The sequence below is a fragment of the Oryx dammah genome, unplaced genomic scaffold (assembly GCF_014754425.2).
Source record: "Oryx dammah isolate SB20612 unplaced genomic scaffold, SCBI_Odam_1.1 HiC_scaffold_18, whole genome shotgun sequence".
Classification (NCBI taxonomy): domain Eukaryota; kingdom Metazoa; phylum Chordata; class Mammalia; order Artiodactyla; family Bovidae; genus Oryx; species Oryx dammah.
The window spans coordinates 111,883,958-111,955,204 of record NW_024070202.1 but is presented as its reverse complement, the minus strand read 5'-3'; the positions used below and the strand labels follow the sequence as shown (position 1 = coordinate 111,955,204).

Below are 71,247 nucleotides of genomic sequence, written 5' to 3'. Positions count from 1 at the left end.
ACCTGAGAAATACCCATTATGCTTGGATATTTTGAGAGGAGAGTTTTAGGAAGGGTAGGGGGAGACTTTGGAGCCAACTGAGTAGTAATTAACAGGTTAATCAAAAGAAGGGGCTTCATCAGTGGCTCAGTGGTAAGGAATCTGCCTGCAATGTAGGAGACTTGCAGGAGACCTGGGTTTGATCCCTGGGTCAGGAAGATCCCCTGGAGAAGGAAATGACAACTCATTCCAGTGTTCTTGCTTGGGAAATCCCGCAGACAGAGGAGCTTGGCGGGCTACAGTCCATGGGGTTGCCAAAGAGTCGGACACAACTGAGCAACTAAACACCAATAAGCAAAAGAAAAGAAAACAACCTCCAGGGAAATCGAAAAGTGTTTACAGGCATAGAAAAGTACTTATAAGTGTGCTACATGATTCAGTTTTAAATAGCATTTACATAATCTCATAACGAAAACACCCATTATTAACCCAACCAGAATTACAAACTGGGAAGAATCAGGGATTTGGACAAGATATGGATGGATGAGGAAGAAATGGTCCTCACCTCCAGCTCTAGAAGTCAGTAGATAATGTTTAAACTGAAAACTCAAGGAGTAGCAGTGTCATTATGTTACAGAGAGGTATGAAGGTGAATGACAAAAGAATCAGCTAGAAGGATCGGAAGTGACTGCCTCTGGGAGCAAGTTGAAGGATGGTGGGGAGCTTTTTAAAAGTGAGTTTTTAAGAACTCTTCAACCCTCCGACCTATGTGCATATATAAACTTTTTAAAGACGATTTTAAAAATTAATATACCAAAGTTTAAAAAATCTAACAGAAACTGTACTCATGAGAAGGTTGGAAAGCCCGTGTCAGCCATCATTTCTGTGCTTTGAGCTAGTGGAGAAAGTTAACGTGGCAATGCGGGTCTTCAGTTTCCAATGAGCTTCTGAAGTTGCATCAACATAATTCAAGAAGAAAAAAAGCTGAAAGAGTGAAAGTTTCCATAGTTCTCTCTCAAGAGTCAACAGCTCGGGACTTCCCTGGAGGTCCAGTGGTTAGGACTCCACGCTTTCCCTGCAGAGGGCCCAGGTTCGATCCCTGGTTGGGGAACTAAGATCCCACAAGCCGCACAGCACAGCCAAAAAACAGAGCAGCTTGTTCCTTTCAGTTTATGTGCATGTAGTCAAACACATATACACAGAGCCTTAATTATGTAATAAATGCTTTCTCATTGTTAAAAAATTTTTTTCAGACAGTATAGAAGTACATTGTTTAGCAACTTGCTTTTTCCAAAAATATATCTTTGATGTCTTTATTTGAAAATTACAAAATGTAAATAATTAAATGTTTAACTGTCTCCCAGAATAACATTATAGCCGCTTCATTAATAATTAAATGTGTTCACAACATTTAATACCTTTGAAAACAATTTGTAGCAGAAATTTTTACCATCTCAGAAGAGTTCTTATGAAGAAATGTAGTTGCAAGATTAAAAACCAATCACAAATTAAATATTTCTTATCACCAAACAATGTCAAGGCAAATCTACAATTTTTTTTCCAGAAAATTTACACCAAAAGGTTATGGTTGATTGCACATTATACTAAAGATTATAGTATTGTGCATATTCAGTATGTTTGGTGTAACTGACCAGGTAGCTTCTGGAAGGAATCTTTGCAGTTCCAGAGGGTCTCAGAGTTGCCAGTTCCTCAGCTCAACATTGTTTATAGAAAGGAAGGAAGAGGGGACGGGGGAGAGGGAAAAAACTGTGCTTTTTTTCCCTGATCCTAGTGTGATTTCATTATTTATGTCTAAAGTTTTATTCATGCATAATTTATTTTGAGGTGAGATATGTGAAGATTTTTTGTTTTTTCTTCTAGTCAGGAAGCCAGTTGTCTCCACTCCACTTACCTAATCCCTTTCCAATGGTTTGAAATGCTACCTTTGGTCATAAACTATGTTCCCACAATGTATTTGTCTTTGATTAATTTTTTCTAAATGAGAAAACAGATTACTGCTTATGAATGCAGTCTGGCTGTTGGTTGTCAGTACTGTTTCTCAAAAGTTGTTCGGTGTGGAGAGAACTTTTCAGTGGGAAACACTGGCTTCTCTGTGGCCCAGAAAGTAGGGGAGAGGCACAAAAATGTCTACCTGCTGCCCATTTCAAGGGGAAAAGAATTAGATGCCATAGAGGAGCAGACAACGGCTTGGGTTCACAGAGAATCACACGCGTGATGGGCTGAGAGCAGCCTAGGATGTCTGGTGCAGTGAGGGTCTTAAAGGAGGACGTGAAAGAGAAGAGTGGAAAAGCTGGCTTAACACTCAGCATTCAAAAAACGAAGATCATGGCATCTGGTCCCATCACTTCATGGCCAATAGAAGGGGAAAAAGTGGAAGCAGTGACAGACTTCATTTTCTTGGGCTCCAAAATCACTGCGGGTGGTGACTGCAGCCATGAAATTGAGAGACGCTTGCTCCTTGGAAGAAAAGCTATGGCCAACCTAGACAGCATGTTAAAAAGCAGAGACGTCACTTTGCTGACAAAGGTCCACATACTCAAAGCTATGGTTTTTCCAACAGTCACTTACAGTTGTGAGAATTGGACCATAAAGAAAGCTGAGCTCCAAACAATTGATTGTGGTGCTGTAGAAGACTCAGGAGAGTCCCTTGGACAGCAAGGAGATCAAACCAGTCAATCTTAAAGGAAATCAACCCTGAATATTCATTGAAAGGACTGATGCTGAAGCTCCAGAACTTTGGCCACCTGATGTGAAGAACTGACTCACTGGAAAAGACCCTGATGCTGGGAAAGATTGAGGGCAGGAAGAGAAGGGGACAACAGAGGATGAGATGGTTGGATCACTCAATGGCATCACTCAATGGACATGAGTTTGAGCAAACTCCAGGAGATAGTGGTGGACAGAGGAGCCTGGCATGCTGCAGTTCATGGTGTCTCAGAGAGTCAGATATGACTTAGCGACTGAACAACAAAGGGATAGGAAGGCTTTGTGGTCTTCAGGCTGGAACACCCATGCCCAGAGGGTACAAGTGGCTTTCCCAGAAGTCACAACACAGATGGATTTGTGGGTCCTGTTTCCAAGTCTGCGTCCATCTGTTCTCCTTCATAAAACGCATCATCGAGGGCGTTGGACGCTTGCGGTCCGAGTAGTGCTGTTCCTTAGCTCCTGGGTCTCCCACTATTGAAAATAAAGAACAGGCACCTCCTGCCCATCTTGCCTTACTATGGAGTGTTTCTCTGAGGTATAAAACGCCCTTGGGGTCGTGAAACAAAGACACAAGCCAGACTGTTGCAGGGATGGGGACCATAAGTGCATGGCTCAGGGGCCTGGATGGTGAATTCGTTCGGAAGTCAGATATTTGGAATACTTGACTTTCAACAAAATTGAAAGAGAACCTAATTAAGTTGTCAGCTAATAGGTCATTAAAAACAGCTTTTGATGATAACCATGTGCTTTTGCAGCATTGTAATTCAGAAGTTCACAGAATAGAGGGATGATTCCATAACAAAGCTCCCGCCAGCCCATCTCCAGATCTATGCAAATGAGCTCTCCCAATGGTTATATTTATAAAAATGAAAAGTAGGAATAGAATTTATTCTGAAACCTGTCTCACTCAAAGAGATAAGAATATTCACTCAGATAAGTGAACTAATTGGGGGGAAAGTCCCTATCCATCCTAGTAAGAGATTCACTTCCTCCAGGTTTTTGGTTTCCCATCTTGAATAATTATTTTTTATTCCACAATAGTAATAACTAAGGATGACTTAAACCAGGCAGAAAAGTAACTCTTAGAGCCCTGTGGTTATTAGAAATGAAAGCAAAATTAATCTTTCCATTTACATGCACATTTCTGTGGCAGAGTGGTAGATGAGGTGATCAGTAAAAGGCATCTGAGCACAAAAATATGTTCTATTAGGATAAAATTCTGTGGGTAAAGTGGGAATGGAAATAGAAGTCCAAGGTGAAAAGGAATGATAGTAAAATTTTGAGTATCAAAGAAGAACTTGTTCATGTATTTTTTAAGTGAATAATGGTGGGTTTTAAATTGCCAGAGTTCTAAGATTCCATTGGCAACATTAAATGGCAATGGAAGAGTTTATTTTAAAATATCAATATTTACAATACTCCAGAAATTACATCTTTTGCAGCGATTGAAGCATTTTATGTATTTATTCAGGAAGGTGCAAATGAGTACCTGGTTTTAAAAAATTATCTTAGGGAGAAGGCAAGCAAAATATTTCCAGGAGTTTCTGAAGTCAGGGAAGATATTTTTCTGATGCTGGAGCCACGGTTGTGATGTAGTAGAGAGCCCAGAAGAGGGGAGGCTGGAGGAGGGACACAGGAGGCCAGGCGATGATGTCAAGCTGGAGCAGGAGGAAGCCAAGGTGTAAGTGTGGATGACTTATTTTTTTTGTAAGGCAGAGAGTGGGATGAAGACATCTCCAGCGGCTCAGTTCGGAGGGAAAGTAGGCTCGGCTGCGTGGAAGGCTGTCGGACTGTTTCCTGTGCAGTGCGCTCCCCATCGTTTGGGACTTAGTTAGGCAGCTGATCAGAGAGGAATTAAAGGATTGCCAGGCATCAGAAAGAACCCAGCTTTAGGCCATGTGCCATCAGTTGCTAGTATGATTAGTGGTCCACTTCATTCAGGCGGGACAAGGGAACACGGCAAAGGGCAGTGAGGAGCTTCATCCACTGGGATCCTGGTCCCGTTTCTTTTAACATAGCACTTACACCTTGTATGTAACATACCATCTAGTTTATTAACTATGTTCATTGCCTTATGTGAGATGTAGGCAGGCAGGGAGCTCTGTTTTGTTCCCTCGTGTGTTCCACCGCTGGAACACGCATGGCACGTGGTTGGTGCTCAGTAAATAGCTATGGGATAAATGTTCAAAGAATGAGTATGTTCATGCATTGTACATTTACAATTTCCCTAATTAACACAGTGATTTGAGGGGATTTATGCTGGCATAGCTCTATCCATACGCAAGAAAATAAACTGGAGCCCCTACCTCACACTATACACAAGATGAAAGCAAATTTCGGGTGGAATAAAGAGCTAAAGGTAAAAAATAAAATGATAAGGACCTGGGAATAAAATCTGGGAGACCAGATGAACCACCTAGGGCCAGAGGAGACCCCCTGCTTAACTCCTGTAAAATAGAAAACCCACAGGCCATAAAAAGGGAAAGGGACATAACTGATGAAATGAAAACTGTAGGAAAGTTTCATGATAAAAGGTAACACAAAGGCAAAGACAAATGATGAATTTGGGGGAACTATTTGAAATGCCAGTAAGAGAAATAGGTTATCTTTAATACAGGAATCAAAGGTCTCTGACCGAGTGACAGAACACAGTTCACACAGCATCCACTCTCAAAGACCAAGGACTGGCACTCACATCACCCTCATCAGGGAAGCAAAACTATTAAAGTATCAGTAAGTTATCACTTTGTACCCATCCGACCGAGGAAAATGAAAAAGAGCAGTGATGTCTTCTGCCGGCGGGGACGCGGGGAAAGTGCTGGTAGAGATGTGAACTGTCACCGCCCTGTGGATAAGCAGGCTGATGACATCTGTCAGAATCGAAAATATTTTTAATTTTTGCCCCTGCAGTCCCACTCCCGCCACTCTCCTAAAAATAAAAGCACTCCTTTTGGTTAGAGATATAAATAAACACGTTTATGGCAGTGCTGTTCACCGGGGCAAAAGCCTAGGAGCAAAAAGTGAATGTTGTCAATAAGGAAATGATTGAACACATTGCTGTATGATCCTCACTGTGGAATATTCTCAGCTTTTAAAAGGCTGCATTAGCCTACAGAAATTGCCGTGAAGGGATTTCTACAGTGTATTTGAGTGAGAAAAGGCACATAGAGGATTATGTATAAGGCAGTTTTGTTTTTTGCAACCAGCGGCTAGAAAAGAAACATAAATGTAAACGTGCTGTGATAAATCATTCCATAAGCACAGAGAAGAGTGTGAGGTCCCTTACGGGAGTGACCTGAGACACTTGTACTTGTCAAGTGAGGAGCGAGGGGAAGGGGAGGCAAATTAAAAGGGGAAAAATACTGCACTGAAAACCAGAAACGTGTGCTATAATCCCACTTATGTAAAGTGACGCCTGTGTGTAACAACATTTGAAATTAGCCTACAACAGACATACAAGTAGATTTTTTTTTAAATGTCAGGGCCATGTGTGTAATCAGATGCTATTTAACTAAAAACAACCCGGCGGCCCGCGGCCCCCTCTTGTGCCTATAAATGGAGGCTGGAAGAGGGGACTGGGGCAGGGGGCGGGGGCGGGGGGGGCCTCTGGCCTGTCGGTATAGGACACCTGGCCAGGACTTGAAAGGGTGTGCAAATGACCAGATGACTGTTGTCATTGTTTAGTCATTAAGTCACATCCGCCTCTCTGAGCCTCCGTGGACTGCAGCCAGGTTCCTCTGTCCGTGGGATTCCCCAGGCAAGAATCCTGGAGTAGGTAGCAGGGGATCTTCCCCACCTAGGGATCGAACCCTGATCTCCAGCATCACAGCCAAATTCTTTATCAGTAAGCCACCTGGGAAGCCCAACCCCATGATTAGCCTTGTCTTGATTAACTTGGTTGAGGTGGAGAGAGAGAGAGTTGCTGTTGGCTTTGTTCTGGCCTAACCTGAGTAACTTCACTTTCACTTTTCACTTTCACACATTGGAGAAGGAAATGGCAACCCACTCCAGTGTTCTTGCCTGGAGAGTCCCAGGGACGGGGAAGCCTGGTGGGCTGCCATCTATGGGGTCGCACAGAGTCGGACACAACTGAAGGAACTTAGCAGCAGCAGCAGCAACCCAGGAAAAGGAATTGGGGTCTCTCTAAAAGAAACCATGACTATCTTATAAAATTATAAGGGGTCATGGAAACAAACTGCCTCTATTTTAACTTGACTCCAGTTTATATTCAAGGCTACACGGTGTCCAGAAAATTTTATGCCTACTCACCGCCAACTTGGGATGTTTCTTCAGGGTCTCTAAAATAAGACTTTTTGAAAATATAAATTCTAGGGCTGCAAAAACCTGAGCAGGTGGAATGAACATGTTCTGGATTCTTTTGTCCTCTACCCCCCCCACTCGCCCGCCTTCTCAGCTCATGATGGCATCGTGATTAAGATCGAGGTGCAGACCAACGACGAGGGCTCGGAGAGCCTGGAGACGCCGGAGCCCCTGATGGGCCAGGTGGAGGAGCATGGCTTCCAGGACTCGGAGCTGGGGGACCCGTGCGGCGAGCAGCCGGACCTGGACATGCAGGAGCCGGAAAACCCGCTGGAGGCATCCACGGAGGGCTCAGGCGAGTTCAGCGAGCTCAAGCAGATGCTGGTGCAGCAGAGGAACTGTGCGGGTGAGTGGGGGGAGCTGGTGTCGTCAGGCCTGCAGAGGGGGCAGGGTGGGGGGTCCTGGAGGAAAGCCGAGGTCTCCTTCAGAGAGGTCAGTGATGCAGAGGGCTCAACAGTTGTGACCAAATCAAACAGGGCCTTAGGTTCAGGTCCCCTGCCCCGGGATTTAAAAGCATCCGTCCCTGGGCAAGGAAAGAGGGCGTTGCAGCCAAAGACCAGGTCAGACGAGGACCTCTGGGGATGGCAGAGATCATCTCTCCGCCCCTCCCTCGCAGGCCGAGAAGGTCACACACTGGTGGCAGGGCGAGAACTTCTGTCTCCTGGCACGTCTGTCCTTGGTCGTCCCTGTGCCACACTGGAAGCCTCAACTGGCTTGAAGACTTCCACCTGGGATCACACATCTTTGCAAACGGCTGAGACCATGCTGTCTTTTTCTGGCGGAATCTAGGCCTCATTTCTGTTTACTCTCAAAGCCTCGGGGTCACCAGGCTGCACACCCTTGCTCCCTGTGAGGATGTGCACTCTCAGGAGCACTGCCAGGACAGCTTCTGTGACGCTGACCCATCCATGCAGGCCTGGGAAAAGCCCCGTGTGATCCTCATGGTGTATTTTTTAAATACACTACTAGACTTAGCTACTAAGTCTACTTAGCTACTGTTTTACTCGCGAATTGTACAACTATATGGATAAATGAAATGAACCTGAACTTTTCTTGAATCATTAAGATTATACTAGACTTATCAAACTCTAGTATACTAGGAGTCATTAGCCATCGTATCAGTTAATATTTATACAGAGAAATGATTTAAAATTTTTTCACTTTATTTTATTCCCTTGCAGTTTGTCTTTTTGCACACAATAATAAAATATCATGGACATTATTCTTGGTCAAACGATGTGGATCTAACTCTTTATTTTTAAATAATTGCATGATAGTCGAGAAACCTTTTTAACATACCACGTTGTCCTTCATTAGAGAATAGCAAAAGACACAAGGCAAATCGTGAGGCTGCCTTGCATTGATTGCCCTGTGAACATTCCCGTTAGTTTTGTTAGTACCACTTAGTAATATTCTAAGATTCTTTGTGGGATTTCAAGCCCTGAATTTTAGGGCCAACTGTATCTTCTTACTTTGTTAAGAAAATACAACTTTGAAACCCAAGGAGAGTTCCAATATTCTAAGGCCCGTATTTCCCTTTTGCCTTTCCTAACAACCCTATTTTCAGGATCAACACCAGGGCAATGAGTTGCCAACCTCCGAAGCTGCTTCCTCCTTCCTGATCTTTTAAGCATCATGTTCCAGGGATGTTCTGGGTCACTTCCTGCTGAGCGTCCTGACTGGACTGAGGCAGCATTGTCTTATAGCCGGGGAGGCCTGAGCTGGGACTCGGCACACCTGTGTTCTAGTTTTAACACTGCCACTTACAGGGTACAGAGGAGTAGCTGGAGGTGCTGTGGCCTAGCGGTCACTGACAGACTTACAAGACTTTGGCCAGCTCACGGACACTGCCATCTTCAGTTTCCCTGTCAGTTGAGGGGACAGACTAGCTGGTCCTTCAGTTGCAAGTGCTGAAGAGGTCTCAGTTTATTTACTTTATTTGGAAACGTTACGTGACAGCGGCAAGCTTGGGTGCCCCATGTCTGTGAGACAGGGATAATTCTTGCTTGACGTCTCCTGTGATAGGATATTGGGAACATGAGAGAGTGTAGGTAGAAAGTGTTCTGGAAGAGTTTAGTTGTTTGCTCCTGAGAATTCCACAAATGTCAGACTGTCACATCTTCCATATCACAGGCGGACTCAAAAGTGAATGCCTTTCTCATGTCACACAAAGTTGGCCACTAAGAATAGAGCTCCCCAACTCTGTTTAGAGAGGGCCAGGTAAGAACAAGGCGCTTGAGAAAATTCACACAGATGCTGGCGGACTCTCCCACTTACGTTCTCCAGGAACCCTGTAAAACAGCAACCTCTTAGGCAAGAGGGCAGAGCCCCAAGAGGAGGACATCAGCATTTGGGGTGTTCATGGAACACTTACCTCAGACCCCAGCCAGCTCCAGGGTCAGGACTGGTGGAGTCCGCCTGCAGTGAGCCATCCACCCCTGGAGGTGAAGTGCTACCTCAGGAGGCACCCCCACGCCTGCTGTGGGCTCAGGAGGGCTTGAGGGATACAGGTTGGGAAGGCCAAGGAAGGTTTTCTGGGGGAGACAGGATTGGGGCTGGGTGTTAAGCAATGGGCAGGATTTGGAGACACCACCCCCCCCAGCCCCGCCTCAGGAGGGGGGATTTGCTGGCGGAGGGGCAGTGAAGGCACCGGAGGAGAAATCTGCAGGTGAGTTCCGGAAAGGAGGCCAAGGAGGCTGAGCGAGTTCAGGCAGAGGAGACCGCAGAGGGGGAGACATTGCCAACTTGATGAGTCAGGACCCTTGCGTGGTAGAAACCCGACCCTCAAGTGGCCAAAATAAGACAGGAGTGTTGATGGGCTTGGAGCGTCGTAGGTCCTGAGGGTGCCAACCTCTGGCTCCCTGGACCCGAGTGCCTCCAGGAGGGCTCCGCGTGCGGGTTCCTTCTTACCTGCGAGTCTCTGCCCGCTAGAGGTGCCAGGCGATGGGCACATGCAGCGCCCGCGTCCCACCACGAGGATCCCGTCGTCCCCGCTTCCCCGCAGAAAATTCCAAAACGACTCCAACCCGCCTGTTTTGGGCCTGGTCTGACCAGCCCAAATGGGCCCTTTCCTGGGCTAAGCCCGGGTCCCCTGGGCCGTGGGGAGCGAGCAGGCGCGAAGGCTTGGGGCCGGCGGTGCGCACGTGGTGTGTGTGGGCGAAGGGTCTGCCTCACCCGGGTCAGGGGCGCCAGGCGACACCTAACGGCATCTTGTCTCTCTCCCCCACCCCCGTCCCCCGTCCCCCGGAGCAGAGGGGATCGTGATCAAGACCGAGGAGCAGGAGGAGGAGGAGGAAGACGAGGAGGACGACGAGCTGCCGCAGCACCTGCAGTCCCTAGGGCAGCTGTCTGGGAGGTATGAGGCCAGCCTGTACCCGACACCACTGCCGGGGGAGCTGTCCCCCGAGGGCGAGGAGAGCCCCCCGCCGCTGCAGCTGGGGAACCCAGCGGTGAAGCGGCTAGCGCCCCCGCCGCACGGCGAGCGGCACCCAGGCGAGAACCGGGGCTCGGGCAGCCAGCAGCAGCGGAACCGGCGCGGCGAGCGGCCCTTCACGTGCATGGAGTGCGGGAAGAGCTTCCGGTTGAAGATCAACCTCATCATCCACCAGCGCAACCACATCAAGGAGGGCCCGTACGAGTGCGCCGAGTGCGAGGTCAGCTTCCGCCACAAGCAGCAGCTCACGCTGCACCAGCGCATCCACCGCGTCCGCGGCGGCTACGCGTCACCCGAGCGTGGTCCCAGCTTCACCCCCAAGCACTCGCTCAAGCCGCGCCCCAAGTCGCCCAGCTCCAGCGGTGGCGGCGGCGGTGGCCCCAAACCCTACAAGTGCCCCGAGTGTGACAGCAGCTTCAGCCACAAGTCCAGCCTCACCAAGCACCAGATCACGCACACAGGCGAGCGGCCCTACACGTGCCCCGAGTGCAAGAAGAGCTTCCGCCTGCACATCAGCCTGGTCATCCACCAGCGCGTGCATGCGGGCAAGCATGAGGTCTCCTTCATCTGCAGCCTGTGCGGCAAGAGCTTCAGCCGCCCCTCGCACCTGCTGCGCCACCAGCGGACTCACACGGGCGAGCGGCCCTTCAAGTGCCCTGAGTGCGAGAAGAGCTTCAGCGAGAAGTCCAAGCTCACCAACCACTGCCGGGTGCACTCGCGCGAGCGGCCGCACGCCTGCCCCGAGTGCGGCAAGAGCTTCATCCGCAAGCACCACCTGCTGGAGCACCGGCGCATCCACACCGGGGAGCGGCCCTACCACTGCGCCGAGTGCGGCAAGCGCTTCACGCAGAAGCACCACCTGCTGGAGCACCAGCGCGCGCACACGGGCGAGCGGCCCTACCCCTGCACGCACTGCGCCAAGTGCTTCCGCTACAAGCAGTCGCTCAAGTACCACCTGCGGACCCACACGGGCGAGTGAGCACGGTCCGGCCCGCCGGCCCGGCCCAAGCCCAGTGGGCGCGCACAGGGCGCCCCCAGCCCGTTGGCCGTGAGCCCTCCCCCACCCCCCCTCCCTTCGTCCCCCCCCCCCCCCCCCCCCCCCCCCACACGGGGCGGCCGCGTCTCCCCTGGGGGGGCCCCCAGTGGGGGGCGGGGGGGGGCTATCGCGGACCTGGGGAAACCCCTTTGGGCTGTTCATTTCCTTGACAATAAAATGGATGAAACCAATCAGCACGGGGGGCGTGATTTGGCCGCCGGCCACTCGGAGGGGCGGGGCGGGGCCACTTAGTTGGGGATAGAACTTTATAATGACATTTTGGATACTGTGGTTCTATTTGATAATAATAGAGTAATTTTTAAAAGACGAGCGTTTCCTGTTTGCCGTTTTTGTTTGGTCGTAAAAGGGGAGGGGTTAAGGAGGTGGCCGAGGGCCGTGTGCCCAGTGTCAGTGGCCAGGTTCCGTTGAGTCCTTTTCTGTGCCTCTTCCTCCTACTGGGTGGCCCAGGGGGCGCGGAGAGGCAGGCCTGACACGTGAATGAGCCGACTGGAGGGTGGAGCCCCCAGCACACACCATCCCTGCCCAGGCAAGGGAGGACAGTGGGGCTTAGATGGGAAGCAGGGAGAGGGGACAGGTTTGGACAAGGCTGGAAGACCAACAGCAGAAGCTGGATGCTACCCTCAGCACGAGGCAGCTGGTGGAAGTGTGGCTGTGGCCCGGGGCTGAGGAGGGGTGTGGGTAAGGGAAGGGGTGCAGAGGCACCTGGTGCCAATTTGGGAGAACCACAAAAGGCACCAATCAGAGCACTTCTCATGTGTATGTTGCATCAAAGCTGCTCTCATTGGACGTGTTAAAGGCGCCAGTGCACCCTCATTGCGCTAGGTATTGATTCCAATCCTCCAGTGGGGCTCAGAAAGAAACTTCGAGCGGGTTACTGGCCCAAAGAGCAATCTACTCTCGCTCCCCTCCTGAGTTTGGCAGGGTTCAGGCCATTTGAAGGGACAGTTCATGGAGGCGAGCAGAGTGCCCAGCTCAGCGGTGGGACCTGGGGAAGCCAGATTTCTGAAGGCAGAGAGCCTGAAAGCCAAGAGATGCTGAAGGTAGAGGACTGAGTCTTGAGTCTGGAAGTGGAGAGCGGAAGATGAGATACTCTCAGGGCATTCAGAAAGGGGAAGGAAAAGGTTGACTTTGAAGGGGCCATGTGCATTTGCACTCAGCTGTGTCCGACTCCATGGACTGTAGCCTACCAGGCTCCTCTGTCTGTGGAATTCTCTAGGCCAGAATACTGGAGTGGGTTGCCATTTCCTACTCCAGGGGATCTTCCCGACCCAGAGATCAAACCCATATCTCTTTCGTCTCCTGCATTGGCAGGTGGGTTCTTTACCACCGGGGGTCATCAACACCCTCTATAAAGATGCATGAAGTAAGGCATGAGAGAGTGGACGTGCTGGCCCAAGAGCTGGAAAGGATATGACATGTTCGTTTCCACTGAAATTTTCTAAAAGGATGGGAGGACATCAGGGCCAGAAGCCAGAGGCGGGGCAGAGGCCCCAGCTGGCATGAAGGGCTGGAGAGGTGGCCAGTCAGGCCCTGACCTGCAGAACCGGCTGGAGAATAGATTCAGATCCAGGAACAAGTCGTTAGGTTTGTGTGCGGGAAACACTTACGTGCCAAGCTTGTCATAAATGCACGGCTAATCTCAGGAGGGGACAGCCTAGACACAGCACAGCTCTGCCTGCAGAGGTGGGATCTGGGCTGGAGGATTTCACAGATTTGAGGCAGAAGGAAGGCCTTCCAGCTGTGGGTATCCTCGATGGCTGAAGCATGGAAAGTGAGCCCAGCTGAATCAGGGATCAGTGCCTGATGAAATCCGTGAACTGGAGAAAGGGCTTGTGAAGAGAAAACGGAGCCAGACGGGCTGGCTGAGGGTAGACAGTGTTGCGGAGGGAGTCTGGGATCTGAACTGGAGAGTGTGGAGTTTGAACTTGATCTAGTAGGAGATGCCATTGCCGACTGCTGAGCAGGAGAGAGACGGGGGCAAGTGGGTATCAGGGCTGCTGCGATGGGGACTGTCTGGAGTCAGACATGACGGGGAACTGGTGGTGGTCAGAGGATGGGTCTGCTGACCATCTGCTGCTGGGCGTGAGGGGCATGACAGGAAACGGGTTTGACGCCTTAAAGAGATGTGAGCAGAGGTGTTCTGGAGAGGTTTGGCGGAAGGCCACTGCTGCTCAAAATCTTTACGAGTCTTGGAATTTGAGACCTTGGGGGTGCCTGGGCTGTTCAGACCTGATTGGGAGACCCCCTCCTCATGCACATTCCTCCTTGCGGCCCAGCACCCTGGACTCCAGGTCATTCCTCCCTTTTCCCGACTCCTGGACACCTGTGTGATCCTCACTCTCCATCTGCCCGACAGCAGCCACAGACCAGCATCAAACAGAGGGGTCACTATAAGTATAGACAGACCCTGGAGTTGAACAGATGTGGATTTAAACATGATAGCTCTGTCACCTTGAACAAGCTAATTAACTGATCCTATCCTCAGCTGTGAACCTCGGACACTAAACCATTGTTCTGAGGCTTAAAAACAATAGAGTAAGTATGTAGCAAAGATGCTGGCACATCCCAAGGTCTGAATGAAAGTTTGCTAATTTCAGATTAGTTTATGGCTGTGAAAGTCACTCACTCACGTCCAACTCTTTGTGACCCCAAAGACTGTAACCTGCCAGGCTCCTCTGTCCATGGAATTCTCTATGCAAGAATACTGGAGTAGGTAACCATTCCCTTCTCCAGGGGATCTTGCCAACCCAGGGATCGAACCCAGGTGTCCCTCATTGCAGGCTAACTCTTTAGCGTCTGAGCCACCAGGGAAGCCAATGATCGCTTAATTTTAGTAAAAGCAGAAGTTTGGGCAGGTAGTGAACTGGTGTTGTGCCCTAAAAGAATGAATCTCTGAGAAAGGCAATTTCCCCACCAGCCAGAAAATTACTTTGGTGGAAAGACGTTCAAGTTAAACCACCCAGACAACTGCACTTAGTCTTGAAGTGGGAGTGGACAGGGGTTTGCTCACGTCTCAGCCACACGCCAGCACCTGCAGTGGGTAGGACCCACCTTCCTGGGTGGCAGTACCCTCATGGCACTTCCCCAGGACCTTTAACTTATTAGAAAGCCAGACTCAAATTCCTGAATTGTCAGTTGCCATTGGCCCCACGGGGTTGTGTGCCCAAGAGAATAACGGCCATTTATTGAAGTCCTTTCACTTTTGAAGGTTTTACGTACCTTCTAAGGCCTTGTAACTCAGATGTGTACAGCACATGCTCATTTTCTAAGTGAAGTGTTTGAGGCCCAGAGAGGTTTGGCTGGCCCAGAGTCACACAGCCATCAAGTGGCAGAGCCAAGACTTGAACTCAAGCCATCTTGGCACCAAAGCCCAAGTGTTTGGCCATGTAACCAAATAACCTTTATGGTTATTGACAAAAGAGAAGTCGGAGCCTCTCTTTTCAGAATTACTCCATTTTACCCTCAGATTTTAAAATTTAAGGTACAATCAGGGGGATCCATATACCGAGCAGAATTTTGGTCTGTGCCGAACGTTTGCAAGAGAGTAAATGACGAACGTAGCAAGAGAGTAAAAAAAAATAATCTTAGGGGCCAGAAAGGCCTTAGGGTCAGGGAACCCCTGTCTGCAGCTGCAGAAATGGAGACGGGGAGGAGCGGGTGGTCGCTGTCGGCGGCTGGCTCACCCAGGAGGGGGCGGTGACAAGCCGGCCGCGGGGCTGGCACCGGAGCGGGCACTCGGCACCACATGGACGCCGTACTTATTAGACACCCCTTGTGTGCAGAGCATTGTGCTGGGCTCCATGAAGAAACACAAAAGGATTAGGAGACCCTGCGCTGCCTTGACAGCACTCAGAAGCCACCGCAGACTGCGGCCTGATTTTCCTGTGAGGCCTGTGAAGGCTGACGGAGACCTTTAGGCCGCTGTCGGGGCCAGGCAGGGCCACACCGCCATCTCTCCCCTGACCCTCCTGCCAGGCAGGGTAGCTGTAACGAGCCAGGTGTCTGTGGGGACCTCTCCGGGGGCGGTGTTGTGGCGGCTCCTCAGATTAAGGGATCAAGGACGGAGGCCTCCAGGCCCTCCTGTTGCCAGGGCAACAGTGAGTCAGGCCGAGGCCTCTCCTCGGGCTTTCTGGAAAGCGTTTTCAGCTGCTGAAGCCTCTTACTGTTTTCGCCGGGCGTCCTGGGGACTTCTAAATGTAGATTTGCAATCAGTTCTGCGCTGACCACTTCTCACTGGGTTCCTTGAAATGGGTGTTTTTACTTAAAACACCAACTAACCCTTCTATTTTTGCTTTCTACCAAAGGTAACTCCAGGCTAAAATAATTTTTCAAGCAAGAAAAGACAGGAAGGGAGACGAGGAAGGAAGGAAAGAGAGGGAAAGTGGGAGGGCAGAAGAAAAAAAAAGCAAAACACTGAGTTAAATCAAGGGCTAAGATAGTAAGGGACCTACTGTGAAAACTTCCAGTCAGAAATCAGACCTAGCCTTGAGTTTATTAGGCATTAATAGTAATTATCAGTATGATTCACTGGGCCCTACCACGTTCCCAGCACTGTGCTAAGTAAACGCTTTCATTTTCTATTTTGACATCGCGTGAAATCAGGATGCATAGTCCCTCTTACAGATGAAGTTCGCAGAGGTGAAGCGATTAGCCCCAGGTCAGTCATGTGGTCAGAATTTAAACACAGAGTGGGTGCTGCTAACTGCTGCTGTAGCCCGCCTCCCAGTTCCTTCTTCATGGATCCTCAATACAGAAGGCGAAACAGTCCTTTTTCTCGAATTGCAGCTCTGACTCTCCCGCAGACATGGCAGACAGGCCAGACCAGCCCAGCAGCCTGGGGACAGCACCGGGCCCACCAAACATGAAGGCAGAGATGCTGAGCGCCAAGCCAGCCCTCCTCCTTCTGGACCAAGCTCCCCTCTTCTGTGGGGACTTCGGAAAGAGGCTTAACTGCTCAGGTGAGGGGGTCCCTTTCTGTGTGTGTTTCTACGTTGGGACCTACGAAGCCATTCGACAGTCAGAGAAGGAGTTGGGTGACAGAGATGAGCACCAGGACCATGCATCTGCTCTACAATAAAACCGAATTCCTGCCCTAACTCACTCGGTTTGAGCTTGGGCTACCTCTTGGGTCCACACCACCATTCCTTCCGCTACAACCGATAAATGAAACTCACTGCTTCCCTTTGTGAAGTTATCAAACCAGTTCTCAAAATAACTTGAAGATGATAAGATAGGAGCATCACTATTGACCGTTATCTAGGATAAGGAAAAACTTTTTTTTTGGAGGTGCTACATGACTTGCCGGATCTTAGTTCCCCAGTCAGGGACTGAACCTGGGCCCCCTGTAGTGGAAGCACCGAATCCTAACCACTGGACCGCCAGGAAATTCCTGAAAAGTTGAATTTTAGTGACAAAATGTGCCAATAAAAATTTCTATCCTTACTAGCAATTTTATTTAAATAATGAATAGCGGGACAACAAATTGTTTCCTTCTAGAGCCAGTATAGTCTAATAAGCATAAAAGCTTTTTAAGAACTACATTCAATCAATTCTTTGTTTACAGAATACACAAATATGAAAGTTACACTCTCAAAGGATTGAAATTCACTGGATTTGAGCTAAATTCAATTAAGAAAATTAAACAGGTTATGAAGCATGACATTTGCTTTTCTCCCACTGAAGGTATGATCCAAGAACCACAGTTCCATGGCCAAATTTTCTGCACATCAAGTATACAAATTCTAAAACCTAAGATAAAAAATGGGGGTATGTATTATCATACATGGATTGATTATCATCACTGAAAATCGCCTCATTGATTTTGTCCGAAAGCAAAAGCAGCAAGCTGGTTTGCAAAGTGACACCCTAAACAATTTAATAATAACAAATCTCCAATTAAAGTTACTACTCATTTCCCACTTTATCTTGAATTTATCAATGCCTTACCAAGCCAAAGGTTTGTGACACATTTTGAAATAAGTTTGGAAAAAAATTAAACCTCATGTCTCATAGTACTACTAAAAGAGCAAGTCAACATCCAAGTAATATCAACCTCTAGTATATTTAATTCAAAGGGTAGACATATTGAGAAGAAATAGAGACATTTTTCTTGCCCAGATCTGTGCCAGCTCTTCAGAGTCTAGCAATAAGCATAAACTAAACTGCATACAAACATGCTTGGGTGTTCATTTTACCAAAAGGATTAACTTGCCTTAACATGTTATTGTCATATAACTGACTTTCAGAATTTAATTTACAACCCTTTCCCTCCCAAATGAAAATAGCATTGTTGTTTTTTTTACTTACTGTAAAGGAAACATCTGAGTCCCAGAGAATAAAAACTTATCTCAGAATTGAATGAGCCCATTATTTCTCCACGAGAAAGTATTAAGTCTCATCCGTAAATGTACCAGAAGAGGTTCATTTTATTTACCACCCAGTAGGAAGGCTTGAAGCCATCTCCGCACCTGTGAAATTAAACGGCTTGCTTGGAAGTGTTCCCTCTCTCTCTGTAGAAACTAAATCTATATTTTAGAAACTCTTTCAGAGTCAGGACACAAAATCGTCATCAAATTTGTAACGATCAGCCAAGTTTTCTGCACGTCATCTGTCTGTTTTCAAGCTTTTGGTTTTAGCCCCAGAATTCCTTGTTTAAATAAAACCATTTTCAGAAGCTAAATATGTAAAATAGTTGGAGGCAGAGGGGCTGGGGTTGAGGGCGGGGGGTGAGCTGCTAAACCCACCTGTTCAGCCCTCCCGGCCTTGGGGGCTGCACTGAGGGGGTCTCTGAGGAGGTAGCTGCTTTAAACCCCACCCCATGCCCCCACAGCAAGTTCTACCAACCCCCTCCCTTGCTTCAGTATTTCCCAGCCTCAATCCAAACTCTGTGTGTTTAATGTATCCATTGACACATTCCGTGCTTACTCCTTTGATAGGGCACAGGGTTTAAGCTGATTTCTTCCTTTTAGGGTACACCAACACCTCTACTGGAGAAGGAAATGGGAAGCCACTCCAGTATTCTTGCCTGGGAAAGCCCATGGGCAGAGGAGCCTAGCCGGCTACAGTCCGTGGGGTCACAAGAGTTTTGGACGCGTCTGAGCAACTCAACAGCAACAGCACCTCTCTAGTCTCTATAACCTCTACGTTACCAGGCAGATGTCCGTATCAGGTTCTGCAGTGAGTCTCTATAAATCTCACCAGAGAAGTCTGGCGGGCTAACACCCACCACGAATTCCTGGAAGGCTGAAGGAAATAGCAGCACAGATGTCCAGAAAAGCCCTGTCAGAAGCTGTAAGGATCCCAGAAGTTATTTTTACAGCCATCACTTATTTCCACTGCAGAGGCAAGGGAGAATCAGGCCAAGTTGCAGCCCAAGCACCTCAAACACACAACCTGACTGCGGGGCGTGGCGGGGGTGGGGGTGGGGGGCGGCTTTGAGGGTCTCTTCTCCCGGCTGTCCTGGGCTCCCCTCCGGGCTGTCCTGGGCTCCAGGGCGTCCTGTCCCTGGCATGGGCCCTGGGCAGCCTACATGTACTCGACCTTCTCAAGGGCAGGCTTCAGGTCATCCCCACGCTGGCTCCAGCATCTGGTCCAAGCGAGGCACTCTACTGTTAAATTAAGCAGGGAATAAGACACAGGTGAAAATGGGCAGGAAAGAAACAAGTAAAATGCACAAATAAAACCCAGAACTTCTGTCCAGTTGGGATGCAGATGATCTCCTCATTCAAGCTAATCCAAGCCTGTAAAAGATGGCAGAGAAAATTTATCCTTCCCTCTGATATCTCAGCCCAAATATCAGGTAGAGTCCCCAGGTCACTGCCTGATCCTCTTAACCAGTCGCAGGGTGTCTTAGGGTGATGACAGAAATCCCTCTGGGCTGCCCTGCCTTTCCAAGGAAGGTCACCTAGCGACCCAATAAGGAGTCCAAGGGCAGGCAGGCAGCAGAGCTAGACTGCAGGGGCATGGAGGCGTGCCATCTCCCTGGCATTCAGGGAGGCCTCCCCCCTTTCCGGGGCTGGCTGAGCTGTTAAGATTGTCACTCCTGTGTTTGCACAGGACAGCAGCGATTCCAGGGGCAACACGTAACACACACACACACACACACACATACACACACACATCGGGACCCCTGTGTAGAGTCCTCTCCCAACCCCAGGCCCTCAGCCCCTTGAAGACTTCCCTGGGGACCCTCCGAGCCCGCCTGGGCTCCCTAGGACAGCCGCGCCTGTCCTCAGCCTCTCTCTACGGCCTCCCAGTTCCATCAATCTGGGCCCCGAGAGTCAGCCCCTGTGAAATGGGAACAGACGGCGTCTGTATCCCCAGGGGTCTGTGAGCGACGCCGCAGGATTCATGGAGCCAGGCCTTATTTTTTTTTAATCTATATATTTTTAAGTTAAAGATTGGATTTTTTTATAGCTTTATATAGTTATGTTCTAAATAAATGTGTATTATTTTGTAAACTTAATTTCTAGGGACCTGCATTTTTCAGATTCTTCGGTCAACCTGACCCCTCCCCGCTCACCAGCCGGCCCAAACGCCCTGAGCGCGCGCAGGCCACCGCCAGGCGCTGGGCCTCGCTGGGGCGCGGGCGCCACGTGGGACGGCGGCTGGCGCGTGCTGCCCCCTGCCGGCCAGAGCCCGGAGCCCGGAGGCCGCCGCGCCGCACCTGGCCGCCCGCGGCCGCTCTAGGAACGCGGGGGCCTCTCGGTGGTGGCGCGGGGCCGCCGTCGCGCGCCCAGGAAGGGGCCGTGCCCGGAGCCCGGGGTCAGCTGCGCGGGAGCTTCTCGTAGGCGCGCCCGGCCTCCCCTACCGAGCTGGCGGCCCGCCGCCGTCCTGGCGCGCCCGGGGACCAGCCCTCTGGGGCCGAAGCCGCTCTGGTTTTCTTGTGTTTCTGCCCCGCCGCGCTCCGGCGTGCCCCCGAGCGTCGCGGGGCGCGTTCTTTGTGCAGATCCGAGTGTTGGGAGCCCGCGGGTGCGGAGGGGAGGCCTCGGCTCTGAGGAGAGCGGAGCGCCGAGACGTGCCCCACCCCGAGGGCTCCAAGCCGCTCCGAGGAGAAGCGCGGAAAGGAAATCCCCGCACGTCGCGGGGAACGAAGGAGGAAGGGGTGGCCCCCGCAGTGGACCCGGGAATTAGAGACGCGGACCCTGTCCCGCGCTGCGCTCCGTTTCGCCCACTTTTATCCGACTCGAGTCGGTTAAGCTAGTGGCAGATGTATTTACACCAGGCGGAGGCGGACCTTGAGAAGCTGACGATGGGCCCCGACTGGTTACTTGTTTGCTTCTTGATGTATTTTCCAATATGTTTAGTTATTTCCAAAAGTTGGCATTGCCCTGTCAAAGGGTATTGGCCCTTTTTTTTTTTTTTTTTTAAGGCTTTTGATGTATGTTACCAAACCGTTCTCCAGGAGGGACACCGGCTCAGCTTCTTGTGGGGTGGAAGGAAGGTTAGGTAGGGTACCGGCTGGCCAAGCTGGGAAACTGGGAAGGTGGTCCCTTGGGCAGGACGGGGGTTGAGAATCACCTGGCATTTAAGGGTCACATGTGGTTCCCTGTGAGTGATGACCAGGTCAGGCAGTGTCTTGGGGACCGTGCCCTGGGCCATACGGAGGGGCTGACTCTCAGTGGATGTCAGCGCTTCTGGAACACTGGGCAGCCAGAGGGAGCCCTTAAAAGTGGAAGTCCTCTCTTGGCTCTGTGAGTGAAATCCAGAATTCCATCAGGACCCTGCCTGCCTCTGGAGCCCTAGGTTGGGAATCGTCAGTTCCCTAAGGCTGTGTAACAAAGTACCAGAAACAGTGGCTTCACAGGACAGAAAATTATTGGCTAAAAAAGTCCCAAATCAAGGTCAGGTGATATGAGGGTTGGTTCTTCCTGGAGGCTCTGAGGGAGACTGTTCCACGCCTGAGTCCTCCCTTCACTGCGGGCAGCCCACCGTGTCCTGGGCCTGTGGACACATCGCTCCGGCGTCTGTCCTCACCTGGCGTTCCCGTGTCTCTAGTTCTGTGTCTCTTTGTAGAAGGACAGTCGTCATGTTAGATAAAGGACTCACCCGGATCCTGTACGACTTCATCCTACTTAACTATCTGCAAGGACCCTACTTCCAAGGAGTGCCACATCCCAGGTTCCTGAAAGGACAAGGGTTTGAGGGGACGCTGCCCAACCCACAAGAGGCCGTCCCCTCTGCCCGCACTCCAGCGTCCTGCCTTCTCTCCATTCCCCTGGCTCAGCCCCCACCCCCTCGCCCATCCTGGACCACCGATGTCCACCTCACATCCCCTCCTCCTGCAGGGTGTTCTGGAGATGTCACTGCCTCGGGAAAGCTCTGTCGAGCTGCACAGACGAGGGTCGCCCTGTTCTGTTTTTCGGGCTCCCGGCACTCATCACAAGGACATCTGAGGAAGTGCGTGAGTCACAGCGTGTCACTCTCCCGTGGGCCTGCTCCTCCAGAAAGTCACCCCGGTGACAACAGGAACCAGGCCGCCTGGGTGAACACGAACAAACTGAAACACGTGGCCATAGGTGCTTACAGACTGAGCTGGGGAGCCTGTCTCAATCAGACAGGCCCCATGTCAGGCCCACTGAAGAGCCCATCAGGAAGGTCTCTGAGGCATGGGTCCCTGGACCCAAAGGGAGACAGACCTGCATTCGGTGCAGGCTCCACTCTTAGCCCGTCAAAACTTACAAGACTTCTGTAGGCTGTCCCTACCCCACCTCAATGCCCTCTGCTCGTATCTCTGTCTTGTTCCTTTATACTGTTTACATTCCTCCATCCATCCTGCCAAGCCAGCTCCCTCCTTAGGGCCTTGGTGGTCTCTACCCACAGCCCAGAGCGCTCTGCATCCAAATTTCTACACCCTGGCTTCTTACCATTCAGACTTCAGCTCCAATCGTCACTTCCTGATGACCCCATCTCACTACCACCCCACCCTGTCATCTATCACATCCACCTGCTTTATTTTCCTACAGTATTTTCAGTATCGGAAATGATTTTGTTCATTTATTTGTTTTCCTGTTTGTCATTCTAACCTCTCAGGATATAAGCTCCATGAAGTCAAGGACCTTGTTTGCCTGTTCACTGCTGAACCCTCAGTGCCAGACTAGAACCCAGAACACCATGGGCGCTTCCCAAGTGTTTGTTGAATGACCAAATGACAGTTAACCCCTCCAGTATCTGTTTTTCCATCTACAAAATAATCTGAGCTACTTCATAGGAGAAAATAATTGTACCTACCTCGAAGGGAGGATTAGAAGAGGTACGTGCAGTACCACTAAAGTAGTAAACACTGAACATATCGGAGCCTTTGTCAATATTTTAGTTTGACATCCAGTCTAACATGGAGGGGGAACCAGAGGGCAGATGTGGCGGTAACTGTTTCAGATCCCTGGAGGTGATTACAGAGGCTGATTCAACCCTCCTGTTCTTTCAGTTACCCAACCTTTACTACAAAAGGATGGAAGAAGTATGGTTAACAGCCTGGAACTTGGACCAAGAGGTCTTGAAATTGAGTGTCTTGGAAATTTTCTGAGACTGTGTCTTCATCTGCAAAATGGACATAATTATTCCTTATCAAAGCTTTAGTGGGTTATATGTAAATTATAATGCATATTTCCCAAATTAGTATCCAGAGTTTTTATCATAAAGCAATTATTGATTAATTATATCATAGCAAATGGTATTGTTTGCAATTACTAGAAGGGAATATGCTTAAATTTGTTTTTTTTTTCCTGATTTTGAAAGTAATACATTATATTGCATAAAATTTGGAGGATGTAGAAAGTATGAAGATGAAAGTTTTAAAATCAGCCATAATCCCCCCTGCTTTTAGTCCTCATCTTTATGCCATGGAATGAATGATGCAAATTTAAATGCATCAGCAAGAGGAACAGTGATGCCAGCAGGTCCATGGACTTGGGCATCCCAGAAGGTAGGTTTGCTTCCCGAAAAGCCATGGAAAGTACCTGCTTGATGGAGTCTTGGGAATGACTAGGCGGGAGAAGAGGTCAGGAGGAGGGACTGGTCTTTTGAGGCTGTGGCCTGAGAAGGGCATTTGAGTATAGATTAAGAGGCCCTGATTTGGATTCAGAAATATTTCCATGTCCTTAAAAGAAAAAAAAATTTTTTTTTTTTACATTTCTAGGTAGTTTATGAAAATAAAACATTACTGAAAATATTTTTACATTTGAGATAATGCTCTCTGTCATTTAACACACAATCCCCTGGCTTTAGAAATATCAGTGACCTTGTCATTCACTCAACTGAGCTGTTCCCTTCTTCCTTGCATTGGGGTTTTTTAAACCTCCCTCGGAGATTCTAATGGTGCTTCCCAGGTGGCTGCTGCTGCTGCTAAGTCGCTTCAGTCGTGTCCGACTCTGTGCGACGTGGCTAGTGGTAAAGAATCCACCTGCCGATGCAGGAGATGCAGAGTCACAGGTTTGTCACCTGGGTCAGGAAGATCCCCTTGCGTAGGAAGTGGCAACTTCAGTGTTCTTGCCTGGAAAATTCCATGAACAAAAGAGCTGGACGTGACCAAGTGACTGAGCGTGTGCACACACACACACAGGTTCTAATATGGTCAGGACTGAGAAACAGGACAGCGTGTAATTTATGAGTTATTGTGAACTACATGAAATTTAAACAGCTTGTGGTGTCTTAGTTCCCCAACTGGGGAGTGAGCCGGCGCCCCCTGCAGTGTAAAGTCCTAACCACTGGGCTGCCAGGGAAGTCCCAATAGTTTTTGATCATGGAGATATAGCATACCTCACTTAACTACCTCTTTAGTATTGGGCATATCAGTTTCTATTTTATTTGCTTAAATATTTTAAATAACACTTACGGGGTCTCACATATCCTTGAGCCAACATTTGTTCATATTTCAGGTTTTTCTAAGGATGGATTCCAACAAAGGAAATTACTACCAAGTCAAAGGGAATTAATTATTTTAATCTCTGGTTTGACACTGCTGTTCCCCTCAAGAAACACTGTATACCAATTTAAGTCCCAATTTATACTACAAGTTCAGTTCAGTTCAGTCGCTCAGTCCTGTCTGACCCTTTGCAACCCCATGAATTGCAGCACGCCAGGCCTCCCTGTTCATCACCATCTCCCGGAGTTCACTCAGACTCACGTCCATCGAGTCCGTGATGCCATCCAGCCATCTCATACTCTGTCGTCCCCTTCTCCTCCTGCCCCCAATCCCTCCCAGGATCAGAGTCTTTTCCAATGAGTCAACTCTTCGCATGAGGTGGCCAAAGTACTGGAGTTTCAGCTTTAGCATCATTCCTTCCAGAGAAATCCCAGGGTTGAGCTCCTTCAGAATGGACTGGTTGGATCTCCTTGCAGTCCAAGGGACTCTCAAGAGTCTTCTCCAACACCACAGTTCAAAAGCATCAGTTCTTCAGTGCTCAGCCTTCTTCACAGTCCAACTCTCACATCCATACATGACCACTGGAAAAACCATAGCCTTGACTAGACGGACCTTAGTCGGCAAAGTAATGTCTCTGCTTTTCAATATGTCGTCTAGGTTGGTCATAACTTTTCTTCCAAGGAATAAGTGTCTTTTAATTTCATGGCTGCAATCACCATCTGCAGTGATTTTGGAGCCCAAAAAAATAAAGTCTGACACTGTTTCCACTGTTTCCCCATCTATTTCCCATGAAGCAATGGGACCAGATGCCATGATCTTCGTTTTCTGAATGTTGAGCTTTAAGCCAACTTTTTTGCTCTCCTCTTTCACTTTCTTCAAGAGGCTTTTTAGTTCCTCTTCACTTTCTGCCATAAGGGTGGTGTCACCTGCATATCTGAGGTTATTGATATTTCTCCCGGCAATCTTGATTCCAGCTTGTGCTTCTTCCAGTCCAGCGTTTCTCATGATGTACTCTGCATATGAGTTAAATAAGCAGGGTGACAATATACAGCCTTGACGTACTCCTTTTCCTATTTGGAACAAGTCTGTTGTTCCATGTCCAATTCTAACTGTTGCTTCCTGACCTGCATATAGGTCTCTCAAGAGGCAGGTCAGGTGGTCTGGTATTCCCATCTCTTTCAGAATTTTCCACAGTTGATTGTGATCCACACAGTCAAAGGCTTTGGCATAGTCAATAAAGCAGAAATAGATGTTTTTCTGGAACTCTCTTGCTTTTTCCATGATCCAGAGGATGTTGGCAATTTGATCTCTGGTTCCTCTGCTTTTTCTAAAACCAGCTTGAACATCAGGGAGTTCACGGTTCACGTATTGCTGAAGCCTGGCTTGGAGAATTTTGAGCATTACTTTACTAGCATGTGAGATGAGAGCAATTGTGCGGTAGTTTAAGCATTCTTTTGCATTTCCTTTCTTTGGAATTGGAATGAAAACTGACCTTTTCCAGTCCTGTGGCCACTGCTGAGTTTTCCAAATTTGCTGGCATATTGAGTGCAGCACTTTCACAGCATCATCTTTCAGGATTTGAAACAGCTCAACTGGAATTCCATCACCTCCACTAGCTTTTTTTGTAGTGATGCTTTCTAAGGCCCACTTGACTTCACTTTCCAAGATGTCTGGCTCTAGATTAGTGATCACATCATCATGATTATCTGGGTCATGAAGATCTTTTCTGTACAGTTCTTCCATGTATTCTTGCCACCTCTTCTTAGTATCTTTTGCTTCTATTAGGTCCATACCATTTCTGTCCTTTATTGAGCCCATCTTTTATTTTAATTTTTTCCTCATTTGATAGGTGGTAAATGTTATATTTTAATTTGCATTTCTTTGGTCTGAGATCTACCCTGATTCACTGAAAGGAAGCCCAGGTGGCACAGTGGTAAAGAAACTGCCTGCAGTGCAGCAGACTTAGAGGACACTTCCAGAAGTTACAAGTTCAATCCCTCGGTCAGGAAGATCACTTGGAGTAGGAGATAGCAATCTGTTCTAGTATTATTGCCTGGAAAACTTCCAGGGACAGAGAAGCCTGGCAGGCTACAGCCCATGGAGTCACAAAGAGTCAGAACACAACTGAGCACGCACCATCAATGCACTGATGGCCTAAGTGGGCCCTTTACACATTAATTTATTTGCAATAGTTTGTGATAAATTACAAAAATATTTTCCCAACTTGCCATTAATCTCCCAGTTTTGTTCATATTCCTAAACTCTTCATGTTTATGTAGCCAAAACTACTGATATTTTCTGTTGGAATTTCTTCCATACCTTCCCTGCTGTTCAGACATTAGTTAGGTATTCATTTATCTTCTCTTCTCCTATATGTTTGGTTTTGTTATACACAATGCTTCAATCCTCTTGGGCTGTGTTTTGATGTACAAAAAGAAGGTGCGTTGCTACTTTAATTATTTTTCCCAAATAGCTAATCAAACTCTCCCAGTTTCATGTATGTAAACAACCTTTCCTTTCCCATCTGAATTCATGACTGCTCTAACTCTGGGCTGTAAAGCACGGGGTTAAGTGTGTGGGCTCCAGCGCCAGGCTGCCTGAGTTTGCATCCGGCTTACTAATCACATCTCCTTGGACAGCTTTCTGCACATCCCGGCGCCTCAGGTTCCTCCGGTCTGCCGCCAGGGTACCGATCACAGCCCTGTGTCAGAGGGTTGTTGTGACCATCATCACTGCTCAGGCACTTGTGACGATCTTTCATCACGTTTGTAATGTTTTCCCGGGTCTGGGTGTCAGGTGTTCTTAGATGTTCTAATAATTACAGTGGAAAAGTGCTCCAGCGTCGCTCCTATTATACTCACAATTTTCTTAGCTCCCTATTTCATTTTTGGAAATAAATGGTCTGCCTTGTATTTATTAGGCCTGGTCTTCTGATTACTTCTCAAGGAAGGAGTTTGAAAAAAGGGCACTGCTTGATTGGGCTGGAAGAAGGAGGACTAGCTGAGGTCTGGAGGTTAGGAGAGCAGAGCCCTGAGGGGCTTAGAGGGCGGTGGGAAGAGGAAAGATAGGCAGCGAAGAAGAGGAGACAGGGGACGAGACTGAAGGGCAAAGGGCAGATAGAGCAGGACGAACAGGGCGGGCCGGGCTCAGACCCGAGTTTGGCAGTGTGGGAGAGTTCCGAGCCACCTGCGTTTTCTCCTGGTAACCCGAGAGTGCCTCAACCTCTGCACTTCTGGGTCAGAGGGCCTCAAACTCTGCACTTCTGGGTGAGAAGTCCTCCCCCTCTGCACTTCCGGGTGTGGGCTGAAGACTGTGACCGAATCGATCTTCCCACCAACCTGAAGAGGAAGACCGGTTGGATTTCAGAGCAGGAGGACCAGTCTGGAATGACCATGGGTATTGGAGCCCATGGCAGGGGCTGCGGAGGTTGGCAGGGTCCAGATGTAACTACAGCAGCATAAAGCTGTGAGTTGAGACTGCCATATAACATCGGGGGTATAGCTCAGGGGTAGAGCATTTGACTGCAGATCAAGAGGTCCCCGGTTCAAATCCGGGTGCCCCCTTCTGATGCTCCATTTTGGAGTTTGGCATAGTCGACCTTCCTTGGGCCCTGTAACTCTCCCTGTAGTTCAAGCAACCCCTCTACCCTGAAAACAACACCCACCGACTCTTTCCCATCAGAAGAGAGATTCCTTCCTGTCTTTGCACTGTCGTTTCATCCCCACAGAAGACCTGCAAGATCAGGATTGGGGGATGACAGGCAATCCAATCCTTTCAGCCCACCAGCCAGATTGGTTTTCCCAAGGCCAAGGTCTCCACCAGTGCTCCCTCCAGGAACGGAATGCAAGCTGCATGTCTGAATTTACATTTACTAGTAGCCACCTTAAATATTTAAAGTAAAAAAGGGAAGGTGGGTGAAAGGGGTCAAAAGGTACAGAATTAGATAAATAAGTCTTGAGGAGCAATGTACAGCATGGTGACTATAGTCGCTGTATTAACAATATTTTATTGTATATTTGAAAGTTGCTAAGAGAGTAGATCTTGAAAGTTCTTATAACCAGGGAGGAATGTAACTATGTGAGGTGCCTGATGTTAACTGGACTTATTGTGGTGATCATTTGTCAATATGTACATGTATCAAATCATGTTGTACACCTTTGATATTACATTGTATGTCAATTATAGCTTATTAAAACTGGGGGAAATGTTTTCATAAAAATAAAGTAAAACGACATCAGCAAAACGAATCTCCTTTTGTGGAGGGGGCGTGCCCTGCAGCTTGTGGGATCTTCGTTCCCCAACCAGGGAGCAAACCCCCGCACTCTGAAAGTGCCAAGTCCTAACCACTGGGCCACCAAGGAGTGCCCCAACCGTCCACATTTTAAAATCCAGTATATCCAAAACATCATCATTTCAGCGTATGACCAATATAAAAATTTATAAATGAGGTAAATCCTTGAAATCTGGCTGCAATGTCCTCTTAAGGTACCTGCTCATCTGGACCAGCCGCCTGTGGACTGGGGGCAGGTCTGCAGCACGGGAAACCTTGCTGGCTTCTTGCCGTTTTCAAGGAAATGGGGAGCCGGGTGCTGGTCAGGGTCCCAGGAGGCTCCTTGTGCTCCCCAGGGTGTGATGGATGGAAAGAGCCCCAGGGAGGAGCCATCACCCCACCTTCCTCATCATCACAAGGGAAGTTAGCCAGGAGCAGGGAGGGCTGCTCCCCACAGGACAGATGTAAGGCTGGGGTCCAAGGCAACTCTGGGGATACATAGGAGACCCATAGGTTTTCAGGTCCCTGGACAGCCTCTTTCAATTGTCTTTTTTCTGCAGACAAAGTATGTTTAATGAAAATACTTCTGATTCAGGTGCTGGAGTAACTGGTAAGCTCAGAGCAAAGTAGGCTAATTGAAAAGTATTCTCAGAGACTTCCCCGGTAGTCTCATGGTTAAGATGCTATGCTCCCAATGCCTGGGTCACAGGTTCAATCCTTGGTTGGGGAGTTATAACCAGACATGCTACATGGTGTATAGCCAAAACACAAAAGAAAACTTTAAAAAATATTAAGCACTTTTAAAAGTACCCAGTTGCAATTTTCTTATATTCCAGTATATAAACATTTTAGCCACAAAATTTCACAGGTCTTTTTTGTCTTTTTGCTTCCCTTCAAAGTACATGTCTTTAATTTTTTAAATTAACGGCCACATCATGTGGCATGTGGGATCTTATTTCCCAAACCAGGGATTGAAACTTCGTCCCCTGCATTGGAAGCACAGAGAGTCTTAACCACTGAACAGCCAGGCAAGTCCCTCAAAGTACATTTCTTCTACAGAAATATTTGTAAGACAGAGCGCTTGAAATGAGTATGATTCTCCTGAATATTTCACCAAATTTAGATGTTGTAAAGTCCCAAGCTTTGAAAATTTCATTCCCCTCAGGTACAGAATGTAAATTTATTCAATTGAAATGAAGAACGTCAGCCAAAGATTCTTTTCAGACTCTGCAAGCACAATTTTAGAAATTCAGAATTAAATCTTGTATACCATGTGAACTTTCATTGTTTAATGTGTTCAGTTTCTCTCTTGCTTTTGCAAGACTACGTCTCAACGTCTTTCTGTTTGCAAATTTTATTTTCATTTATTGCAACTCTCTAAAGGTTTCAAAAGCTGAAGTTCTGGGGCACACATTTGTTGAAAACTTTGATTAAGGATTTCCAACAGGTTTGTGTAAGTGTAGTGTGTTAGTCATTTAGTCATATCCGACTCTTTGGGACCCTATGGACTGTAGCCCACCAGGCTCCTCTTGTCCATGGGATTCTCCAGACAAGAATACTAGAGTGGGTTGCCATTCCCTTCTCCAGGGGATCTTCCTGACCCAGGGATCAAACCTGGGTCTCCTGCATTACAGGCAGGTTCTTTACCATCTGAGCCATCAGTGGAGGTTTGTGCAAAACACAATTCTGTGTGCCTATTTTTACAAAGAAAAAAAAAAGGTTTAATACCAATACCATTGCAGGACACTTGGGTTAATTCACAAAGTAGTTCTTCAAAGGCTCAAACACTTCTAAAATCTTAGTGCTCTTGGGGACAGATGTGTCTAAGATACTATACTGGTAGACCTACAATACAGGTCAGTTCAGTAACTATTTGTACTTTCTTACACATACTGCTGCTTCCTCAGGTAGCACTTATGGTCAAGAACCCATAAGAGACATAAGAGATTCAGGTTTGAGTTTGATCCCTGAGTTGGGAAGATCCTGTGGAGGAGGAAATGGCACCCCACTCCAGTATCTTTGCCTGGAGAATCCTTTGGAGAGAGGAGCCTATTGGGCTACAGTTCACGGGGTCGCAAAGAGTCAGACACCACTGAAGCAACAGCACGCATACCCACATGCAGCCATCAAGAAATCTTTTCTTGTATTAAATCGGCTGTCACAAAAACAATTTAGTTTTTTAAAAACTTAAAAACAATTCAGCTTTTATATGAATTGGTAGAATATCACAGCCCGTTTAAATGCACTTTTGAATTATGTGTGCCCCACCATGCCCACAACATTTCTGCTTCACTTGCTTAGAACTTACTGACAGCATCCCTGCTAAGAACATTGTTTACATTAAAAGCTTGGGCTTCAAAACTTGCGTTCTTGTATTATTATAGCAAAAACAAAGTTCTATCTTCTATTGAATTCATTCCCCCCCCTTTTTTTTTGTTTTTTCCTGATGGACCAGGGATTGAACCTGGGCCCCCAGCATTGGTGGGGGGCAGAGTCTTAACCACTGGACCACGAGGGAAGTCCTACTGAACTCTTAAATGGAGTTTATAACAGCCTTCACGATGTCAGGTACTTCACCTTGGACAAAATGAACTTCCAAAGCTTCATTTTGATTCCATGAACTGGATGCTGAGATAGCAGACCCAAAAGCAGGACCATCCCCAGGGACAGACTTAAGTGGCCCCATCTAACGAGACTGATGTAGTTCCTCAGCTTACCAGCTCGTGTCCCCTGGGATGTGGGTGCTCCTCAGAAGGGTTCCTCTCGCTGGCTGGTGGAGAGGTTGGAAGAGGGGTAGGATTCATGAAAGAGAGGGAGGCTTGACAAGATTCTGGAGCAGAAGTCAAAACCTCTGGGGCCTGGTCCTGACACTGTGGGCAGCCCGGACGTGCCCAGGCATGAAGGGGACCGCAGAATAGTGCTTCTCAGTGGTTTGAGTTCCCCTACGATTCTTTCAAAGTTTCTACTCACATTTTAATAACAGCCTTAAGTGTCTTGGTACAGGCACACGGTGGCTTGTTCGCAGGGCCGTTTTATAATCAGAGCCCAGTGTGATGCACGCACTCAAGTTGATCACGTTGTTACCATGTGCTCAGTCGCTCAGTTGTGTGCGACTCTTTGTGACCCTATGGACTGTAACCCCCAGGCTCCTCTGTCCATGGGAGTCTCCAGGCAAGAATACCGGAGTGGGCTGCCATGCCCTGTCACCATGCCTCGCTGTAACACGTGACCGAAGATCAGAGGCCGACTTTGAAGGCAGCTCTTGTGCCCCTTCCCTCTTTGCCCATTTCTGTCCCCCCCTAACTTTTTTTTTTAAGAATTATTTATTATTTTGCTGCCCACAGCATGCAGAATCTTGGTTCCTGACCAGGAATTGAATCTGTGTCCCCTTCAGTGGGCATGTGATTTTTAACCACTGGACCACCAGGGAAATCCCTGACTGCTTAACCTTGTAAAAACCTCCTCCTTGGAATGAGATCACTAGGCAGTTGAACCTAGCTCCTGACTTGTGCTCTCCATGCCTTGCCTAACCTGTTGATTCTTTTCCTAGATTAAAAGAAAAATTAAAAGATGACTAGTCCTCTACCCCCACAACCCCCTTAGCAATCCCGCAGGCAGATCGGACTGGCAGGATAACACCTGGAGAGACAGTTACACACAATGGAGAAGGACGCGCAACCCAACCTCCTGCCTCCATGATTCACTGAGATTCTTTCCGCTTTTTTCCCCTTTACAAACTGTCAAGGATGAGCAGACACTTCGGAGCCAGTCTCGGGACATGAGTCCACCTTCTAATGAATCCACCAGACTTCCAGTTTTTCTGATTAAAACATATTTTCCTTTCTACTGACACTTGCCTCTTGATAATTGGCTTTTGAGCAGTGGGCAGCCAACCCTGAGTTTGGTAACAGCTTTAGCCTATGAGAAATGAGCCTTGAGAGTCAGAGGGCGTGTTAATAGAGGCAGTTAGCAGAGGAGCTGGGGGACCGCTGCGTCTCTAGGCGTGAGCAGCTTCACAAGCACATTGCAAACAGCCTCTTCTAGCAAAATGATTTCATCTGCTATTCAAATTGCTGTTAACTTGAATGTTCCTGGGTTTGTGATTTTGTTTGTATTGATCTTCTAAAATTGTTTTGTCTTAAAAGTGTATAAAACTGTGAGTTTGAAGCATTTATATCTAGCTGTGTATATACATGTATGTACAGATACAAGCAGTACAATAAACGAAAATTAAGCTAACCCTGGGGTACTAAGAGAAAATGTTCCCTTTCAAATCAAATACACATGCAACAGGAAACCAGTAAAATGGCCATGTGGTGGCTGGAAGAGTGGGACGGAATGGAGTCTTGCTTTTTGTCTGGATGCTATTTTGTACATTTTATTTTTTAGTTTATTATTGTTATTTGGTTGTGCGGCATGCGGGATCTTAGTTCCCCATCCAGGGATCAAACCCGTGCCCTCTGTAGTGGAAGCATGGAGTCTTACCCACTGGACTGCCAGGGAAGCTCCTATTTCATGCATTTTCAATTCTGTGCCATGTGAAAGTGTTACTTGTAAAAAAGTTAATTCATTCAGAAATTTAGGAAACTGACTTCCAGAAGCTCCAGGTGGGTCATTTCAAGGCACTGGTTAGGTCTGTTCCCTAAAACTCCGTTATAAAATGGGGAGCATTTGCTGGGTTCATAGAGCAGGGAGGCGGCTTGGCCTCAAAGCACCAAGGCCCCGAAATTCACCCTTCGGGGCAGCTGAGCTGAGACAGGATATAGTGGTGGTCCTTTACCTCTTAATTCTGTTAATTAGAAAAAGTGAGACATGCTCAGTTGTGTCCGACTGTTTGTAACCCCGTGGACTATACAGTCCCTGGAATTCTCCAGGCCAGAATACTGGAGTGGGTAGCCTTTCCCTTCTCCAGAGGATCTTCCCAACCCAGGGACTGAACCCAGGTCTCCCGCATTGCGGGCAGATTCTTTACCAACTGAGCTTAAGCTTTGTGATTTGGGGCGTGTGTGTAGCTGCTTCATTCATGTCCCACTCTTTGTGACCCTACGGAGTGTAGCCCGCCAGGCTCTGTCCATGGGACTCTCCAAACAAGTTGCTTCAATCTTTGTGTCATTGTTACCTATAAAGAGGGTGGTGGTGGAGATAGCACTCACTACCACAATAATTTTTAAAACTATATATAATAAAAAATAAAAAAGTATATAAAGTGTATAAAAATTTAGAACAGTTTATCTAGCACATTATAAATGCTCGGTAAACATCAGGTCTTAGAATTATTACAGCCGTCACAGGTGTCTCACCAAAGTGAGAAGTTGTGAGGAGCAAGGCTAACTTTTCCAGTAGGGGGTATAGCTCAGGGGTAGAGCATTTGACTGCAGATCAAGAGGTCCCCGGTTCAAATCCGGGTGCCCCCTATAATTATCCCAAATTTCCCTTTGTTGGCCTTGTGGTAGCGCACCCTCTCCTGTGTAACCAGCAAGGCTGAGGGTGTGGAAGCTTTCCTTCATTATTGTCTGGAATTATCCACCAGCCACCCCCCCATCCCACCCTTCATCCTTACTTGGGACTATATTCCCCATAGCACTGGGGGCTGGTTTGAGTCCTAGAAAGAGAAATGTTCCCAGGTAAGCAATGCCATGATTTACACAAAATTAAATTAGATGAGAAAAGCAAGAGGCAATAGCATAGGATTGTTATGCTATCGTTTGTGTTTATAAATACAGCCAAGGAGAGGCTGTGCATTCCTTACTGACATGTGCAGACTATCTGGAAGAGAACATAAAAAAATGTTAACACAGGTTCCCCGGGGATGCTTGTAGAGAGTCTTGTTAGATGAGAGAGGGAGAATTTTCACTGCGTACTTTTTTTTCCTTCATTTTAATCTTTAAATGTATTCTTAAGATTTTTTTTTCCAGTGTCACGTTCTCAGCAAAATTGAGAGGAACATACAGAGATTTCCCACATATCCCGTGCCCCTACATATGGATAACCTCTCGCATTATCAACATCCCCCACCAGAACAGGACATTTGTTACAGTGGACGAACATAGAGCCACACAGCATCGTCACCAAACCCACCATCTACATCAGGGCTCCCTCTTGGTATCGTCCATTCTATGGGTTTGGACAAACGTATCCATCACTATGGGCTTCCCAGGTGGCACAGTGGTAAAGAATCCATTTGCCAATGCAGGAGATTCAAGAGATGCGGGTTCGATCCTTGGGTTGAGAAGAGCTCCTGGAGAAGGAAATGGCAGCCCACTCCAGTATTCTTGCCCGGAGAATCCCATGGACAGAGGAGCCTGGGGGCTACAGTCCACGGGGTCGCAAAGAGTCGGACAGGACTGCAGCGCTCTGAGAACACACACACATGCATCATTACAGTATAATGCAGAGTGTTTTCACTGCCCTGAAAATCCTCTGTGCTCTACCTGTATATCTCCCTCTATGCCCCCAAATCCCTGGCAACCGCTGATCTTTTTACTGTCTCCATAGTTTTGCCGTTTCCTGAATATTGTGCAGTATTACTGTGGCCTTTCAGATGGACTTCCTTTACTTAGTAATACACATGAAAGTTCCCTCCAGGTCTTTCCTTGGCTTGAGAACTCATTTCTTTTTTAGTGTTGAATGCTATTCCATTGTCCTATGTAGCACGGTTCATTTATCCATTCAATAAGGACTTTTTAACTGCTGAAGGACTTTTGGTTGCTTCCAGCTACATAAGTTTTCATATCTTTTGAACATTGTAGCATATGAATTCTGTGAGTTCATATTTATCTTTTTAAGAGTCGGACACAACTGAGCAACTGAACTGAACTGAACTGAAGATACAATTTAATATTTTTAAATAATCAAATTAAAAAGAGGTCTCACCCACTAAGATTGGTGGGGAATCCAGCATGGGTAGTTTGAACATCCTTCTGCTTTCTGATGCATTTTGCCAGAATCCAGAGTCTGTGCAGAGGTCCACTCCGAGCCCAGGCGTGCTCATTTTGAGGCAAGCAGCACCTCCAGGGCCACACTCCCTCAGGGCCGAGCCCAAGACCTTTGCAGGGCCCTTCCTGGTTCTACAGGAATTCTTCCTAAAGACTCCGTGTGCTGTTAAAAGTCAGCCTCTTCCAATGGTCCCTTCCCATCTTGGGAGGCTCCAACCAGCCATTCTCCAGTGAGTCCCACCTCCCTGCACCGTGCATCAAGCTTTTGAGCCTTTCCACCTTGCACACAGATCACTCTCCATGACTGGCCTTGATTTCTATTTAAAGTCTTCTCTTTGGGATTTCCCCAGTGGTCCAGTGGTTAAGACTCTACCCTTCCAATGCAGGGGCAGAGGGTTCAATCCCTGGTGGGGAGAATAAGATCCCATATGTGGCGTGGCTAAAAAAATTTAAGAAAAAGAATTTTTTTTTGGTAAAAGATTTTAAAGGCTTTTCCAGGGCATCCCACCCAGTCTGACAATTTCATTTGGTCTGCTCACACACAAACACATATACACATAAGTTCACACTCACGATAAAACAAGGGAATGCTCAAAGACTACTGGAGCCCTCTCTGTCAAATCTGGAGATGGTGAAGGCGTCAATTCAGTGTCCTGAAAACTCATAAAGGGAAGAATCAAGTATGTTCTACCTCTTCTATAGGAACTATATTCCAACAGAACTAATGAGTCAATAAAAAGAAAGTCTTCTTTATAAAAGAATTTAAGCTAATAAAGGTAGAGGATTGGAATTGAACCACTCACAACTCCTAAGGAGGCAATGGTCATAAGCCAGTGTCCCCAAAGCCTACCAAAATGATGAGATGACTGTTTGATGGGGGAATTTAAAATGCGATTAACTACACCTCAACACACCAGTTAATCTCTTTCTTTTTTAAAGAGCTTTTGGTTTTGGGGGGGGCTTTATTCCCCTAAGATTCCCCGCAGGATCTTAGTTCCCCTTGAACAAGGTTGCTGAGCGGCCTCGGTGGCATCACCAGCAGCACAGGTGAGGTGACAGAGGTGTGGTACCTGCGAGAGCATCGGTGCCGCTGCTGAACGGCCCTGTTCTCAAGGGTTCCCCCCACAGCTCATCTCACCCAGAGACTGGGGGAAGTGCTTACCTCCAGCTTTAGAATGCCACACTATTCAGGATGATGATACCCCTAACACCGGAAGAGGAAAGAGAAACTAGAGTCAGCAGGCAGTGGTGGGACTGGCTGTCAGCAGGGCTGCCCCCAGAGGTCTGTCTATGAGAAGGGGGCCCAGAGTGACTTTTGCAGACTGGGTTTGTCACAAACAGTGACCTCTGTCTTGATCAGCGGGTATAACAACCTAACGGCCCAACGCAGTGGGTGATGAGCTGTTATCTCCCAAATAGTCTAGAAGGAAGTCAAACAGTAAGGAATTGGCTGATGTTTTACCTAGCACTGCCAGGCAGATACCCAATTCCGTCTGTGTTCTAGAGAGAATTCTTTCAATATGGTCACCCGCTTTAGTTCCGGAGTTAGACTATCTGGGTTACTGAATTCCTCTAAATTTTTATTTCTTTATCTGTAAATCAGGGATAATAATTACAGTAAGTAAGTCCCTTGCATATGAATTGAGTGAGTTCTATTCTGAGAGTGCATTCGTAAGTCCAATTAGTTCTTAAGTCCAATAAGTCTAGCCTAGGTACCCGACTAACACAGTTAGCTATGTAGTACTGTACTCTGATAGGTTTATAATACTTTTCACAGAAGTAATACATAACAAGCAAACACACACAAAAAAAATTTTTTAATCTTATAGTACCGTTCTTTGAAAAAAGTACAGTAGTCCAGGACAACAGCTGGCATACGGGGGCTAGCATTGAGTGGACAGGCAAGAAGAGTGACTGACTGGAGGAGGGAGAAGACATGGGAGATGGTAGTGCTGAAGGAGCAGCTGCAGTTGGAGACGGAGGGCGAGCTGCGGTGTCATCCGCAGCTGATGTGATTGGATGACAGTGCAGGCTCACATCTCTGAAAGCGTGCAACTTGAAGGTTCTCAAGGAGAGGACTTGCTGAATACCTATGTCATGGGGTTGGCTCGAAGACAAAAGGTGATGACTCATGGAAAACGTTTAGTACCATATCCTCCTAGGAAGACCCAGAGCCATCTGGGAAGAATGGAGAGTAACAGGGTCATGGAGGGGAGACGGAGAGCTCAGTTAGGAAGCTGGGTCTTAACAGAGCTCATAAGCCAGGTTTCCTGTCCTTGAAGGCTGCTCTCCCCACCCCACCCCCAGCCACACCCCGTCCCACCCCCACCCCCAACCAACTGGGTAAACCTGATGTCTTAACAACGCAGGGGAGGGATGACTGTGTGGAAGGCAAGTTGTCAGTGCTCCGTTTTCAAATGCCAACAGTGTGGGTGCTGGGGGATTAGGGGAATAAAGATCGGTACCCACTCTGTGCTTGCGGAAGCTGGGGTAGGTTGCCTGGGTGTGGCTGGGAGAGCCAGGGAACCTGGCACGAGACGCTGCGAGGACCAGGGTGGGATCAGAAGGTCACAGCGTGGTCCAGATGACATGGAGAACCAGATCCCACCCATCTCCAGCACTGTGGTACTGGGAAAGCCCTTTCAAAACTCAAGTGTGACACGGGATAGGCGGGTGATGGTTGGGGGAGTCCTGAGGTGACTAATTAAATTTCTGCTGCTGGGTATAGTGAAAGTGAAAGTGAAGTCGCTCAGTTGTGTCCGACTCTTTGCGACCCGTGGACTGTAGCCCACCAAGCTCCTCTGTCCATGGGATTCTCCAGGCAAGAATATTGGAGTGGGTTGCCATTTCCTTCTCCTTGCTGCTGGGTATAATGGGGCACAAAATAGAGACTGAGTTGTTTTTGTAGAAAAACAGTTATCTCCATCCCTCAATCCGTGGATTACGGTATATCAACAATGAGCAGATCACAGAGCTGAGACACTAGGTTGGGGAGGAGAGGCACATGGTCGAGGCCGGATGGCCGGATGCAGGGATCCAGGAAAGATGCCTGTGCACACGCTGACGTTCGCAGTTTAGTGACGGAGCATTCTGGCCTCTAAAGAAGGAATGGTGCTTTGGGACAGGACTAATACATAATCATTTTCCATGGCCCGAGAAACCCTCAAGAGCATTCAATTTCCTTTTGCTCTGATTGCAGCCTCAGGAAGCAACCCTCAGATAGCTAATTTGGTTTCCGGGGTAACCTCCAGGGCATTCTGGCTTATTGTGCATCGGGCCTTCAGAGCCTGATTAGGGAGGTCGTGTGCGCCCGTCCAAGGGGTCTGACGCTGCAGGTCTGGGAGCCGAGCTCCAGACCTGATGACATACACGGAGATGCTACCAGGTTCAGACTCCAGCCCGGGGCAGAGTGCACGTCCTAACCCGGCAGGACTGTGGAGGTTGGGAGGTGAAGGGCAGGGTGCAGGGGAACCCCTGGGATTGGTGCCTGCTGATGGGCTGTAAGCCTCAGCACCAGCCAGCTCCTCCAGGCCCTGCATGCTCACCCTTAGGAATCCACCCTGGGGAAATCATTTGAGAAGTGTGCCAAGATGTATGTGTGTGTTCATCCGGTGTTTTATAAATCTGGAAAAAATCACTCACTTACCAACACTCTTAGCCTTTTTTTTTTTTTATCCCCTCAAGAAGGGCAGACTGCCTTGCAGCGCCTCATTGGATGTGCGTGGAGTCTTGGAGCCTTCACAAGCCTACATTCTCCTACAGGTGGATCTCAAGAGTCTGTCTGGAGCTTCTAGCAGAGGCATAGCTACTCCCATACCCTTGGCCAAAGAACCACCCTCCTTTATGTGCGTGCTAGGTCGCTTCAGTCCTGTCCGACTCTTTATGATCCCATGGACTGTAGCCCATCAGGCTTCTCTGTCCATGGGGATTCTCCAGGCAAAAATACTGGAGTGGGTTGCCATTTTCTTCGCCAGGGGATCTTCCTGACCCAGGGATTGAACCCAGGTCTCTTATGTCTCCTGAATTGGCAAGACGGGTTCTTTACCACTGAGCCACCTGGGAAGCCCTTGAAGGGTAATTTCACTTCAGAATAATCTCAGAGAAAGAGTAGAAAATCTTACCCAATTGGACAGCACAACATAACCAAGAAAGATGCAAACAGAAATGGAATGATGTCTTAATCCTAGAGATTGCATGGCTGTACGGCAGGGGCTGTCTGAGTTCTAGAAGAAGCAGGCTGGAGCCATGTCCCAGACCCTGGACCTGTGCTGACCTCTTGGCTCATCCCTGCTCACTGTTCTCCATCCCCTAGAAAGCTGGGGCTGCAGCTTTCTTGTCCAGGAGCCTCTCTTGAAGTAAACCAAGACTGTGACAGCCTCCTACAGGTCCCAGGCCTTGATCCCTGGGAAAGGAAACTGAACCAGAGAGTGGGAGATGGAGAAAAAGAAAAAAGAAATGAAGCATCTTAGACATTAAGGGGCTGGGTAGAGTTCCTCTTGCCCTCAGTATAATGATAACAGTGAGGGAGCAGGTGAGATGGGCTCTGGGAGGAGGGATGTTTGGTGGGCATAGGTGTGGAGACTCTGAGGACATAGGTGTGAAGACTCTGAGGGAGTAGGTGTGAGTTCTGACAGGTGTGGAGGTGGGCACCAGAGAAGCAGCTCAGGTGACTCCCTAGGGAGACACACAATGGTGAGAGCACAGCTTGGGAAAGACTGCAATTATGGAATTGTTCTGTGAGGGCTTTATGGGTGGCTGGGGGTATAGCTCAGGGGCAGAGCATTTGACTGCAGATCAAGAGGTCCCTGGTTCAAATCCAGGTGCCCCCTGTGCCTTGGTTCTTTCCTTTTTTTTTTAACTCCAGTGGAAGTTATACCTCCTACTTATACAGAGACCCTCCTTCTTATGCATTTAGCCTCATGGAATCTAAATTTCCAACAAGTCGTAAAGCCTTCAGCTCCTCCTGTGACATTTTTCATGTGCTCTGTTTTCGCCTCCTCAGCCACATTGATTTCCTGGAGGGGTAGAGGAAGTCTGCCTGAAGCTTTCTCTGTGTTTCCCTTGTGTCTAATTATTACCATCCTGATTTTATTTGTTTATACCAAGCTAGCTTCAAAAAATAGGATCTGAGGCAGCTTGCAATAAAAGATATAATAAAAGTCCACCAACGGAACAAGTATAAAAAGGCAAGGGCTGACTTATATGAGGTCATCAAAATCAGAGAGACAGAAAGGAGACTGGTGGGCACCAGGGGCCGGTGGAGGTGGGGTGGCCAGCTATCGATTCGTGGGGACAGAGGTATAGTTTGGCAAATGAAAAAGTTCTAGAGAGTGGTGATGGCTGTACAACATAAACGTACTTAATACCACTGACTTGTATAACATTCAGTCGCTCAGTCGTGTCCAACTCTTTGCGACCCCATGGACTGTAGCCGGCCAGGTTCTTCTGTCCATGGGATTCTCCTGGCAAGAATACAGGAGTGGGGTGCCAGTCCCTTCTCCAGGGGATCTCCCCAACCCAGACCCCAACCTGGGTCTCTTACATTACAGGCAGATTCCTTACCACTGTGCCACCTGGGAAGTCCTTACTTAAACATTTGGTTAAGATGATAAGTTTCATGCTACTTGTATTTTGCCACAATTTTTAAAAGTTGAAGGGAATAAATAAGGCAAGAACTAAACATTTGAAGAGGATGCAGATAATTATTCCCGAGAGCCCAGGTCAGGAGAAGGCACTGCTGCTGAATACAGGAAGTATCTCTGAGTTTTGGGAAATTAAACAGAAGTGAGAACACACCACTTCGTCAGCAGAACATAATATTTTATTAGCTCTTAAAAACACCACGCATTCATATGATAGGTCTTTATAGACAGAAGGTTGGTGAGACAATGGTTATTTTCAGGGCAGCCAAGTATAATCACACAGGTCGTGTATTGCACGACTCCCCCTGTCACATAGTCCCTGGAGTTATGCAACATACAGACCCTAGGTACTGGCCATAGTTTATTCCCTTTACAAAAAAAAAAAAAAAAGGGCATAAACTGTGTTCCACACACACACGTGTGTGTATAAATATATGTGTTGTATATACATGGCAGACTTACTCGTTAACTACCCAAAATACATTATTTCCTCTTAGTAATAGAACTCTTTATTTTATACTAAGCAGTTATGTTTCCAGCTAAAAGATCACATTTTCTAGACTCTCTTTGGCTAGGACAGGCAAATGAAGAAGAAGAAGCAGTCAGCAGACAAAGTTTCTGAGAAAGCTTTAAAGAAGAACAATCATGTCCCCTTTGGGGCCTTAACTCATGCTTCCTACTTGGAGCATAGATGTGATGGCTGGAATGCCAGCTGCCAACTTGGACCATGAGTCAAGCCTGAGAATGGAACCCACATTTAAAAGAAGACTGATCAAAAAGATGAAAAGAGCAGGTATCCCTAAAGACACCTGGAGTGGCCAGGTCACCAGACAGCCCTGGTCTGCTCTCCTCCACACACTCTTTTTCAAAAGAATGACAGACATTTCTAGCTTGTTCATCCCTCAGAGAAGACACAAATCCAGATGATTCTGAGGCTCATGCCCTCAGAAAGGGTTCTGAGGCCCTTTCCCCATCAATGACTTTTCAAGCTCATCATCAATGACCTAGCTCAGTAGATCTGAGATAGCCAATAAAAAAGGTTTTTCTAACAAGGCCATTCCTTACACCAGGAACCTCCCATTGTTACGGTTAACCAGGTGCCCCAAGGCTCTCTTATCTCCCCGGTAACGAGGTGAAGCAGTGCAGCGGAAAGGTCCTCCTACAGATGCTCTTTCCGTGGTGCGCCCAGTTCTTCCTGGTGCACATCCACCTCTCTGCAGGATACAGAGAGCCCAGGGGACCGTGTGCATTTGGCTGCCTCCTTGCCTGTGCTGTGTGCTAGGTCTCTTCAGTCGTGTCCAACTCTTTGTGACCCCATGGACTGTAGCCCACCAGGCTCCTCTGTCCATGGGATTCTCTAGGCAAGAATACTGGAGTGGGTTGCCATGCCCTCCTCCAGGGGATCTTCCCAACCCAGGGATCAACCCGAGTTTCATATGTCTCCTGCACTGGCAGGTGGGTTCTTTACCAGTAGTGCCACCTGGGAAGCCCTCCTTGCCTGTAAGTCCCCACCCCGAAAGAAATTCCTTTCTTGCACAATAGAAATGTATGGGGCAGGACAACCATGCATTTGGGCTGGGAGAAAATATTTGTAAGTGGTACAACCAACAGGGGCTTTATTCCCAAAATATACAAAAAGCTCATAGAATTCAATTTAAAAAAAAACTCAATCAAAAAAAGGGCAAAAGACCTAAATAGACATTTCTCCAAAGAAAACATACAGAGTCCAAAAGGCACATGAGAATATATATGCTCAGCATCACTAATTATTAGAGAAATGCAAATCAAAACTACAGGGAGGTACCACCTCACATCATCATTAAAAATTCTACAAATACTAAACGCTAGAGAGGGTGTGAAGAAAAGGGACCCCCTCTCACTCTGCTGGTAGGAATGTAAATTGGTGCAGCCACTATGGAAAACAGCATGGAGGTTTCTCAAAAAACTAAAGACAGAGTTGCCACACGAGCCAGCAATCCCACCCCTAGACATATACCCATATAAAACTCTATTTCAAAAAGACACATATACCCTTATAGTCACAGCAGCACTATTCACAATAGACATGGAAGCAAGCTAAATGTCCACTGAAAGACGAATGGATGAAGAAGATGTGATATAATGTAGAGTATATTACTCGGTCATCCAACCAGTCCATTCTGAAGGAGATCAAACCCTGGGATTTCTTTGGAAGGAATGATGCTAAAGCTGAAGCTCCAGTACTTTGGCCACCTCATGCGAAGAGTTGACTCATTGGAAAAGACTCTGATGCTGGGAGGGATTGGGGGCAGGAGGAGAAGGGGATGACCGAGGATGAGATGGCTGGATGGCATCATGGCCTCGATGGACGTGAGTCTGAGTGAACTCCGGGAGTTGGTGATGAACAGGGAGGCCTGGCGTGCTGCGATTCATGGGGTCGCAAAGAGTCGGACACGACTGAATGACTGAACTGAAAAAGAATGGATACTTCAGCAGCAGCAGTGGCTCCAGAGATGATCACACTAAGCAAAGTAAGTCAGAAAGAGAAAGACAAGTGCTATATGATATCACTTATATGTGGAATCTAAAATATGACACAGGGCTTCCCTGGTGGCTCAGTGGTAAAAAATCCGCCTGCCAATGCCGGAGACAGGAGTTCAGTCTCGGATCCGGGAAGATCCCACGTGCCTCAGAGCAACTAAGCCCGTGCACTACAACCACTGAGTGTGTGCTCTAGAGCCCAGGAGCTGCGACTACTGAGCCCACGTGCCGCAGCTACTGAAACCGCACACTCTACAGAGCCTGTGTCCACACCACGAGAAACCCCCGCAGTGAGAAGCCTGCACACCACAAGTAGAGCAGAGCCCATGCAGTAACAAAGACCCAGCACAGCCAAAAAAGAAATAAAATTAATAAAATTAAAACATGACACAAATGAACATATCTATGAAACAGACGCACAGACACAGAGATCAAACTTGTGGAGGCTGGGGTCAGGGAGGGGAGGAAAGATTGAGAGTTTGGGAGTAGCAGATACAAACTGCACAGGATGGATAAGCAAGGTCCAACTGTATAGCGTGGGGAACTATATTCAGTATCCTCTGATAAACCATAATGGAAAAGAATATGAAAAAGAATACGTATGTATAACTGAGTCACCTCTCTGTACAGCAGAAATTAACATAACATTGTAAATCAACTATATTTCAATAAAATTAACAAAAAAAAAGAAATGCATGGTCTTATCGGAGAAGGCAATGGCACCCCACTCCAGTTCTCTTGCCTGGAAAATCCCATGGATGGAGGAGCCTGGTAGGCTGCAGTCCATGGGTCGCTAAGAGTCAGAAATGACTGAGTGACTTCACTTTCATTTTTTACTTTCATTCATTGGAGAAGGAAATGGCAACCCACTCCAGTGTTCTCTCCTGGAGAATCTCAGGGAAGGGGGAGCCAGTGGGCTGCCGTCTATGGGGTCACACAGAGTCGGACACGACTGAAGTGACTTAGCAGCAGTAGCAGCATGGTGAGAGAGCGCAGGAGGCGCGCAATAGCCATTCTCATTTCTAATCTGTTACCAGCAGCTGAATGTAGTTCTTCCAGCAGTTGGAAAAGAGAGTTCTACAGAGGTCAGGCACAATAACTGAGCAGTTGTTGTTGTTGTTCAGTTGCTAAGTGGTGTCTGACTCCGCAACCCCAGGGACTGCAGCACACCAGGCTCCTCTGTCTTTCACTATCCCCTGGAGTTTGCTCACATTCACGTCCACTGAGTCGGTGATGCCATCCAACCATCTCATCCTCTGCCACCCCTTCTCCTTTTGCCTTCAAACTTTCTCCTTCATGCATCACAGCCTTGTTGTGTTGGAGGGTCTTGTGTAATTCAATGTAGCTATGAGCCATGCCATGCAGGGCCACCCAGGGTGGAAGGGTCATAGTGGAGACTTCTGACAAAACGTGGTCCACTGGAGGAGGGAATTGCAAACTACTCCAGTATGCCTGCTGTGAGAACCCCATGAATAGTATGAAAAGGCAACTTAGCAGGGTGAACGTCATCCCCAGATTCCAGAGGAATGCGTGGTCAGCATAGCCCTCTGACCAGTGCTGCTCAAAGTGGGGTCCAAGAACCAGCCCACAACCCCTTCATTTATGTTCAGAAACTCTACCATCTGACACTGGCCAGCTTTGGTTGCAGTGCGTCTCAAAGTTCACAGGTCTGATGTACTCATATTGAGCTGTGATAGCTTTTTAAGAAAATAAAAATAAAGCTTGTCCTTGACCAAAGGTAGTGGGAAACTCACTGCTTTCATTACTGTCCTTCAAGGCCCTTCTCTCAGCATCCCAGGGCTGCTGCAGTATAGCACGACAGGCTTCCACTTGCCATGGCCCTCGGGGCACTTGGGTGCCAGCAAATGCACAGAAGGTAGATTAAGCTATAAACATTTATGAAGCATATATACTTCCCTAGGTAGGAGTGGTGGAAAAGGAGTCTCCAGACTAACCTTCCAGGAACAGTGACCTGAGCTAAGCTGCAGAACTGGCCTGATGGAGAACAGCCAGCACTGGGCTGGCAACAGCCAGCACTGGGCTGGCGTCACCCAGCAGTCTCCATTCTCACCAGACACCGGCCTGTGCGCCACACCTGCACCAAATACTCGAGCCTTGAATGCTGGACAATGACCCCATCCTTGCAAGCAAACTGGACTCTACACCTCCCTCTCCCCTCCTCAACCCCTACACAAGCATATCTTATTATTGGTTGTTGCTGTTCAGTCACTAAGTCGTGTCCAACTCTTTGTGACCCCATGGACTGCAGCATGTCAGGCTCCCTTACCCTCCGTTATCTCCCAGAGTTTGCTCAAACTCATATCCATTGAGTCAGTGATGCTATCTAGCCATCTCATCCTCTGCTGCCCCCTTCTCCTTTGGCCTTCAATCTTCCTGAGCATCACGGTCTTTTCTGATGAAATGACTCTTAACATCAGGTGGCCAAAGTGTTAGAGCTTCAGCTTCAGCATCAGTCCTTCCAATGAATATTCAGGGTTGATTTCCTTTGGGATTGACTGGTGTGGTCTCCTTGCAGTCCAAGGAACTGTCAAGCATCTTCTCCAGCATGACAGTTCAAAAGCATCAGTTCTTCAGCACTCAGCCTTGTTTATGCTCCAGCTCTTGCATCTGTACATGACTACTGGAAAAACCATAGCTTTGATAGTACGGACTTTTATTGGTGAAGTGATGTCTCTGCTTTTTAATACACTGTCTAGGTTTGTCATAGTTTTCCTTCCAAGGAGCAAGCGTCTTTTAATTTTGTCCTACAGTCACCATCCACAGTGACTTTGGAGTCCAAGAAAATAAAGTATGTCACTGCTTCCATTCTTTTCCCCTTATATTTGCCATGAAGGGATGGAAGCCTAGACTTATTCCAGAAACTCAAAGGAGCCTGAGAACAGAGTTTTGCAACTTCTTTTTTGAGAGTACAGGTCTTGCAAGGAAAGAAATTCTCCACACACAACAAGGGGATTTGAAAGGTTCTGCACAATCAGAAAACATGGAAATGTCCTTTGCAATTACATCAGATTTTTAAATACTTAGTACCAAGAATAAGAATGCAAATGATTTTATTATTGATTTTGCATATTAATTACATGTAGCAGTGATAATATTTTAGATATCTTGTGTTAAATAAATAGATCATTCAAATTAATTTCAACAATTATTTTTGTCTTATAATGTAGCTACTAGAAAATATATAATTGTACTCGGGGCTTGCATTATATTTCTGCTGGACAGTGTTGCTCCAGATGAAGCATGACCTCAGAATATAACACCTAGATAGTGTCACCAATGTGGAAAGGATGGACTCTATAATTAGGGGTGGTGGGATAACTGGCTTCTAAAAAAGTCTCATAAAATCCCTACTTCACTCCATTACAAAAAAATTTCAGATGGATGAAAGACCTAAATTGGGCTCTCCTGGTGGCTCAGAGGGTAAAGAATCTGCCTGCACTGCCGGAAACCCAAGTTTGATCCTTGGGTCAGGAAGGTCACCTGGAAAAGGGAATGCCAATACACTCTGGGATTCTTGCCTGGAGAACTCCATGGACAGAGGAGACTGGCGGGTTATAGTGCACGGGGTTGAAAAGAGTTGGACGTGACTGAGCAACCAACTTTCAAAGACCTAAATATAAACTCAGACTTTTAGAAGAACATACAGAACACAGTTGTCTCAGTGTGTTGGGGTGCTATATCCAAATACCAGAGACTGGGTGGCTTATAAACGATAGAAATTTGTTTCTCACAGGTCTGGAGGTTGGCAAGTCCAAGACGTCTGGTGATAGCCCTTTCTGGTTCATAGGTGGCTGTATTCTTGCTGTGTTCTCAAGTGGCAGAAGGAACAAAAGATCTCTCCTGGGTCTCTTTCCTAAGGGCACTAATCTGTTTCAGGAGGCCTCCACCATCTCGACCTAATCACCTCCCCAAGGCCCCACCTCCAAATATCATCACATTAGGGATTAGGTTTCAATGTACGAATTTTGTAAGGGAGGCTCACAAACATTATTTATAAAATATGTATAACTCAGGGAAGGCTTTCTTAAACACAACTTCAAAATCACAAACTGTAAAAGATAAATTTGGCTGTATCAAAATTTACATTTTTATACGACAAAACATTCCTTAAACAAGAGACTCTGAATTTTGTAACACACATGATTGGAGAATAGATATGCACTAGAATATAAGCAAGATGAAGAGTTTGTGGAGATCTTTTGCAAAACATTATAAATATGCTTAACACTATTGAACTGTACACTTTAAAATGGTTAAGATGGTAACTTTCATGTGCTTTTTACCACCATTTAAATTTTTGTAATTATTTTAAAAGATAAGAATTCCTATAGAGCAATCAGGAAAAAAAAAAAGTTAGCCCAATTAAAAAAATGGGCAAAGACAGAATAAGCAGTTCACAGAAGAGGGATTTTTTTTTAAATGTTTTCTTTGTTTATTTATTTTGACTGGGATGGGTCTTAGTTGCAGCATGCAGGATCGGGGATAGAACCCGGGTCTCCTGCACTGGGAATGAGGAGTATTACCTACTGGACCACCAGGGAAGTCCCTACAGAAGAGGTATCTTTATGACAAATAAACACATGAAAAGATGCTCAGCATCGTTAGACATCAAAGAAATGGAAAGTGGTTAAACGATAAAGAAGCACCATTTTTATACTCTTTCAGAATTTAGGATAAGTTGAAGTCTAACTAGATCAAAACCTGGTGAGGAGGACAATGGTATTTTCATTCGCTAACAATGTGAATATAATTGCTATACTCATGGAGAAAGCCTTGGCAATAAAAATAGTAAAATAAATATTAAAAACTACATAAAACTGCAATCATAAAATTATAAGCGTGTGTAAAATCCAGATATTTCATTTCTGGGTATTTTCCCTTGAGAAGTTCTACATAAATGCATCAGGAGATATGTACAAAGATTTTCATTGCAGCACTATCGTTAATATGCAGAAAAAAACAGGAAACATTCTTAGTGTGTCCTTTAATCAGTTCAGTTCAGTTTAGTTCAGTCGCTCAGTCGTCTCCGACTCTTTGCGACCCCATGAATCACAGCACACTAGGCCTCCCTGTCCATCACCAACTCCCGGAGTTCACTCAAACTCAGTCCATTGAGTCTGTGATGCCATCCAGCCAGCTCATCTTCGGTCGTCCCCTTCTCCTCCTGCCCCCAATCCCTCCCAGCATCAGGGTCTTTTCCAATGAGTCAACTCTTCTCATGAGGTGGCCAAAGTATTGGAGTTTCAGCCTCAGCATCAGTCCTTCCAATGAACACCCAGGACTGATCTCCTTTAGAATGGACTGCTTGGATCTTGCAGTCCAAGGGACTCTCAAGAGTCTTCTCCAACACCATGGTTCAAAAGCATCAATTCTTCGGTGCTCAGCCTTCTTCACAGTCCAACTCTCACATCCATACATGACCACTGGAAAAACCATAGGCTTGACTAGACGGACCTTTGCTGGCAAAGTAATGTCTCTGCTTTTGAATATGCTATCTAGGTTGGTCATAACTTCCCTTCCAAGGAGTAAGCGCCTTTTAATTTCATGGCTGCAATCACCATCTGCAGTGATTTTGGAGCCCAAAAAAATAAAGTCTGACACTGTTTCCACTGTTTCCCCATCTATTTCCCATGAAGCGACGGGACCAGATGCCATGATCTTCGTTTTCTGAATGTTGAGCTTTAAGCCAACTTTTTTGCTCTCCTCTTTCACTTTCATCAAGAGGCTTTTTAGTTCCTCTTCACTTTCTGCCATAAGGGTGGTGTCACCTGCATATCTGAGGTTATTGATATTTCTCCCGGCAATCTTGATTCCAGCTTGTGCTTCTTCCAGTCCAGCGTTTCTCATGATGTACTCTGCATATGAGTTAAATAAGCAGGGTGACAATATACAGCCTTGACGTACTCCTTTTCCTATTGGGAACCAGTCTGTTGTTCCATGTCCAGTTCTAACTGTTGCTTCCTGACCTGCATATAGGTTTCTCAAGAGGCAGGTTAGATGGTCTGGTATTCCCATCTCTTTCAGAATTTTCCACAGTTTATTGTGATCCACACAAAGGCTTTGGCATAGTCAATAAAGCAGAAATAGATGTTTTTCTGGAACTCTCTTGCTTTTTCCATGATCCAGCGGATGTTGGCAATTTGATCTCTGGTTCCTCTGCCTTTTCTAAAACCAGCTTGAACATCAGGAAGTTCACGGTTCACGTATTGCTGAAGCCTGGCTTGGAGAATTTTGAGCATTACTTTACTAGCGTGTGAGATGAGTGTCATTGTGCAGTAGTTTGAGCATTCTTTGGCATTGCCTTTCTTTGGGATTGAAATGAAAACTGACCTTTTCCAGTCCTGTGGCCACTGCTGAGTTTTCCAAATTTGCTGGCATATTGAGTGCAGCACTTTCACAGCATCATCTTTCAGGATTTGAAACAGCTCAACTGGAATTCCATCACCTCCACTAGCTTTGTTTGTAGTGATGCTTTCTAAGGCCTACTTGACTTCATATTTCAGGATGTCTGGCTCTAGGTGAGTGATCACACCATCGTGATTATCTGGGTTGTGAAGATCTGTTTTGTACAGTTCTTCCGTGTATTCTTGCCACCTCTTCTTAATATCTCTGCTTCTGTTAGGTCCATACCATTTCTGTCCTTTATTGAGCCCATCTTTGCATGAAATGTTTCCTTGGTATCTCTAATTTTCTTGAAGAGCTCTCTAGTCTTTCCCATTCTGTTGTTTTCCTCTAGTTCTTTGCATTGATCTCTGAGGAAGGCTTTCTTATCTCTCCTTGCTATTCTTTGGAACTCTCCCATTTGAATGCAGATTTCCAAAGAATAGCAAGGAGGGATAAGAAAGCCTTCCTCAGTGTCCTTTAATAGTAGAATAGATAAATAAAATTTCCTGAATTCTTATCATGTATAAAATAAAACAGTTAAAATGAAGTTTAAGCTGAGTGACCAAGAGACAATAGGTATTAGGTCCCAAGGGCAGGAGTGAAACGGGTCCTGTACGTCAGGACTGATAACCAGGTGTGAGTCACCAGCCTGTGGCTGTGGTTGCAGTAGGTCAGAGCATTGGTGAGGAACACTTCTGAAGAGAAGAGTCCTGAAGATCATCCTTAAGTCTAGCGAAGGGGCTTCGCAGTGTCCATTCAACGCCTTGTTCCACGCACCCCGAGTTGGGGTTTGCAGTGAGGTGTGTCCAGCACAAAGCTCTGCAGGTGGAGAGGAGCCTACCGCTCTTGGGAATCAACTTGTTTGACCAGAATGGGTGGAAACAGAAGGCACCCAAGTATTTTCCCCCAGACCACGCAGGAGAAAGCCTTTTTGCAGCAAATCAAATTCTGTGCAAGGACAGGCCACAGGCCCCAGCAGAAAGAGTCTGAGCAACACAGATCGTGGAACGCCAGGAGAAGAATGCTTTGCCAGGTCACGGGAGCAGTGGAATGGCCCCAATGGAGGCCTGGGAGGAATTTCATGGAAATGCCCGAGGAGTCATTTCAAATACTTGCCAGGCCCAGGGAAAGCAAATATTACCTTACTACAGTTCTGATCACGGGAGAACCTTCTCATTCTCCTCACCTCTCCTCTCTCCCTTCTCTCCTCCCTACTCCTTGGGCTAGGAATGAATACTGGGGGAGGAGAAAGAGGAAGGACTATGTCTCAGCTCCTCCCACTTCTAGGGGAGGAGAGAAGTTGGAGGCAGTCCTGTAGGAATCCCTTGGTGGTCTAGTGGCAGTGGCCCTGCAGTCACGGCAGAGGCCCAGGTTCAATCCCTGGGTGTGGAGTTAGAGATCAAGGAAAAAATGGAAGGAAGAGGTTCAGGTTATTGATTATTACAGGAGGCAGGACTTTTCTCTTTTTTTAGCAGCACCGTGCAGCTTGTGGGATCTCATTGAACTGGCCACACACTGAAAGCACCCCAACCACAAGGCCACCAGGGAACTCTCGAGACTGGCTGTTTTAATTACAAATTCAGGAGGCAACTGCAGGACTTTCTGCTACCTATGCATGATGTTTGAATCACTTGGGCAGGGGGATTCCCTGGCAGTCCAGTGGTGAGGACCCCACGCTTCCACTGCAGGGGGCAGGGGTTCCACTGCGGGTCAGGGAAGTTTCTGCATGCCACGTGGCACAACCGAATTTTAACAAGAAGTCACTTGGGCAATAGAAACAGCTCATTGAGAAAGTTTAAAGGGATAGTGAAAGCAAAAATGAAGTTGCTTTTACTATTACCTCTTTCGTCCTACAAGTTCAAGGTACCAGATACAAGAGCGACAAAGATAGCTCTCAAAAATATGTCATGTGCAAAAGAATTCAAGCTACTGGAATTTCCAGGACTTGGACTCTGCATTTCCACTGCAGGGAGCCTGGGTTTGATCTGTGTTGGGGGAACTAAGAGCCCCGCAGAACAATACATCCTGCATTACCCCGTTTGGATTTAGTAAAGATACACAGGACGATGCTAAATACTGTTACTGGATATAGAAGTAATAAAAATGGGATTTGTATCTCAAATGCATGAAGTGGTCAAAATTCAACCAAAAAATCCAGTTAGAAAATGGGTGAAAACATATGGGCAGACATTTCAGAGAAAAGGATATACCGATGGCAAACAAGCACTTGAGACAACGTCATCATTATTACCCGTTAGGGAAATGCAAATTAAAACCACAGTGGAGTGTCACTACACACCCAGAGCATGACTAAAACTAAAAAGGTGATAACACCAAATGCTGGCGAGGATACAGACAAACGGTCACTCGTGTGTTGCAGCTAGGAATGTAAAGTGGCACAACCACTCTGGGAAACCGTTTGGTAAGTTCTTACAACACTAAATGTATGCTTATCTATGTAATGGTTAATTTTGTGTGTCAGCTTGACTGGGCCATGGGGTACCCAGATACCTGGTCCAATTTGGTGGGTCTGTGAGGGTGTTTTTGGATGAGATTGATGCCAGGGGAAGTCAGTTGCTGTGTCATGAGGATGCCCTGTTGTGTGGGAATCAGGCCTCCTGCCAACAGCTCATTAGGAATAGTCCTTTTTTCCAACAGCCATGAGAGTGAGCAGCTTAGAGCGGCTCCTCCTGCCCCAGTTGAACCATCAGATAGTTGCAGACCCAGCTGACATCTTATCCACAGCCTCATGAGAGACTCTGAACCAGATTGCCCAGTTCAGCCACACCCAGATTCCAGAGTCTGAAATTTGCACGATATGATGAAGACTTACTGCTCTAAGCTGCTGAGTTTGGGGGTGTGTTGTTATGCACCAATATCGGGTTAATATCGAGTCCTTCTACCTTCAACCCGACACTACCCTAGCATCAACCAAGCCCCTGGACCACTTTGGGGAATGACACAAAAGACGATGGCTGGGCAATGAGAGAGAAACCCAAAGACACAAAAAGAAAAAATTGACATCAGCGTGGATGGCAGGGGATGGCTAAAGGAAAGACAAGGAGGACAAGTAAGTGGTGGTGGGAAGGATACATGAGACTGAAGGCTGAAGTAACGGTTCAAAAATTCAAGAGCCTTATACAGACACAGAATCTGGAAGTGAGCTGGGAGAGAGGGTCAGCTCTGTCCTACATTACAGGTTATTTGAAAGTGATTGCAACTGAAAAACTGCTGCTGAACATCTGGGCTTCATCTTAAGGTAGAGACTTCAGGGACCTTCCAAGTTGGAGCCAAGAAATGATGGTCCTTTTCGGAAAAGGAGGATGGTTATGGTATAAAGGGGGACGTGTACAGTTGAGCGGGACTGATGACTCTGCTGAGTCAGAATGGCAGCCTGTCTGAGTGGAATTGTAAAGAACTGTGGTAATTATACATCCCCATTGTCACCTGGGGGTATAGCTCAGTGGTAGAGCATTTGACTGCAGATCAAGAGGTCCCTGGTTCAAGTCCGGGTGCCCCCTTTGAGAGTTCCCTTTTCCTCCTTGTGCTGAATTAACATTATAGAGTCTTAGAGACCACTGTCAAAGGAGAGCCTGGCTGGAGCACCCAGATGGCCACCCTTATGATTCAGGCTCCAGTCAGACACTCAGCACTACCTTGAAGATCAAGGACAAGACCAGACCCATCCCCAGTTTCCTGGGGCCCTATTGGTTTCAGATTCTGTATTATCCAGGGTCCAGTCCAGAGACAAAAACCGCACTGGTCATTTTAACAGAATTTAATATAAATAATTGCTAGACTGGCGATTCGTTTCTTACATGATAGTATACTTGTTTCAGTGCCATTCTCCCAAATCATCCCACCCTCTCCCTCACCCTCAGAGTCCAAAAGTCCGTTCTATACATCCGTGTCTCTTTTGCTATCTCGCATACAGGGTTATTATTACCATCTTTCTAAATTCCATATATATGTGTTAGTATACTGTATTGGTGTTTTTCTTTCTGGCTTACTTCACTCTGTATAATCGGCAGAGTTCGATACAGGATACAGGATGCTTGGGGCTGGTGCACGGGGTGGGAGATGGGAGGGGGGTTCAGGATTGGGAACTCATGTACACCTGTGGCAGATTCATGTCAATGTATGGCAAAACCAATACAGTATTGTAAAGTAAAATAAAGTAAAAATAAAAATTAAAAAAAAATAAAAATAAAAAGCAGACACATTAATTTGCCAACAAAGGTCCATCTAGTCAAGGCTATGGTTTTTCCAGTAGTCATGTATGGATGTGAGAGTTGGACTGTGAAGAAAGTTGAGCGCCAAAGAATGGATGCTTTTGAACTGTGGTGTTGGAGAAGACTCTTTCGAGTCCCTTGGACTGCAAGGAGATCCAACCAGTCCATCCTAAAGGAGATCTGTCCTGGGTGTTCATTGGAAGGACTGATGCTGAAGCTGAAACTCCAATACTTTGGCCACCTCATGTGAAGAGCTGACTCATTGGAAAAGACCCTGATGCTGGGAGGGATTGGGGGCAGGAGGAGAAGGGGACGACAGAGGATGAGATGGCTGGATGGCATCACCAACTTGATGGACATGAGTTTGAGTGAACTCTGGGAGTTGGTGATGGACAGGGAGGCCTGGCGTGCTGCGATTCATGGGGTCGCAAAGAGTCAGACACAACTGAGTGACTGAACTGAACTGAACTGAATGTCTTCTTTGGAGAAATGTCTATTTGGGTCTTCTGCCCATTTTTGGATTGGGTTTTGTTGTGTTGTTATTCATGTGTATAAGCTGTGTGTTTTGGAAATTAAGCCCTTGTTGTTTGTGTCATTTACAAATATTTTCTCTGGTGGGGCTGATGCTTTTATTATCCCTATTTTACATGCAAGGCCAGAAAAATAAAATAACTTTCCCAAGTTCCCAAAAAAAAAAACATTTGCTAATCTGTGTGTCAGTTTCCTTGGGCTGTTGTAACAAAGTGCCACAAAATAGATGGCTTAAAACAACAAGCATTTACTGTCTCATGGTTCTGGAGGCTACAAGACTGAAGTCCAGGACTGGGCTCCCTCTGCAGACTCTCAGGGAGGCACCTAACTGGCTTCCTCCTAGCATCTGATGGTGGCTGGCAATCCTCAGCATTCCTTGGTTTGTAGACACATCACACCAATCTCGGCCTCCGTGTTCACGTGGCTGCATTCTCCTGTGTATCTCTCCTCTTCTTATAAGGACTCCATCCGACTGGATTAAGGGCCCACTGGAATCCACCATGATCTCGTCTTAACTAACCACATCTTTGACGCCCTTCTGTGAGTAAGGACACATTCTGAGGTTTGGGAGGCTAGGATTCAACACATCTTTTGGGGGAGGGGGACAAAATTGAATCAGAAATCAGAGAACTGAAAGGGTGAAGGGGAAGCCTAAGTATCAGGGAGGGAGGGCCTGCAAGAGGCCTCTCCCACTCCCGGTCTGTGGACACAGTCAGAGGAGGATGAAGTCTGGTCTCACAAGTCCGGGGAGGATCTCTGTAGATCTGGGACCCCTAGCCCTAGGGAGGTGCCAGTGTCCCTGGGGAGACCTGACAAAGCTGGCCTGTGAGCACCAATCTGCAGGCGGCAATCCTCTGGGATGGACTGTCACCGCCAGGTGAGACGGACAGGAACCCAGCGGGCAGGAAGGACAGCTACTCTTGCCCAGCAGCAGCCCCCAGAGCCCTGGGGGCTGGACCACCCAGGAAGCCAGCGGGCAAAGGACAAGAGAGGTTTACAGAGACCAGATCCCAGAGCAGGACATGGGAAGGCGAACTGGGAGCTTAGAGACTGTCACTGCTTCTGACAGTTCATCTCACCCAACAGTGAAAGGGTTGACTCTATGGAGATTTGGGGCAACGAGAGAGAAGCCAGTCTGCATCCTAGGGTGTGGCATTGTGCAGAGAGACCTCTGACCCATATCTGGTCCACATGTGTCCTGTCTCCAAGGTGTTGTATGTTTGGCCAGGCCGGTGGGGACTTTGGGTTTCAGGCACTCAGCAAGAAAACCTCTATTGGTCCTTCCAGCCTCAGGGCAATGCTCCTCAGGTTACGCCCTCCTCCAGGACTGACAGTGCAGAGGTTATGAGCTATGGGAGAAAGGAACCTGTTGCTTCTACTGGGACAGGGAGGTGAGTTAGCAGTAGAGCTAACTCAGCAACTCAGCTGACTCAGTGGCTTGAGTCAGGCCACTCAGCAAACCCATCCTGAAGGGGCACCTCGGGCAGCTTGGGGTGTGGCAGCACAGGCAAAGGTGGTAATTGGACCTGGCTACCATAGCAGGGGGTATAGCTCAGGGGTAGAGCATTTGACTGCAGATCAAGAGGTCCCCAGTTCAAATCTGGGTGCCCCCTACTCATTTTCTCTCCTCTTGCTGATTCTTGCTTCTGTAGCAGGTGAGGAGTTAGAGGAGACCCCTCTGACCCTAGCAAGACAGCTCTGCTCAAATGATACATTTGCCCTCCTCCTCTGATCCTCCCCAGGTCTACCATGAGATCCAATGTGTACGCCTTTCTCCTGGCTGAAGATGAGGACTTTGTCCTTTGAAGGTAGCGAGAGCGAAATCTGAGATCACCGACAGAGGAAGAATAGCTGAACTGCTGGCTGACTTCTCAACAATTGCCAAAGAAGCCAGAAGCTAGTGCAGTAACACAAGCAATATGTTGAGAGGAGACAACAGCCAGCTTAGAATTCTATTCCTTGCCAAACCATTCTTCGCGAACAGACGCAAGCTGTTGGAGAGCGTACGGCCAACAGACGCTCACTAAAGAAAATTCTAAAATACATGCTTTGGAGAAAAGTAAAATGATTCCATATGAGAGCTCTGAGATGCAAAAGGGATGTTGAACAATGAAACTGGTAGGTATGCTAGTAGATCTAAAAGTCATTGTCCAGAGAATGTTAATGTTTAATTTATACACTTTTTTTAAGATAGAATGAAAATTCTGGCTAACAATAATATTTTAGGAAAGCACTGATAAGAATTAAGATGTCTTTATGTCATCTGGGAAGAAGATGAAGATACTAACTTTAGAGTTTTAAAGTTTACATGCAGAAATTTCTAGTATATAATTTTAAAAGTTGTAATTTTGCCAAGGAAAAGGAGGTATGGAAATGGAGGGTATATATTGGTAGTTTTGCTAACCACTCATTAATTCTAATATTTTGTTGATTCTTTTAGATTTCTTATGCAGATGATCATGTCATCTAAGAAATTTGAAATACCTATTTCTTCTTTCCAATCTTTATTTCACCTCTTTTTCTTTCCTTATTATAATGACTAGGACCACAGATATCATCTTTAATTAATGTGTTGATGGTGGATATCTTATTTTATTCTGATTTCAAATGAAAAGTTTTCAATATTTCACCATTAAGTACATGTTGTGGACTATATTTTTTGTAAATGGTCTTTATCACATTAAGGAATTTTACTTCTATTTCTAGTTTGCGAAAAGATTATTTTATCATGGATCAGTGTAGAATTTTTTCAAAACCACTCTGTTTTTGTATCTATTGAGATATTCGTAAATTTTTCTCCTTTAGTCTAGTAACATGGTGAATTACACTTATTGTATTTTATAAAATTAAACACAAATTTTCATTCCAGATATTAACCTACCTTGGTCATTTTGATATATTTGTGGATTCAGTTAGACAATAATTAAATTTTTTTGCACAGCACTTATGTTTATGTGTGATATTGACATACATTTTTAAACTGTTCTTGTTGGGTTTTGGTATCAAGTTTGTGCTAGTCTCACAGAAGATATTTTAGAATATATGCATTTTTTCTATTCTTAGAAAGATTTTTATGTAAAAATAAAGTTATTTCTCATTCAGTATATGATAAAACTCACCAGTAAAACCCTTATCTGAATTTTGGGGAGGCAGAGTTTCAAATAACTGTTTTAATAAAATAACTATTTAAGACTTAGAGGACTAGTCATCTTTTCTGTTTCTTCCTGTGTCAGCTTTGGTAAGTTGTAGTGTTTTTAAAGCACTTGCTAAATTTCCACATAATGTAATCATAAAGTCCTTGTACTCTTAAAACATGATGGATGGATTCAGATTCTAGATCGTAACTGAGTGACCTTGGCAAACATGTTTAACTCTCTCAGTCTTAGTTTTGTCATATATAAAATGGGCATGATAATAGAAATGAGCAAAATAATAGAGCCTAGTTTGTGGAGTTTTGTGAGAATAAATAAATTTAGTATTTTTTAAGTGTATAGAATTGTGCCTTTCACATGGTAAGTTCTTTGTACAGGTTTGTTAGATTTAAAATTTTGTACATTAGTTTTCATAATGTTTTATGATTATTATTTTGAAGTCTAAAGATTGTGCAGCTTTTCTTTCTAATTCCTGCTTTTGGCTAATTTTGTCTGCTGTCTTATTTTTCTTTTCAGTTTCATCAAAAGTTAATTTTGCTCTTCAAAGGCAAACTTTTGGTTTTGGCAGTCATCTCTGCTGTGTGTTTGTTTTCCATTTCATTGATTTTTTTTTTCCTGTATTTCCTTTGTTTCTCATAGTATTCTTTCATCCAGTTTTTCCCCTAACTTTTTAGATGGATTCTTTATTTATATTTATTCTTCTTTCCTAGTATATTCCTCAAAGCTGTATTTCTCTAAATGCTGATTTAGTACCTGTCAGTGGACAAACAGATAAAGAAAATGTGGGATGTATATATACACAGTGGATTATTATTCAGTCATTAGAAACAAGGAAATCCTGCCATCCACAATGACATGGATGGAACTGGAGGGCATTGTGCTAAGTGAAATAAGCCAGGCAGGAAAAGGCAAATACTGTATGGTATCATATGTGGAATCTAAAATAAAAACTTGAGGACTTTTTCTCTTGAAAAAAGAAAACAATTCAACTTCATTTTTGAAAAACTTTTGGTGGTGTCACACAGCATAAGGGATCGTGTTTCCCTGACCAGGGATCAAACCTGTGCCCCCTGCATTGGAGTCAGAGTCTTAACCACTAGACCACCAGGGAAGTTCCTAGCCATGAGTTCTTGCAGTGACTCTTTTCTTTCAGTTCTCCTGACTCAGGATCCCAGCCCAAAGACAGAGACACTTCCCCCAGTGTCTCTACTCCAGGTGGGGCCAGAATCCTGACGTTCACCTCCCTGGTCCTGAGAGGCTTCCACAAGTTCCATGAGCATCCCAGTTGCCTCTTTTGGACTGAAAAACACACTCAGGGCCAAAGCAGCCTGTAGTTTGGAGCTTTAACTTCCTGTTTTCCCATCGTTTTCAAATCTCCACCTCCCATTGTCTGTCTAAAGTTAGCTCTTTGATTCTTTTAATGAGCTGCTTTTAATAGTTTTCTAGCCTTTTAATTTGTCTTCATAGGAAAGAGTGCTTCAAATTACCTTGTGCGTTAAGGAATGCTGTGCTGTGCTTAGTCGCTCAGTCATGTCTGACTCTTTGACATTCCATGGAGTGTAGCCCACCAGGCTCCTCTCTCCATGGGATTTCCCAGGCAAGAATACTGGAATGGGTTGCCATTCCCTTCTCCAGGGGATCTTCCTGACCCAGGAACTGAACCCAGGTCTTCTGCTTTGCAGGCTGATTCTTGACCAACTGAGCTATGAGGGAATCTTTTATACCATTTATTCTTTTGTTTTGTTTTACTAAGATTTTTTTTCATTACTAACAATTTTCTCATTTATTCATTGCCTCAACATATAAGTATTCATTGAGCATCTACTTTGTGTAGATACAATGAAAAACGTAAAATGGAAAACAAAGAACGCACCATCCCTGCCTTCTTGAAGCTTACAGTCAATCTACTAGAGGAGAAATGACATCACATAGTCATACCAAGTGACGTGAAGAGACAGTGCTGAGAAACATAATGCATTTAACAATAAGCATATCTCGTCTTCCGAAATTTAGTTAAGAGAGTAGTAGGAGAGGCACAGCATAAAAGAGCTGGAGTTCCTAGTCAGTTCCATAAAGGAGCAAAAAGTTCAACTGGAAATTTCTTAATACTGTCATTATCTGCCAAAGACATGGTTGTGAATATAGAAACAGAATCTGAAACGCTATTAGAACTAATAAATTAATACCAAGTTTGCCAGGAGCATGGTGAGTAAATAAAAATCCATTCTGTTTCTCTATGCTAGTAGTAAAAAAGAAAACATAATTTTAACACGGGTCCTTATACCATTTATATGTCTTAAGTATTTTATCTGGACTTTTAGATATATTGTTTTGGCCACCTGATGCAAAGAGCCAACTCTTTGGAAAAGACTCTGATGCTGGAAAAGATTGGTGATGAGGGCAAGAGGAGAAAGGAGCAACAGAGGATGAGATGGTTGGATGGCATCCCTGACTCAGTGACATGTTTAAGCAAACTCCAGGAGATAGTGAAGGACAGGAAAGCCTGGCGTGCTGCAGTCCTTGGGGTTGCAAAGAGTTGGACACCACTTGGCAACTGAACAGCTACTTCTAGGCATTCTCACTAAGGAAATACTGATTGAGAATTAAAAACTAGAAAGTGTGGGGTCCTTCTCTGGGAGTCCAGTGGTTAAGACTTTGCCTTCCAATGCAGGGACGTGGGTTCCATCCTGATGGGAAAACTAAGATCCCACATGCCTCATGGCCAAAAAACAAAACATGAAACAAAAACAGTATTGTGACAAATTCAATAAAAGACTTTAAAATTGGTCCTCATCAAAGGGAAAAGAAAGAAAGAAAGAAATGTGATAGGAGAAAAAGGAGAGTGAAGTGGTCAAACCTGTTGTGGGAGCAACACCTCGAGAAATTCCCAGGAGGAGGAAAGAGGTTTTGCTTTTACCATGGTTTTCCAATCACCATGGTTTTACAGTCACCTCTGGAAACTAGAAAGACGTCTAAGCACCCTCCATACTTCTCAAGGGGTAGCAGCAAGAGCAAAGAGCTCGCCTTCTGCCTGGAGGCTACAGCGAGCTTGAGGAGATGAGAACGTGCAGTCTGCACACCGGCCATGAAGGACAAGAGTCCCCTGGGGGAGGTGGGAGGGGAAGTTCAGCCCCCTGAAGAAGACCACTTCTTCAGCCTCTTCAGAGCCCTAATCTACCATCTGTATGATGGTCAGGGGAGAATACTTGGAGCTGGTCCTAGTGTGAACCCTGAATTTTTGTAACAAGACATAGCACGTCAATTTAATGTTCAAATGTGGGAGGGAAGGGAAGGGGCTGAAATTGCAGCCTCTGCTTCAGTAACTGAAAAATGTCAGCAAAGCAGGGGGCACCTGGATTTTAACCAGGGACCTCTTGATCTGCAGTCAAATGCTCTACCCCTGAGCTATACCCCCTCTTATGACTAAGCTTGCATTGGCACCTTTCCACCCTTGGCACTGCAGCCAGGCTCCGTGCCTAGCCTTCACTTTGCTGTTTCCACACGTCCCAGGAGGTGGCAAGTCTTCTCCGCTGTAGTCTACTTTCCCATCTTCCTCCTCCAGCTCTCCTTTTCCTCAGGCCGTGGTCATGGCGCCACCCTTTATACCTGGAAAGGTCATTTGAGTCTATACTAGTGTTTCTACCTCAGCCAGCACATGCGCATCAAGACAAGACTGGTTGGTTCTGGGTCTTTAGTGAACCTCAGACTCAGTGCCTCCGCTATACTCTGAGGACTCAAGGAGGGTGCTCATGGTTTCACTCACTCATTCATTCATTCACTCAACAGACACTCATGAAGCGTGCTAGGTGCCAGGCTCTATCATCCATGTTGAGGACACAGAGACGAATACCTTGTTCCCGTTCTTCAGAGTCTTAATCCAAATAAAAGACGAGCGTATGAACTGAAGTATTTGCAAAGAGTGGCGGAAGCCCAAGCAGAGAGCTGTAGGAGCCGGAAGTGAGAGCTGAGAAGTCAGGAGGGACTTCCGGAGGCAATGGGTGAGGAATTTGCTGGAAGAAGCAGCTGGAGAGGCTTTCCAGACAAAGGAGGAGTGAAAACAGACACATAACTGGGTCAGGTGTGTCTGGAGCTCAGACAGGCTTGAGGCTGACATCACATGGAGACTATGCTCATCAGCCCAGGAGACACCGGAAGTCAGTGAGAGGGACTGCTAATGAGAGGGACTCAGCCATCACGACTGTCAGTGGAGGAAGTTTTGTGACACACAGCACAACCAGTCACAACCCCAGTTAATTAAAACCCTAGGTGTCTAATTCTAGAGACGAGGAGGTACACAGGTTTGCCCAGGTAATGTGAAGAACCCCTCTCGTGTGTACTAGAAGACCATTATGGTGTACCCCAGGAAACCAGGTGGCATAGTGGTAAAGAATCCACCTGCCAGCTCAGGAGACACAAGAGACGTGGGTTCAATTCCTGGGTCAGGAAGGTCAGTGGCAACCCATTCCAGTATCCTTGCCTGAGAGATTCCATGGACAGAAGAGCCTCGTGGGCTACAGTCCGTGGAGTGACAACGAGTAGACACAACTGAACATGTGCGTTATGGAGTGCCCCAGGGCTTCCTGATTGATTTTGTATTTATTTATATTTACTACTTGTCACAGCAAAACGTTTTAGCAAGGGGGCACCTGGATTTGAACCAGGGACCTCTTGATCTGCAGTCAAATGCTCTACCACTGAGCTATACCCCCAGACCTATGTCCAGTGTTAACTGCACCTCTTGATCTGGGTACCTGACTTTCTTACAGCCCTGCTCCCGGGAGCAGACAGCTTGCCCCATGACAGCCTGGCTCTCTCTGCCATTGCTCGCTCACTCATCCACCCCTAAACACCTACTCGCCAGTTTCTGTGTGCCAGACACACCCCTCTCCTTCCATTTCTCTGAATCTGTCTACCTCGGCCACCCCAGTGCCATCTGCCCTGCGATGGGCGGTCAGTGGCTTTCCCCATCTAACAGAACTGTGGTCCCCTCATCCTCTCCTGCACTAGGGTGCTGAGGAGCAGAGGGGGCCCCGCCCAGGCAGGGGAGCAGGGACAAGAACCTGGCCAGGACTCCACCCCCGAGGACAGCTGACTCCCTCCTTCTCCCTTTACCATGCGCTTCATTCTCTCAGCCCCGTTCATCCGCTCAACCTGCAAATATGGTAGAGAAATAAGGTGAGCCAGCTCTGGATTCCCTCTCCAGGAGGAAATTGATTTGCGGAGGGGGTGGAACACCATGAGAACTTGCTGGTAAATTCCCAGCGCATGGAAGACAGTGGGCAACAAGCTTTATAGTGGGGGGCAGGCGGCTCTGTATGAGCAGTGGGAACGGGGAAGCAGCTGGAGAAGAGGGTCCTCTCATCTGAAAGGCTGGGTGATGGTGTGGCAGAGAGCTGGACTCCCTGTCCCCGCCACTGACGGAGAAGCCCAAGCAGGCTTTGAGTCCCCCATCAACTCTTCCCAGGGCCCCGTCCTCTCCCCATGGGAGCGTCTCCAGGAGAGTCTGTGAGGCTCATGGGCTGTGGTGGTGGTGGTGGTTTAGTCTCTAAATCGTGTCCGACTCTTGCAACCACATGGACTGTAGCCCACCAGGCTCCTCTGTCCATGGGATTGTCCAGGCAAGAACACTGGAGTGGGTTGCAATGCCCTCCTCCAGGGGATCTTCCCGACCCAGGGATCAAACCCGGGTCTCCTGCATTTCAGGCAGTTGGGGAAGTTGCTATTTTGTCCAGAAATACTGAAGAGGGACCTAGTCCCCATGGACTATTTTGTGGCAAGTTTTCCTGGCACCTGAGGTGACTGCACACCTAGAGTGCCCTCTGCATCTCTCAAGGCCACTGGGACCCATCTCCCTCCATTGATATTTCAGATTAAGCTTCCATGTGGGAAGAGGGAGGGGCTGGGAAGAGTGGGGCGAGCAGGGGGAGGGGTGGGAGGTACCACCAGCTCCAGCACAGCTGACGGAGCTGGAACTGGTCCCTGCCCAGGTGTCCTGGGGCCCACCCCCTTATATGAGCCCTCTCCCTGGCCAGGTGAGCCCAGGTCAGCCCAGCCTGGGGGGCACTTTCCCTGGCAGCACAGCCTGGCAGAGACCTGGCAGGAGGTCACTCGCTGGCTCCTGCTCCACGTCAGACCCCCAGCCTACAGTCTCCACCCCATGATGCTGCCTGCCACTCCAGGCCCCCCCAGGAAGGGGACTTCTTTGACGAGCTCTGCTAGGAAACGGGCCTGAGGGGCTGAAGTAGCAAAGGGCATGCATCCCGGGCTTGGAGGGACAGTCAGGGGAGACAGAGCTCAGTGGGCCACCAAGAGGAGACACCCTGAGGACAGTCTGTGGGAAAGACCAAGCCACAGAGACACTGGGATACGAAGGGGCAGCTCTCCCAAATTGTTCTAGTTAATAAAGCGGAGTCGAAATGTTCAGTACGTTCAGTTACTCAGGAAAGCAAAACATGGGTTCTAAGCTCTGTACGAGTGAAGAGAGTTCTTAGGACTTCCCTGCTCATCCAGTGGCCAAGATTCCACACTCCAATGTAGGGGGCCCAGGTTCGATCCACAGTCAGGGAATTAGATCCCACATGCTGTAACTAAGACCCAGTGCAGCCAAATAAATAAATAAATGTTTAAAAAGAGAGAGAGCATTCTCGAGGAGCCACAGTCACAAGAACCGCTCCTCTGATGGGAGAAAGGACGGAGAGGACCAGCCAGAGGGCCCTCCACCCATTTGTTGCACAAAATGTTCAAATGATGCTTTATGTTGGGGAAAAACCTGGCGGTTTTTACATCGCTACACCATAAAACAAATATTTTGACTTTTACTTAACAAACTTCATGAAATGTTTCATTATTATATCATATTTTCAACCATTAAAGAAAATTGTCTTCTTTAGGTTCATGGTGTGGCTTTTAGTTAGACAAGAATTTCTCAGATATGATGCTGGAAGCTCAACTGGTTTGTCTTCAAAATTAAGAACATCTGCTCTTTGGAGGGGTCATCCCTGGTAGCTCAGACAGTAAAGCGTCTGCCTACAATGTGGGAGATCTGGGTTCAATCCCTGGGTTGGGAAGATCCACTGGAGAAGGAAATGGCACCCTACTCCAGGACTCTTGCCTGGAAAATCCATGGACAGAGGAGCCTGATAGGCTGCACCTCATGGGGTCACTAAGAGTCGGGCATGACTGAGCGACTTCAATTTCACTTTTCACTTTCATGCTTTGGAGAAGGAAATGGCAACGCACTCCAGTGTTCTCGCCTGGAGAATCCCAGGGACAGGGGAGCCTGGTGGGCTGCTGTCTATGGGGTTGCACAGAGTCGGACATGACTGAAGTGACTTAGCAGCATCAGCATCTCTTTGTAAGACACCGTTAGGAGAATGAAAAGACAAGTCACAGTCCGGGAGAAAGTATTTGCAAGCCATAGCTGATACAAGCCCAGCACCATAATATGTTCACAACTCATCATAAGAAAACAAACCACCCAAATGAAAAAATGGATGAAAGGTGTCAGCAGATACTTCGCTACAGAAGATATATGATGGCAATAAGCACCCAAATGCCATCAGCATCATTAGTAGTTAGAGAAATGCACATTAAAACCACATGAGTTACTACTGAGTTGGGCTGAAAAGTTCATTCAGGTTTTTCTGTAATATTGCATGGAAATACCCGAATGAACTTTTTGGCGAACCCAATACTACATTACATTAGAACGTAAATGAGAAAGATTGACCATAACAAGTGTTGGTGAGGATGTGGGGCAACCGAAAGATTCATACACTGCTGTGCAAACACAAAATGGTATAACCACTTTGGAAAACAGTTTGGCAGGTTCTTAAAAAATGAAACATACTCCTAGCATAGGACCTAGCTGTTCCACTCCTAAGTACTTAGCTAAGAGAACTAAAAGCATTTATCCATGTGCTTGTGCACAAATGTCACAGTAATGTTTTCAGTAAAGCCAAAAATTGAAACAACTCAAAGGTTTATCCACAGGTGAAGGAATAAACAAATTGTGGTGTATGCATGAAATGGAACATTTCTCCTCAATAACAATGAATAAACTATCAATACATACTACAATAGGCTTGCATCTCAAGTAATTACCTTGAGTAAAAGAAACCAGACCAGAAGAGAGAAAGAAAACACAGAGAAAGAGAGAGAGAGAGTACAGGTGGATGATTCCATTTATATGAAATTCTAGAAAATTAATTTTCAAAAATCAAATGAATCTGTGGCAAGATCAGTGGTTGCCTGGGGTGTTGACAGTAGTCTAAGGGACTATTAATAGTATTTTAATTCAAAAGCAGAGACATTACTTTGCTGACTAAGGTCCGTCTAGTCAAGGCTATGGTTTTTCCTGTGGTCATGTATGGATGTGAGAGTTGGACTGTGAAGAAGGCTGAGCGCTGAAGAATTGATGCTTTTGAACTGTAGTGTTGGAGAAGACTCTTGAGAGTCCCTTGGACTGCAAGGAGATCCAACCAGTCCATCCTAAAGGAAATCAGTCCTGAATATTCACTGGAAGGACTGATGTTGAAGCTGAAATTCCAATATTTGGCCACCTGATGTGAAGAATTGGACTCATTGGGAAAGACCCTGATGCTGGGAAAGATTGAAGACAGGAGGAGAAGAGGACGACAGAGGATGAGATGGCTAGATGGCATCACCGACTTGATGGACATGAGTTTGATTAAACTCCAGGAGTTGGTGATGGACAGGGAGGTCTGGTGTGCTGCAGTCCATGGGGTTGCAAAGAGTCAGACATGACTAAGTGACTGAACTGAACTGAATAGTATGGAGAGAAAAAGCAGAGGAGAGGCAGGTTCTGGGCTCCATTTTGGAGACACGTGCCGGTTCATCTCCCCCTACCCTCCTTCCCCTAATCTCTGCAGCCTCCCCACCCCTTGACCACCATCAGCACTGTCAGCACCAAGCAGAGCATTTGCTTTCACACCTGGAAGGGGCACTGGCTGCTCCTGTCCACCCATCTTATGGGGAAAACAGAAGAAAGCAGAAGGGATTTAGGTCAACCCTTGGAGTCATCTGCCCTTATGGGGTCCACAACCTCTGGGTGCCTCCCCTCTTCCCATCTCCCTGAGCCTGTCATTATGGTTTTAATGTAAGTTTCTCTAATTACTAATGAGGCCGATGGCATTTTTGGGTGCTTATGAGCCTCTCGGGGAGGTCATGCCAGCTCCCCGAGGCCAGCTGAGCAGTGGATATCAGCCTCCCTCTCTTCTGACCATCTCTCAAGCTATTTGCCAGTCTTTGCTACCCCTCACTCCCGGGACACAGTCCCCACCTGCTCATCTCCTTTTGGCTGCCACTGTCTTTCAAGAACTTCTTTTCAAAAGTTCCTGCTTGCCACCGGCACAGCCCACTTTGCACCCCTTCGCTGGGCGAAGGCTGGGCGGCCCCCAGAGGCTCCATCTCCAGCCTGGATGCAGCGACCTCTGCTCCCCCCTCTCCCGCCTCTCTGGTAGTGCCGGGTAACCTCTGCATCTGGGCTGGTGGGCCTCCCCCATCCCTGGTTCCCCAGCGCCTTGACCTCAGCTCCTCGTTGGCCAGAGGACACAGCCGGGACTGGTCATTCCTAGAAACTGCCCCCCAAGTCGTGGCCTTTGACGGTCCCCACCCCGCTACAGCATCGTCTCCTCCCCCTACCATCCCCTCGCTCCACCCCCTGACTGTCTTCTGATCTCCCAGCTGCTCACTTCTTCCTGGCTTCCACCCACCTTCCCACCCAATGATGATGCCAAGGTGGGTCACCTACCTCCACCGACTGTGCCCTCAGTCTAATGACCTGCTCATTACATCAGTCAAACCCAGGACTCCTGTCTTCCCTATGGGTTTCTGAATCTCTGCAATAAGTCCCCTCAGTGCAAAACTGAGCCCTCTCCTTACAGAGCCAATACATACCTGTTGGGTTACCCCTCACCCGTGGTGGGACACAATTCATCAGGCTCCCTGCCTTCCTTCTAGGGGTGAGGCACCCTGGGGTAGTCATTGATAACCCCCCTTCTAGGGCCCAGCTTCACACGAGCCTGCTCTAGAACCAGGAACCTCTCCCTGTGCTGAGGTCTGCACCCCAATGTCCAGATCCCATGAGGTGTCTTTGCTCTTGGGAGGCATCTTACAGGGACTTCACCCTCTGGCCAACACCCTTCCCCAAACCTCCCTCTGCTGACCTTGGGTCAGCTCTATGTCCTCTCAAGCTACCTTGATCATCCCATTTGGGGAAGGACACCCAGGACAGTAGGGAGGATGGAAGGGATGAAGCTGTTGTGAGTCCTGGCCTCTGGGGGACCTCAGTTATTGTGTGAAAACAAAAGGGACTCCTAGCAAGGGACCAGGGGCTTCCCAGGGGGCACCAGTGGTATAGAATCTGCCGGCCAATGCAGGAGACCCAAGATACGCAGGTTCAATCCCTGGGTTGGGAAGATCTCTTGGTGTAGGAACTGGCAACCCATGTCAGTATTCTTGCTTGGAAAGTCCATGGATAGAAGAGCCTGGTGGGCTACATTCCATGGGGTCACAGAGAGTTGGAGCAAGAGAACTAAGTGAGCATATGAGCATACTGTAATAATGATAATAACAACAGAGCAGCAGCAGGAATCCTAGGGCCCTGGAATCAGAGGGAACGGGGGTTGACTCCAGTCCTGAGTTTCAATCCTGGTTTTAACCACTTACTAGCAGTGGGATCATGTATAAGTCATTTCACCTCTATGAGCTTCTAATTCCCTATCTTTAAAGTGGGCAGCAGAGGATGAGATGGCTGGATGGCATCACAGATTCAACGGACATGAACTTGGGCAAACTCCAGGAAATGGTGAGGGACAGGGAAGTCTGGCATGCTGCAGTCCATGGGGTTGCAAGGAGTCAGACACGACTTGGTGACTGAACTCAACAACAAAATGGGAAAACCAGTAGTACCTGTTCTGGTGCTTGTGTGGATGCTAAATGAAACAGGTCACTTACAAGTCCCTGGAACAGAGTAAACATTCAACAAACATTAGCTCTCAAGACTATTGCTAAAATCTTACAAAATTTAAAAAAACGCAGCATCTATGGCCAAGTGAAAGTGAAAGTGTGAGTCACTCAGTCGTGTCTGACTCTTTGTGACCCCATGGACTATACAGTCCATGGAATTCTCCAGGCCGGAATCCTGGAGAGGATAGCCTTTCCCTTCTCCAGGGGATCTTCCCAACCCAAGGATCAAACCCAGGTCTCCTGCATTGTAGGCAGATTCTTTACCACCTGAGCCGCCAGGGAAGATTCCTTAACAAACTCCCTGTCCATCACAAGTCTCCCTAAAATGGAAAGGAATTTGAAACGACCTAAACATCCAAGCTTTAGGTAACTGCGCAAGTCAGGTGTATCAGAGGATGACATGGAAAACCCCTCCTTGTCTTTCCAGCCTGGCTCCATGACCAAGCTCTTTTGCTGATCTGGCAGGACTGTTCCACACTCTCCACCTCCAGAGTCCGCCAACCAGACCCTTCTGGTCTCAAACAACTGTTGGTTAAGCCAAGGTCACGTGTCACTGTGTCTGTAGAGACCTCCCCTCCCCCACTGCCTCCTGCTCTGACTCCCCCGGGACCTCATGCACACCTCCATCATCACACACGTCTCTATATTCCTGATGGCTGGACCCGCACTGGGAAGCAAGTCCAGGACCAGGACCGCTAGCATGAATCATGGCAGACAACGTCAGCGCAGCCACACTTGCGCCTTCACCTTGGAGGTCTTGGCGATTCGAGGAGGAGAGTCGGAGCTCATGGTCCTCTCCGTGCGGTGACTGATGGAGCCCGAGAAGGAGAGAGGTGGGTGGTAAAGCGTCCTGGGCGTTTGCAGCCCTGTTCTAGGAAAAGAGGGATGTTCCCAGGGAATCTGGGTGGGAAGGGGTGGGTGACAACGCAGTTTCATTGAGGTGGGGTGTGCTTGTCTTCACCTGGAGAGCCTTCCAGGAGCCCCTCAGACAGCTGCTCTCCCTGCAGGATGCCAGGGTTGCTATCAAGCTCCTGGGTTTCATTCCTATTTCAGTCTGCCCGAGGGGAAGACATCAGAGGTTTGGAGTGGAAGGGGAACGAGATCAGACTCATGGTTTTGGAATCTCGCTCTCGCCAGGAGAGAATGGACTCAAGGGGAGGACAGTGCAATCTAGGAGATGAGGCTGGAGACAGTTGGTGGGGTGAGGAGCATTCTGAAGGAGGAACTGCTGGGAGTCACTGACAGGCTGGGCATGAACCGGGAGGAGGAGAGTCAGGGGCCACGCTAGGCTCTTGGTGGGGCAGCTGGGCGGGTTTGGGCCCCTGTGCTCCATTGCAGTAGGGTTAGGAAGGAGCAGACTGGGGTGAGGGTGGGATAAATTAAGCTAGAGATTCCCATTAGGTAACCCAGGGGAGGTAGGTATTCAAGTCTGGAGGGTAAGGAATGGTCCAGGCTGGGGATGTAAATCACCGACATAAGTCACTAACGTGTCACAGGAATTGGAAGCCACAGGACTAAGAGGTGAGAAGTCAGGCCAGGACATCGCCCTGGGTGTCCCAGCATTTCCAGGCTGGTGGAAGAGGAGAGCTAGGCAGGAAGGCAGAGAAATAGCACCCCATGGGGCAGGATGGAAGCAAAGTGAGGTGTCTGGAAAGTTTAGCCTTCACAGGTTTTGAGGATGGAGTGGTCATCATTGTAAAAGTGCAAGAGGCTAAGTAGAGAGCAGAGAGAGCTGGTCTCTGCTGTCAGCAAAATATTACTCAAATACAGGTCACTGATGACCTTGATGAAGGCCATTTCAATGGACCAGGTATTAATAAAATAAAAACTGGACTGGAGTGGGATATAAGAAAGTGGAGTCAGCGGGTACAGACAGTTCTTCTGAGTCATTTTCTGGGAAATGGGAGCAGAGAAACTGGGCAGGAACTAGAGGGGTCATGGATCAAGAGCTGCTGCTAAGTCACTTCAGTCGTGTCCCACTCTGTGTGACCCCATAGACGGCAGCCCACTAGGCTCTCCCATCCCTGGGATTCTCCAGGCAAGAACACTGGAGTGGGTTGCCATTTCCTTCTCCAATGCAGGACAGTGAAAAGTGAAAGTGAAGTCGCTCAGTTGTGTCCGACTCTTAGCGACCCCATGGACTGCAGCCCACCAGGCTCCAATGTCCATAGGATTTTCCAGGCAAGAGTGCTG

General features: G+C 47.2%; 1 protein-coding gene and 7 non-coding genes across 8 annotated transcripts in view; 6 read left to right on the top strand and 2 right to left on the bottom strand.

The window, feature by feature from the left end:
- Positions 1-11,823, top strand: part of ZNF777 (zinc finger protein 777) — a 33,070-nt gene extending 21,247 nt beyond the window's left edge. The window contains exons 5-6 of the mRNA XM_040260319.1: positions 7,121-7,372; positions 10,279-11,823. Coding sequence (XP_040116253.1) covers positions 7,121-7,372; positions 10,279-11,438 — 1,412 coding nt within the window. The 3' untranslated portion in view covers positions 11,439-11,823. The remainder of the gene's footprint in view (positions 1-7,120; positions 7,373-10,278) is intronic.
- Positions 11,824-27,869: 16,046 nt separating this feature from the next.
- Positions 27,870-27,941, top strand: TRNAC-GCA. Its single transcript has one exon. It is a non-coding gene; the product is annotated as a tRNA-Cys (tRNA).
- A 6,049-nt stretch (positions 27,942-33,990) lies between these two features.
- TRNAC-GCA lies at positions 33,991-34,062 on the top strand. Its single transcript has one exon. It is a non-coding gene; the product is annotated as a tRNA-Cys (tRNA).
- A 6,278-nt stretch (positions 34,063-40,340) lies between these two features.
- Positions 40,341-40,412, top strand: TRNAC-GCA. Its single transcript has one exon. It is a non-coding gene; the product is annotated as a tRNA-Cys (tRNA).
- Positions 40,413-53,599: 13,187 nt separating this feature from the next.
- On the top strand, positions 53,600-53,671 carry TRNAC-GCA. Its single transcript has one exon. It is a non-coding gene; the product is annotated as a tRNA-Cys (tRNA).
- Positions 53,672-56,454: 2,783 nt separating this feature from the next.
- Positions 56,455-56,526, top strand: TRNAC-GCA. The gene has a single exon. It is a non-coding gene; the product is annotated as a tRNA-Cys (tRNA).
- Positions 56,527-61,408: 4,882 nt separating this feature from the next.
- TRNAC-GCA lies at positions 61,409-61,480 on the bottom strand. Its single transcript has one exon. It is a non-coding gene; the product is annotated as a tRNA-Cys (tRNA).
- A 1,222-nt stretch (positions 61,481-62,702) lies between these two features.
- Positions 62,703-62,774, bottom strand: TRNAC-GCA. Its single transcript has one exon. It is a non-coding gene; the product is annotated as a tRNA-Cys (tRNA).
- Between the last annotated feature and the right edge of the window lie 8,473 nt (positions 62,775-71,247).